The sequence below is a fragment of the Ailuropoda melanoleuca genome, chromosome 8 (assembly GCF_002007445.2).
Source record: "Ailuropoda melanoleuca isolate Jingjing chromosome 8, ASM200744v2, whole genome shotgun sequence".
Classification (NCBI taxonomy): domain Eukaryota; kingdom Metazoa; phylum Chordata; class Mammalia; order Carnivora; family Ursidae; genus Ailuropoda; species Ailuropoda melanoleuca.
Window position 1 is genome coordinate 97,336,910 of NC_048225.1, and position 72,089 is coordinate 97,408,998.

General features: G+C 35.1%; 3 protein-coding genes across 12 annotated transcripts in view; 1 reads left to right on the forward strand and 2 right to left on the reverse strand.

Moving 5' to 3' along the window:
• CFHR5 (complement factor H related 5) overlaps positions 1-15,927 on the forward strand; it is a 136,657-nt gene extending 120,730 nt beyond the window's left edge. For 5 of the 6 annotated variants that reach the window (XM_034666966.1, XM_034666965.1, XM_019799710.2 and 2 more), the window contains one exon: positions 15,641-15,927. In XM_034666966.1, the coding sequence (XP_034522857.1) occupies positions 15,641-15,882 (242 nt within the window). In that variant the 3' untranslated portion in view covers positions 15,883-15,927. Of the gene's footprint in view, positions 1-253; positions 1,930-15,640 lie in introns of those variants that run through there. The other variant, XM_034666969.1, reaches the window with a different exon arrangement.
• A 3,159-nt stretch (positions 15,928-19,086) lies between these two features.
• F13B (coagulation factor XIII B chain) lies at positions 19,087-53,932 on the reverse strand. Of its 3 annotated transcripts, XM_011225058.3 has the most exons (13): positions 53,873-53,932; positions 53,612-53,752; positions 50,063-50,263; positions 47,919-48,104; positions 45,206-45,382; positions 44,424-44,600; positions 41,076-41,255; positions 40,804-40,989; positions 39,560-39,742; positions 32,034-32,234; positions 30,912-31,094; positions 23,994-24,207; positions 19,087-20,534 (listed from the first exon to the last, which is right to left on the reverse strand). In XM_011225058.3, the coding sequence occupies exons 2-13, from the start codon at positions 53,673-53,675 to the stop codon at positions 20,501-20,503; spliced, it is 1,986 nt and encodes a 661-aa protein (XP_011223360.3). In that variant the 5' UTR covers positions 53,676-53,752; positions 53,873-53,932; the 3' UTR covers positions 19,087-20,500. The 3 variants fall into 3 exon arrangements, with proteins under 3 accessions (XP_011223360.3, XP_034522863.1, XP_034522864.1); XM_034666972.1 differs by lacking the exon at positions 47,919-48,104; XM_034666973.1 differs by lacking the exons at positions 47,919-48,104; positions 50,063-50,263.
• Positions 53,933-69,078: 15,146 nt separating this feature from the next.
• ASPM (assembly factor for spindle microtubules) overlaps positions 69,079-72,089 on the reverse strand; it is a 60,927-nt gene continuing 57,916 nt past the window's right edge. For all 3 annotated transcript variants that reach the window (XM_034666974.1, XM_034666975.1, XM_034666976.1), the window contains exon 28: positions 69,079-69,324. In XM_034666974.1, the coding sequence (XP_034522865.1) occupies positions 69,222-69,324 (103 nt within the window). In that variant the 3' untranslated portion in view covers positions 69,079-69,221. The remainder of the gene's footprint in view (positions 69,325-72,089) is intronic.

Here is a 72,089-nt window from a genome sequence, read left to right on the forward strand (position 1 = left end):
GACCTTGGAAAAATTACTCAATTTCTCTGAGCCCCCATCTCCTCCTATGTACCCCAGGGAAATGATGTGCGGTATTTAGAGAAAATGCATACAAAGTACTAAGAACAGCACCTGGCAAACTCAATAAATATTAGCTTTTAATATTTTTTCATAATTTTATTTAACTCCAAAATATTCTTAAATGAAATTTCACTATTCTTGGAAAGGAAAAGTTATATTATTAATAATTTATTTTTATTATTTCTTCTTTCAGATCCTTGTATAATTTCTGAAGGTAACATGAACAAAAATAACATACAGTTAAGAGGGAAAGACATCAAAAAACTTTATGTGAAAACGGGGGATTTTGTTGAATTTGAGTGTAAATGGCCATATAAAGCAAAGACATCAATGCAATCATTTCGGACACTCTGCCAGGAAGGGAAATTTGAATATCCCATGTGTGAATGAAACCAGCATAATTTTGCTGAATATAATTTTAAAAGTAATCCTACATGTATAAGTATGCATTATGTAGTCAATTCTATACTTATTTTCTTTATTCTTTCAGTGTTGTTTATCTCAGTTTTATTTTGAACTTGGACTTTCAGAGGTTCACAAATTTATAAGCTGAGAGCAGTGCTTCCCTTATTAGGTGGGCTTCATTATACCTGGGCAAATCTTCGCACTGGGTCTCCTATACATACGGTACCCACAGAAAGTGAGCACGTGCCTTGGTTCAGTACTTAATTCCATCTAACCTCTTCCAGTTGTCTAAAATGTATAAGATAACTTCAAGGCTTTCAGAGTCAACTTTACTTCCTCTGAAATAAAGTTGTTATGGTGATATCTATCTTTCTATCACATCAAAAAATACAAAAACTATGACCTCTTATGCTTTTAGCAAGCATTAGTAAGTATTAATAAGTCCTCTAACGGGAGCCAAATTATTCATCAAACACTAAATAATCCTTAAAGGCACAAATACACCATCTTCCACAAATGAGTAGAAGACTAAAACATTTATAAATCCTGCTACAGAACTTCTAGTACAGTCAAGAGGTGATATGAACATACACAAAGGTAACTACAGTTATAAGTGAAAATGATGAGGTTACAATATTGCATTTATAGGATTATCTAGATATGTATAAAGACTTAAAGAAGATTGAGAGGAAATACAAAATATGCCTGTAATAATTCTATATGGTTTGAGGTTAATTGGTTTAAGAAATTAGAATACTTGCAAATTTTTATATTTCCTGTATTTTATAATTTTTCATTTTGAATTATATTACTATTACAGTTAAATGAGGGTTATCAAGAGCTGTGATTAGAAACCAAGAAAGTAGAAGATGAGAGTGTAAAGACCCTGTAGGTCATGAAACTGATTTCGGGCAAAAAGTCCATTATTTTTTGATGTACCATAGTTCAGAAAAATACTGAACAGGAAGTTTCAGAAATATGCTTTGCATGTTCCTGTATTTTTAGGTAGCATTTCATAGTTAAAATATTTTTTGGTCAGCAGGTTTTCTTTTCTTTTTTTTTTTTAAAAAGTGTCTATGAATATGCTGACAACAAATACAGATAAAAATTAAGGTTTAAAATCTTCATGACTATGGATAGAGCAATAGATTCTTCGATATGACTTCAAAACATAAGCAAGAAAAAATAGACAAATTGGACTTCATCAAGATTATAAACCTTTATGCACAAACAACAGTGATAAGAAAATGAAAGCACAGCAGATATAATAGAAGAAAAGAGTAGCAAATTATATATGTGATATGGGACTCACATCTAGAATTAAAGAACTCTTATGACTCAAAATAGAATGACAGCCCAATTTAAAAATGAGCAAAAGATCTAAATAGACATTTCTCCAAAACATATGAATGGCCAAGAAGCACATGAAAAGATATTTAACATCATGAATCATTAAGAAAATGCAAATCAAGGGGCGCCTGGGTGGCACAGCGGTTAAGCGTCTGCCTTCGGCTCAGGGCGTGATCCCGGCGTTATGGGATCGAGCCCCACGTCAGGCTCCTCTGCTATGAGCCTGCTTCTTCCTCTCCCACTCCCCCTGCTTGTGTTCCCTCTCTCGCTGGCTGTCTCTATCTCTGTCGAATAAATAAACAAAATCTTTAAAAAAAAAAAAAAAGAAAGAAAATGCAAATCAAAATCACCATGAGATACTACTTCCCACCCACTAGAATGGCTATAATCAGTCAGATAGTAACAAGTATTTCTAAGAATATGAACTAATTGGAACCCATTTACACTGCTGATGGAAACGTAAAGAGGTACGCCCAATTTGGAAAACAATCTGGAAGTTGTGTGAAAAGCTAAACATAGAGTTATCATAGACTCAGTAATCTACTCCTAGATAGATATCAAAAGAAATAAAAACATATGTTCACACAAGCATTGTCCATGAATGTTCATAGCAGAATTATTCATAATAACCAAGAGTAGAAACAACCCAGATGCTTATCAATATACACAAAACATATATCTTATATAATATTACTTAGTTATAACAAAGGAATAAAATACTATTGTATGCCACAACACGGATGAACCTTGGAAACTTTGTTAGGTGAGAAAAGCCAGTCAAAAAAGATGACATATTATGTGACTCTGTTTGTAAGATATGTCCAGAATAGACAAATATAGGGACAGGAGGTAAATCAGTGGTTGCTTAGGGCTGGAGTAGGGAGGCAGGGGCTGATAGCTAACAGAGATAAATGTTCTAAAATTGATTGTGGTGAAGATTATACAACTCTGTGATTATACCAGAAAACACTGAATGTACAGTACATTTTAAATGAGTGAATTGTATGATATGTGAATTATATCTCAATAAAGTGATTCAAAAAAAATGGTGGCCAACATGTTAAAATCATGACAAACACTGGGAATTAAAAAATAAAATGAAAAATTAAGACAGTATCAGAATTTATAATGAATTTATACTGACTCAAAGATTGATGGGATTGAACAAAAAAGTAAAAACTTGTGACTCACACTGGCTATCTATTAAAACAGCTGATAGAAGGAAGGCAGGTAGAAGTTTCATTTCTCCTCCTCAATTCTGAGGGGGAATCTTGAAAGGGAACTGTTAACTTAAAAGTTTTAGAATGATAAAATACATATACAGATGTTTTATTTAGAAACAATAGGAAATAGTATTTTATTTAAAGATTTTATTTAATTACTTATTTGAGAGAGAGAGAAAAAGGGAGAGCACGAGCAGGGGGAGGCTCAGAGGAAGAGAGAGAGAGAATCTCAAGCAGATGCCCTGATGAGTGTGGAGCCTGGCATAGGGCTCCATCTCAGGACCCTGAGATCATGACCTGAGTCAAAATCAAGAGCCAGATGCTTAATTGACTGAGCCACCCAGGTGCCCTGTAATAGGATTTTAAACTTGGGTATTCTTGCCCAATTTCTGAGAATTTCTTTCATTCTCAAACTATTTTGTGGCACCTATTTCTAAACAAGTTGCTTAAACAGCAGTATTTGAGAAGCTCTGCTGTCTGGAGCTTACTACTCTCCTCCAAGATGTAAAGAAAGTTAAAAAAAAAAAAAGGAGTAGGATTGGAAATTCCAGAAAGCATTTCTTACAGATAGTTGTCAGGTGAGTAAATTATGTGATATACAAATAACTAGAAGAACGTGATCCAGACCCACTCTCAAGAGAAATACAATCAACTGATATGGAGTGTGAGATGATCCAGATATTGGAATAGACAAGTATTTTTTTGTTTTGTTTTGTGTTTTATTTTTTTAAAGATTTTATTTATTTGACAGAGAGACAGGCAGTGAGAGAGGGAACACAGGCAGCGGGAGTGGGAGAGGAAGAAGCAGGCTTCCCGCTGAGCAGGGAGCCTGATGCGGGGCTTGATCCCAGAACGCCGGGATCATTACCTGAGCCGAAGGCAAACGCTCAATGACTGAGCCACCCAGGCGCCCCTGGAATAGACAAGTATTTTGAACAAGCTTTATAGCTATTTTAAAGGACATAAAAATAAACGCTCTCAATGAATAAAAATATGACATTAATAGAAAAATAGAAACCATAAAAGAAAAAGAAATTCTACAACTTACAGTTCAATATCTGAAAAAAATCTTCACTGGGGAGACTCAAAACAGATGGAATTGACAAAAGACAGTAAGCATAAAAATAAATGGAAATAAACAATGGAAATAATCCAATTTAAATTAAAAAATTATAAGATGAGTTTGTGGGAATGGTTGGACAATAGAAAAAGGAAATATGTACATGGAGTCTGAGAAGGAAAGGAGAAAGAGAATATGGAAGAAAAAGTACTTGAAAAAGCAAGACCATCAATTCCTCAAATTTGATGACTGACATAACTATATAGGATCTAGAAAATTAATAAAGTCTATGCAAGATAAATACAAAGAAAATATATACAAACTACCAGAAACTAAAGATAATGAGACTCTTGAAAACAGCCATAAAAAAAATGATGCATTGCTTAGAGTGGGACAATAATTTCAAGGAAGGCTGACTTCTTATCAGCGCATATGGAGGCTGGAAGATAATGGAAAACAGTTTTTAAGTACTAAAATAAAACATTCTGAACTCAAAATATTATGTCTAGTGAAAAAAATCCTTCAAGGAAAAAAAGCAAAATAAACACATTTTCAGAAATAAGAAAAGTAAAATAATTAACTAGAGCAAGTCATTGCCAGGAGACCTGTACTGTCAGAAATACGTGTCCATTGGGAGTTAGGATGGCCGAGGAGTTGGGGGTCCCTAAGTTTGTCTCATTCCTGGAATACAGCTAGGTATTTATCAAATCATTCTGAACACCCAAGGAATCAATCAGAGATCTGAGAACACAAATACTGCAATTCCACAAGTAGAAAACGACCACTGTTCGGAAGGCGGAGGTGCGGAGACTTGAATCTAGTGCGAGGAGAGGCAGAGGGGAGGGAGCCTGCCTACAGAGGCTACCCCGAAGTAGTATAAGCAGCAGAGTGCAAAATCGGAACTTTCAGAAGCCAGCTACAGTGAGGGACGTGCCTGGCTTAAGTGCCCAGATGGCAAAGTGGGGTGGAATCCCAGGTGTGACAGGGTGGTCTGAGGATCCCTGGGGTCCCTAGAAGATCAGGTGGTGCCTGAGTGCACCAGAGTTCCCAGACATCGGAGCCGGCTGAGAAGAGTGAATGCAGGCGCCCGCTTTCTTCTCTGTGTGGCCATAAGCTGCAAACCACTGGATGGTCAGGAGACCGCTTTCCTGGGAGGGGTCCGGCAAAAGGCAGAAGGGTGGCAAGACCTCCCTGGGAGGAGCTGCAGGAGTCCTTAAAATCTGGAGTTTTGAAACTCAGTTTCATGTGCGAGATAAAAACGCTGGGCCACAGGCTGTGTGAACACAGAGCACTGACGGAAACCGGGGAGACGAGTGATTGCTCTTCTGCAAAGGCTCAATGAAGAGTGGTGGATGAACATTTTCAGCGGTGGAGCTAGAGAGAGGGGCACAGCTTTATTAATCCCACCCACCATCAGTGCGGAAAGCTTTCAGGATGCAAAGCAGTACCACCTAGTGGATTTCAGAGATGCTTACACCGAGCCCTGCCTCCCTGAACCCTGGAGGCTCATGTCCACTAGGCAAGTCCACCTGAGAATCACCGCAACAGGCCCCTCCCCTAGAAGACCAGCACAAAGAACTCATTCACAGCAAGTTTACTTATCACGGAGGGCTCTAAAGCTTCAGCTCTTAGGGAAAACAGTATATAGCATTCTTTGTATTTTTATTCTTTAGTCTTTTAGTATTATTTTTTCAGTTATTTTCTTATTTTTTTTCAATTCTTTTTAAATTTCATTTTTATAAATATCTTATATATTTTTTCTTTTTTGTTTCCTTTCATTGTATTTTATTTATATATAATATATGATTATATATAATTACAATATAATATATGTTACTTATATAATATACATAATATTATATACATAACACACACATATATTAATACATAATATATACTATATAATATTTATAATTATATGTAAAACATAATAAATTATATCATGTACAATATATAATATGTAAAATATGTATAATTTTATGTAATTATAATGCATAAAATATATATTACATATATAATATAAATAATATCACATACATAATTACATAAATATATTAATACATAATAATAGCATGTATATTATATATATATGTAATGTATATATCTTTCTTTCTTATTTTGGGATCTAGTTTCTTTTAACAAGCAGACCAAAACACATCCAGGATCTAGCTTTTGTTGTTGTTGTTGTTATTGTTTTTGTTGTTTTTTTTTTCTTTTTCTTTCCTCTTTTGAGTGGAAAGAGAAACCAAAAGCAGCAAAGACCAGAAAGGAACAGAAATAATCTACAGGAACAGTGATTCTTCAGGTAACACAATGGCACTAAATCCATATCTTTCAATAATTACTCTGAATATAAAAGGACTAAATGCTCCAATCAAAATACACAGGGTATCAGAATGGATTAAAAAAAAGACCCATTGATATGCTGCTTACAAGAGATATATTTTAGACTCAAAGTCACCTCCAGATTGAAAGTGAGGGGGTGGAGAACAATTTATCATGCTAATGGACATCAAAAGAAAGCTGGAGTAGCCATCCTTTTATCAGACAAACTAGATTTAAAACCAAAGACTGTAATAAGAAAAAAACAAGGACGCTATATCATAATAAAGGGGTCTATCCAACAGGAAGATCTAACAATTGTAACTATTTACACTCCTAACTTGGGAGCAGCCAAATATATAAATCCATTAATAACTAACTTAAGGAAATTCATTGATAATGCAATAACAGTAGGGGACTTTAACACTCACTCATAGCAATGGACAGATCATCTAAGCAGAAGATCAATAAGGAAAGAAGGCACACTGGACCAGATGGACTTAACACATATATTCAGAATATTTCATCTTAAAGCAGCAGAATACACGATCTTTTCAAGTGTACATGGAACATTCTCCAGAATAGATCACATACTGTGTCACAAATCAGGACTCAACTGGTACAAAAAGATTGAGATCATACCATGAGTATTTTCAGACCACAAGGCTATGAAACTTGAAGTCAACCACAAGAAAGAAACAGTAGAACAGATCAATGAAACTAGGAGCTGGTTCTTTGAAAGAATTAACAACATTGATAAACCCCTGGCCAGACTTATCAAAAAGAAAAGAGAAAGGACCCAAATAAATGAAATCATGAATGAAAGAGGAAAGATCACAACCAATATCGAAGAAAGACAAACAATTATAAGAGAATATTATGGCCAAATATATGCCAACAAATTAGGCAATCTGGAAGAAATGAAAAAATTCCTAGAAACATATAAACTACCAAAACTGAAGCAGGAAGAAATAGAAAACCTGAAAAGACCCATAACCAGCAAAGAAATTGAATCACTAATCAAAAATCTCCCAACAAACAAGAGTCCAGGGCCAGATGGCTTCTGAGTGGAATTCTACCAAACATTCAAAGAATTAATATCTATTCTTCTGAAACTCTTCCAAAAAATAGGAATAGAAGGAAAACTTCCAAACTCATTCTATGATGCCAGCATTACCTTGATCCCAAAACCAGACAAAGAGCCCACTAAAAAGGAAAACTACAGACCAATATCCCTGATGAACATGGATAAAAAAAATTCTCACCAAGATACTAGCCAATAGAATCCAACAGTACCTTAAAAGAATTATTCACCATGACCAAGGGGGATTTATTCCTGGGCTGCAGGGGTGTTTCAACATCCACACCTCAATCAATGTGACATACCACATTAATAAAAGAATAATGACACTAAGACCCTCTCAATAGAAGCAGAAAAAGCATTTGACAAAATACACCATCCTTTCTCAATAAAAACCTTCCACAATGTGGGGATAAAGTGAACATACCTTACATCATAAAAGCCATATACAAAAGACCTACAGCAAATATCATCCTCAATGGGGAAAAACAGAGAGCTTTTCCCCTAAGGTCAGAAACATGACAGGGATATTCACTCTCACTACTGTTGTTCAACATAGTACTGGAAGTCCTAGCTTCAGCACTCAGAAAACAGAAAGAAATAAAAGGCATCTAAATCAGCAATGAAGAAGTCAAACTTTCACTCTTCACAGATGACATGATACTCTATGTAGAAAACCCAAAAGACTTCACCAAAAAATTGCTAGAACTCATATAGGAATTCAGCAAAGTTGCAGGATTAAAATCATCATACAGAAGTCTGTCACATTTCTATACACTAAAAATGAAGCAGCAGAAAGAGAAATCAAGGAATCTATCCCATTTATAATTATACCAAAATCATAGGATACCTAGGAATAAACCTAACCAAAGAGGTAAAAGATCTGTACTCTGAAAACTATAGGACAGTTATGAAAGAAATTGTGGAAGACACAAAGAAATAGAAAAACATTCTATGCTCACGGATTGGAAGAACACGTGTTGTTAACATGTCTATGCTACCCAAAGCAATCTATGCATTCAATACAACCCCTATCAAAATGCCACCAGCATTTTTCACAGAGCTGGAACAAACCATTCTAAAATTTGTATGGAACCAGAAAAGACCCCAAATAGCTAAAGTCATACTGAAAAAGAAAATCAAAGCTCAAGGCACCACTATTCCAGACTTCAGCTGTATTACAGAGCTGCAATCATCAAGACAGTACAGTACTGGCACAAAAACAGACACATAGATCAATGGAACAGAATAGAGAACCCAGAAATGGACGCTCAACTCTATGGTCAACTAATCTTTGACAAAACAGGAAAGAATATCTAATGGGAAAAAAAGACAGTCTCTTCAACAAATGGTGTTGGGAAAATTGGACAGCCACTTGCAGAAGAATGAAACTGGACCAGTTTCTTCCACCATGCACAAAAATGAACTCAAAATGGATAAAAGATCTAAATGTGAGACAGGAATCCATCAAAATCCTGGAGGAGAACAACAGGCAGCAACCTCTTTGACCCTGACTGCAGCAACTCCTTTCTAGACACATCTCTGGAGACAAGGAAACAAAAGCAAAAATGAATTATTGGGACTTCATCAGGATAAAAAGCTTTTGCACAGCAAAGGAAACAATCAAAAAAACTACAAGGGAACCTACAGAATAAGAGAAAATATTCACAAGGACATATCAGATAAAGGGCGAGTATCCAAATCGATAAAGAACTTACCAAATGCAACTCCCAAAAAATAAAAAATCCAGTTAAGAAATGGGCAGAAGACATGAACAGATATTTCACCAAAGAAGACATACAAATGGCAAAGAGACACATGAAAAAATGCTCAACATCACTCGGCATCAATACAAATCAAAACCACAATGAGATGCCACTGCACACCTGACAGAATGGCTAAAATTAACGACTCAGGAGAACAACAGATGTTGGTGAGGTTGTGGGGGAAAGGGGAACCCTCTTACACTATTGGTGGGAATACAAACTGGTGCAGCCACTCTGGAAAATAGTATGGAGGTTCCTCAAAAAGTCAAAAAATAGAATTACCCTAGGACCCAGCAATTGTGCTACTAGGTATTTTTTTTTGAGGTTTTATTTATTTATTCGACAGAGATANAGCCAGCGAGAGAGGGAACACAAGCAGGGGGAGTGGGAGAGGAAGAAGCAGGCTCATAGCGGAGGAGCCTGATGTGGGGCTCGATCCCATAACACCGGGATCATGCCCTGAGCTGAAGGCAGACGCTTAACCACTATGCCACCCAGGCACCCCTATGCTACTAGGTATTTATCCAAGGGATACAGACAGTGAATCAAAGGGACACATGCACCCCAATGTTTATAGCAGCAATGTCTACAATAGTCAAAATCTGAAAAGAGCCCAGATGTCCATTGGCAAATGGATGGATAAAGAGGATGTGAGATACACACACACACACACACACACACAGAGCGGAGTATAACTCAGCCATCAAAAAGAAGGAAATCTTGCCAATTGCAATGACATGGATGGAATTAGAGGGTATTATGCTAAGTGAAATAAGTCAGTCAGAGAAAGAAGAACACTATATGATTCCACTCATATGTGGAATTTAAGAAACAAAGCAGATGAACACAGGGGAAGGGAAGGAAAAATAAAATAAAATAAAAACAGAGAGGGAGGCGAAGTATAAGTGATGCTGAACTCTTGGAAACAAACTGAGGGTTGCTGGAGGAGGCGGGGAGGAATGGGGTAGTTGGGTGGTGGACATTTTAAGGAAAGCACTTGATGGAATGAATGAGAGCACTGGGTGTTCATATGCAACTGATTAATCACTAAATTCTACCTCTNACACACACACACACACACACACACACACACAGAGTGGAGTATAACTCAGCCATCAAAAAGAAGGAAATCTTGCCAATTGCAATGACATGGATGGAATTAGAGGGTATTATGCTAAGTGAAATAAGTCAGTCAGAGAAAGAAGAACACTATATGATTCCACTCATATGTGGAATTTAAGAAACAAAGCAGATGAACACAGGGGAAGGGAAGGAAAAATAAAATAAAATAAAAACAGAGAGGGAGGCGAAGTATAAGTGATGCTGAACTCTTGGAAACAAACTGAGGGTTGCTGGAGGAGGCGGGGAGGAATGGGGTAGTTGGGTGGTGGACATTTTAAGGAAAGCACTTGATGGAATGAATGAGAGCACTGGGTGTTCATATGCAACTGATTAATCACTAAATTCTACCTCTGAAACTAATAATACACTATATGTTAACTAAATTCTTAATTTTAAACAAAAGTTTTTTAAAAAAGAAGTATGGGATATGAGGCGATGGGTTAAGGAGGGCACATATTTCATGGAGCACTGGGTGTTATATGCAAACAATGAATCATGGAACACTACATCAAAAACAAAGGATGTACCATATGGTGACAAACATAACATAATAAAAAATTATTATAAAAAAAAGAAAAAGATGTGGAAGGAAATGCATTAAATAAAGTGTTTGTGATAATCTTTGAAAAAAAAAAGAAGTATGTATGCATCTAACAAGAATTTTCAGCTATACTCTTTTCCTTCTCAGGGTTTTTTTTCTGGTAACCAATCTTCAGTCATTTGGCTTGAGAAGGAAAATGTAAGCCACTTTTGCAAACCAGTAGCTCTTCTCAGGTGTCCCAAAACTTGCCGGTCCTATTACTTCTGTTGGTTCTTCTCACTTGAAATACATTTAAGAAGATGAAAATCATATCAGGCATCTTCTCTGACCACAACAGTATCATACTCAACAAAATATTATTAAACCACATTGAACAATACATTTGAAAGATCATTCACCACAATCAGGTGGGATTTATTCTGGGGATGCAAGGATGGTTAAATTTTGGCAAATCATTGTGATACACCATATTGATAAAACTAGAAATTAATCCCAAGGAAAACAACTGGAAAAAACACAAACATGTAGAGGCTACACAAGATGCTACTAAACAGTCAATAAGTCAATGGAGAAATCAAAGAGCAAATAAAAAAGTACATGGAGACCAATGAAAATGAAAACACAGCAGTCCAAAATCTCTGGGATGCAGCAAAAGCAGTTCTAAAAGGGCAATCTTTAGCGCTACAGGCCTATCTCAAGAAACAAGAAAAATCTACTAAACAATCTAAACTTATACCCAAAGGAGCTAGAAAAAGAACAACAAAAAAAGCCCAAGGTTAGCAGAAAGAAGGAAATAACAAAGATCAGAATAGAAACAAATGAAATAGAAACTAAAATCAAACAAAAAAACAAAAAAACAATAGGAAAGATCGCATCAAGAACTGGGGATGTACTGTATGGTGACTAATATAACAAAATAAATATTATTAAAAAAACAATAGGAAAGATCAATGAAACTGGGAATTGGTTCTTTGAAAAGATAAACAAAATCGATAAACCTTTAGCCATACACAGCAAGAACAAAAGAGAGGACAGAAATGAATAATATCAGAAACAAAAGAAAAAAATAAATACAAAAGAAATACAAATGATTTTAAGAGACAACTATGGATAATTATATGCCAGCAAATTGGACAACCTAGAAGAAATGGATAAATTTCTGGAAATATACAATCTTCCAAAAGTGAATCAGGAAGAAATAAAGAATCTCAATAGACCAATTATTAGTAATAAAATTGAATCAGTAATCAAAAAAACAAAAACAAAAACAACCCACCCAACAAACAAAAGCCCAGAACCAGATAGATTCATAGGTGAATTCTATCAAACAAAAAGAAGAGTCAATAGGTAAAATACCTTTTCCACTCACAGTATTCCAAAAATAAAAAAGGAAAAAGTTTCCAACCACATTTTATGAGGCCAGCAACACCCTTATACCAAAGTCAAAGACACTACAAAAAGAGAAAATTACAGGCCAATATCCCTCATAAGCATAGATACAAAAGTCCTCAACAATTATTAGTAAATCATATTGAACAATACATTAAAAAGTTATTCACCACTATCAGGTGGGATTTATTCTGGGAATGCAAGGATGGTTAAATATTGGCAAATCAACATGAAACACCATATCAATAAAACAAAGGGTAAAAATCACATTATCTCAATAGATGCAGAAAAAGTATTTGACAAAATTCAACATCTGTTTATCATAAAAACACTCAACAAAGTGGGTTTAGATGAACTTATCTCAAAATAATAAAGGCTATAGATGAAAGACCCACAGCTAACATCATACTGAATAGTGCCACTGTGCAAACCAGCATGGAGATTTCTCAAAAAATTAAAAATAGAAATACCATATTATCCAATAATTCCAATACTGGATATTTGCACAAGCAAGCAAACAAACAAAAAACTAATTTGGAAAGATACATATAGGGGTGCTTAGGTGGCTCAGTCAGTTGGGTGTCTGCCTTCACCTCAGGTCATGGTCTCGGGTCCCGGGATTGAGTCCCACATTGGGCTCCCTGCTCAGCAGGGATTCTACTTCTTCCCCGCCCTCTGCCCTTCCTCCCTGCTCCTGCTCTCTTTCTCTCTCAAATAAATAAATAAATAAATAAATAAATAAAATCTTTTAAAAAAGACATATACATCACTATGTTTATTGCAGCTTTATTTTCAATACCCAAGATATGGAAGCAACCTAAGTGTCCATTGATATATGAGTGGATAAAGAAGCAGAAACAGACTCTCAAATACAGAAAACAAATACAGAGGGGAGGATGGTTGGGGCATGGGCAAAATGGGATAAGGGGAGTGGGAGGTATAGGCTTCCAGTCATGGAATGAATAAATCACAGGGATAAAAGGTATAGCGTAGGTAATATAAGCAATGGTAATGTAATAGCATTTTATCGTGACCGATGGTAGCTAGGCTTGTGATGAACACAGCATAACGTATAGATTTTTGAATCACTATGTTGTACACCTGAAACTAATGTAATAGTGTGTGTCAACAATACTTAAATTAAAAAATTAAGGCTGAGATGCACATATGTTCCCTGAATTTTCCAGATTAGAATAAACTGAATAATGGAGCCGGAAGCCAATTTGTAGTGAGTTGAGGAGTTATTACTCCATATCATTTCTTGTTATTTATGTTTGTTCTTTACTGTACCTTTATTCATTTTTCTATTTTGCTATTTTTTAAAGTCAATTTTTATTTACTTACTGTTTGTATGTTTCCTATTTTATTAACGTTTCTATTTATTTGGGTTGATTTCTTCCTTTTTTGTTTTGTTTTACTTACTGTTCTTTCTCCAACTTTTAGATTTGGTTGTTTAATCCATTTTTAAGAACATTAATTGGTATATATTTTTAAGCTAATATTTTCTCTGAGCACTGTTTTATCTATAGCCCATAAAGTCTGATATGTAATGTCTTCATTACGTTTTCTAGAAATCCTGCAATTTTAGTTTATATTTCCATTTCAACCCAACTTGTCTAATAGAAAGTTGGTACATTTTTAGGAGAATAGCCTTTTTTATTGGCTTAAGTTGTAAATGTATTGCATATAACCAGAGAATTTTGCTTATATTAATCTATTTGAAATTTGATTAGATTTTTTAATGGCTTAATATAAAAGGTCGGTTTTCGTGACTGCTTCATGTGCACTGTTATTTGGGTAGAAAATTAACATACATTTATAAGATATACTTTACTGACTACTTGTTAGACTCTTCCATATCCTTTACTTATATTTTGTTCTCATGAAGTATTTTAGACTGAAAAAATTCCTTGCTTGCCTTATTACCTGTCTGACGTTCCTGCTTTATAAAATTTGCTCCCACAAGCTTCAGGCAATGTCTATTTGCCCCTATGATGAGAAAACAAGAAAATTAGCTTACAACTTCTTCCTTTCTTCTTCCTTCCCTCTCCTCCATCACCTAATTTTATTGAATGTTAAGATCTTTCTTGGTGTTTATATTTATTGTTTTACATATATTTAGAATTCTATTTCATTTCATCTTTATATTATTTGATTTCCACCTATAACTATGAAGGAAGGAAAGAAGGGAGGAAGGAAGAAAAAAAACCAGAAGGAAGGTAGAAAGGAAGTGAGGAAAATAAAACAATTGAAAAGTCCATCAATCAGAGAGTAATTAAATATATTACATTACCTCCAGCTTTTGGAATACTATTGACATCTTATAAAGAATGAGATCAGTCCATGTGTCTTGAAATGGGGACATCATATACCAAGTGAAAGTCTTAGAACAATATATATAATGTATGATATGCAATATATATGCCGCTTAATACATATAAAAACAAAAACATGTACATACCTATAAAAATACATTTTCAAGTGTGTATAGTAGCATCTGGAAGACACAAGAGAAATTCTTTACAGTCAGATTTCTGGACTGAGGAAGTAGATCTGGAGTTTTGGGAGGAATAAAGGGAATTTTCATTCTTTTTTTTTTTTTAAAGATTTTATTTATTTATTCAACAGAGATAGAGACAGCCAGAGAGAGAGGGAACACAAGCAGGGGGAGTGGGAGAAGAAGAAGCAGGCTCATAGCGGAGGAGCCTGATGTGGGGCTCGATCCCACAACACCGGGATCACGCCTTGAGCCAAGGCAGACGCTTAACCGCTGTGCCACCCAGGCGCCCCGGGAATTTTCATTCTTTATCCTATTTACATTTGTATTGTTTGAACTGTTTCACAATGTCGAAGAGTTGCTCTTATATGTGACAAAAATAACACAGCACTTCAAAATTGTAGTTTAAAAAATATCTGGTCATAGAAAAGCTGACTTGATGCTAAATACATTTTATATAAACTGAATTTTTTAATCTTTGGAAAATTTAATTTGGACCATACTTTCTTTCTCTTGCTGAGAACATCAAATATATCCTTATGTTTTGGGTTCCACAGGCCACAAAGTGGCAGTTGGTTTCCAGTAGTCACACTGTACCCAACTTTCTATAGAAAGATCAGACATTTTCCAACCTTGCTTTAGAATGTTTCCTTAAAGATGATTTAAAGTTTTCTTACAATAAATGGCAAATAAAACAAAGTAAGATTTTCTTTTTCTTTTTCTTTCTTCTTTCTTTTCTTTCTTTCTTTCTTTCTTTCTTTCTTTCTTTCTTTCTTTCTTTCTTTCTTTCTTTCTTTCTTGATGTTGCATGTTGGGGCAAGAAGGAAGAAGACTTGTCACATCTGTGCTGGTCCTCTGGGGAGTGCTCCTGGGTCCTCCAAGTGACACCTGTAGCACTGAGGCCTGGACGCACCCCAGCACTGAGGAACCTGAGACGGGCAAGCGCCGAGCAGCCAGTCACAGCCACATCACAGCACAGGGGGGTCTGCGGACTGCCTGGTTCTTCTCGGTGCTCACAGGGCTCCTGGCCTTCAAGAGTAACAATGGAACTAGGACCAAATCATGACCAGAGGTTTCCCACCTGCTACTGCGGTACCATAGGTTCCCTTCTACAGGCCTTGTAATGTGCATTTAAAGACTGAAGTATATAAAGTACAACGTGATGCTCATTTAAAGACTAAAATAGTTCCTGAAAAAATAAAAATAAAGTATATAAAAACAAACTCAAATCCTTGTCAGTTGAAACCTTGCCTATTGTCTGATGATTAGTATTTAATTTACATTAGAGAAGAAGTGTATTAGGCAATATAATTCTCAGTTTGGGTGAGACTTTTTATACTTCCCGTTCTCTCCATTTTTCCTCTGAAGGAATCATGCTGAGTTTCCCTGAATTCAGTTTTAATGTGTAATGTTCTCTAGGGTTTCGATCTTTCACTATGAAGTAACAAGCAGACATCTATGAACTTAACTTCCTTTTGAAAAATTAGCTTCTCTGCAGAACCAGGCAGCACCCTTTTAAACTTTGGAATACCCTAGGGCAATCACCATGGTAGGGAGTCTTTGATCGTTGACTTAGCTGCCCTATCCTGTTGGGCTGGCAAATCCCCTAAACACAGTTTGCTTTCACGTTCATCATGCTAAAGAAAATCTTACCACATAGCTGCTCTAAAAAGCAAAATGGCCGTTATTTTAACATTACTCTCAACACCTCACACATCTCACTGAAGTGGTAACTCATTGAAACAGTTAGTTTCAAACCACCTTGTTGGATTGTGCTTGCGTATCACCTCATTGCCTGACTTTTTCAGTTTCTCTGGTCTCCTCAATCCTTCAGCTCCCCTGCCCACATATCCAGCCACATTCCCAGCAGTGACTTCCTTCACAGAGGAGACAGAAACGACCCGATGTGAATCACCTCCAAGCCAAGAGCCACCCTCTACTTGTGCCTTGGGTCCCGTCTCTTCTCCCTTTTCAAGAATCCTCTGCAATCTGTTGTTGCACAATATTTTCGCAGTATTTTCCACTTGTCCTTCTTTACTCACTCATTCCCATCTAATTAGAACATGCTCAAATTTCTTCCATTCCATTAAAAAAAAAAAATCCCTGCTTTATCCCTATTCCCCAAGCCACCCTACGTCTCTCCCTTTCACTGTCACGCTTACTGCCAAGCTCACTAGAGTCATGTCTCTGTTTTTTGTACCTTACATTTATCCCTCAACCTGTTCCTCTCTCAATTTAACACTTAACGATGATGTTCCTTTCAAGGTAATCAATAACATCGAAACAGCATTTTCGGTCCTCATCTCTTCTGGTTTTCACTGGAGCAGTCCAGCCATTCCTTTTCAGTTTTTTTCATCATAGCTTTTCCTATGGCAATCACTACACTTTAGATACCCTCAAAGCCCTGAACTAGGCCTGCATCTAACCCTGAAAAACTCGTCTATTACCTTAGTTTTACAGACATCTGCTAACTGATAACAGCAAATTTTGCTCAGAGCTCTGTTCTCATGCCCAGGCTTGTATAATTCTCACTGATTGGGTTCCCAGACTGTGGGATGGAAATTAGCAGCCAAGAGCATTTTTAGGGAATACTCTTAGGATCCACTCTGCAGAAAGGAAAAGGAAGGGAGAAGTCTGGGCACCTCTGAAGCTGGGATGTCCCTTTAGAAGTATCCTAAGTTGGAATGAAGGGTCTTTCTTAATAATTCCTACTGGCCAGTCACTGGTTTATGGCAGGCCACCCTTGGAAGGAGTGCTGACCTTGGGAGGAAAGATTCAGCCTTTGGCTGAATTGACTGCTTTAGGAAGTTGGTAAATGAGAACTTCCAACAGCTGAGAGCTTAAGTCTTTCGTTTTTGAAAGGAATCTGTGTTGGTCATCAGAGCATCAACTGCTTACTTAATATTTTTTCTTGGCTACCCAACAGATACTTCAAAAATAACATTTTTGACACTAAACACTTCATGCTAAACTCCACTCCCTCACACTGCTTCTTCCCCCGATCCCTCCTACCACACTTAGATGGCTATCATCCACTTAGTCAAGCCAGAAACCAAAGTGTCCTTCTGAATCTTTTGTCTGCCTCTCCCCCACCCACATCTGATCAGTCTAAATGTCATGATGACGTCGCATCCTAAATATCTCTTGCTCTGATCTAGCTTGCAACTTCCTTGCTGTTGCATCTGTTGATTTGCAAGCCCCCCCTGCGAGTTTCCCAGGTGGAATCTGAAACTGGCTCCTGTACTCAGAGGGCAGGGAGAGACTGAAGAGAGGCAGCCCACTCCAGGTTGGTAGGTGGCAAGTGTAATAAGCAAAGGGAACTTACATATGAAGCTTACCTTGGGCGACAGCAAGATGATAGGATCCCCACACCTGCTCATCAGATCTTGAAGTTTATATAGAGGCCTTAACTAGGTTCATGTGTACCATGCAGGTGTTCTCAATACCACATGACTATCTATCTATGTCTTTGGAGTAACTTCTGGGAGTGGGAAAGGCAAATGGAACCCATATTCCAAGGACAGGGGAGGGAGTGAGGAGCTAGGGTCCAGCTCACAGGTCAACCAGTGGCCACATCTTTTTGAGGATAACAGTTTCCAGTGTAAATTGCCATCATAGTTTGCTTGGATGATGGCATTCTTTTCTTAAAAGTGGTTTCTCTATGCCTACATTGCCCACCCCCCTCCCCAGACCAGTCTCTTCTTACATCAGTCAGTGGTGTCTTTTTAGCAATTACTATAAACCTCTCACTTCAATCAGTGACTTCCAATATCTTTAGTTTGGCCTACAAAGGCCTTCATCACGAGACCCCAATCACTCCAGGTTTACCTTGCTCCACTCTCTCCTTCACCCTTTTCCACTCAGTCCACACTGGCTACCTAACTAGCTTCTTGGAAACATCATGTTCTCTGCATATGCTTTCCACATGACCCTCCCTCACCCAAAATATTTTCTTTTCTCCCTGCAAGTCTCAGCTTATATATCACTTCCTCAAGGAAGCCTTTCTTGAGCATCCAGGACTAGGTAACATGCCCTCATGTTCACTGACAAAGAGCGTGTCTTTCCTGGCACATGTTATTTTGTGAGGATTTGGTTACCATCTTCCTTTCCCATCAGAGCACATGCTCCATAACAGCAGAAACAATGTGTCTTAGTCACTGTTTTATCTCCAGTGCTCAGCACGATGCCTAGCATATGGCGTGTGCTTCATATTTGACTTGGCGTGTGCCATTCCCTCTCTGTGGGGTGTCACGCTTCCATTGTTGCATTTTTCACACCTTCGTTTATTTTGCATTTAGAGTTTACAAATTGACGGTTCATGAGCCACATTGCTCACAAAATACTTTTAGATTCCCCTTCCACATATTAAAGTCAGTAGATTTCACAATTAAAAAATCAGAAGATATGACAATACTAAATACATAGTCCCAAGACAGTTACCCACCTTGAGCAAATCTTCTGTTTTCTGGGATATGGCAGGTGCTCAATATTGTTTATTACTGAATTGATTGATTAACTGAAAATGATTAACACTTTTCTATTGCTATTGAATTTCAATTTTATGGGATCCACTGTGGACAATGACGATACAATATTGAAAGAATGATTATGAACTCAAGGACAGTTCTGAAATATACATGTTTAACACTGAAATATACATTTTTAACATGTTTAATACAAGGAAGAGACAATTCATATTTAATCCAAGAGTTAGGTCCAGTTGTCCATTAGAAAATTGTAACTTGAGGATTTAAAGAATGTCATCATATTGAGAAGGTCTTGAGTTAGGTGAACTGAATAGCTTCAGATAAGAAAATGTGCTGTTCTAGTAACAACAACCAGTCCTACTAGGGGTCCTAGTACCCCAGTAGTGCTATTACACATGCTCATGAATGAACCCTAATAATAAATGGGAGTATAACTGCTACTTCAAAAGTGACAGTGTGGCTCTTTGAAGTCTTCAACAGACCTTGGTAATAATGACACTCTCAGGCTTTGTTGCTTGCAGGACTGATTTTGGATGTTAGAATCTGCATCATTCCAATAATTACTTAACTTAAAAATATTACTTGAAAGTATAAAATATAAAAATGGAAAGGGTTATTCTTTTTATTAGCCACGTTCATTGGGCAACATTTTAGTTCACCACCTCACAATTTGATTATTAACCTTGAAGCTAATACTACAGGTAATTTGTAAAGTTTGTTACATTTAGAAAGTGTAAAGGGCAATATTTTCTCTATTTAATAAAGTAAATCTTCTAATATGATGTATAGCTTCTTATCTCTAACATGTTTGGTTCTTTAATACTGACATAAAGATTGAATTAAAAGTACCAGGAAACCCTAATATTAATGAATATAATAAAAACAAATACCTTGAAGGCAACAATATGGCGCAACGAATGGATATTAGGAAACAGAAAAATTTTGACATGTAGATCAATCTTTTTAACAGAGGGAAAGCATGCAATAAAGGTTAGGTTACATGTCACATCAGTCAAATTAGAAAGGAAACAACATGTGCTGGCTTATTTATAAATAAAAAATGTTCGACAGACAATTCAGATTCAAATCTTTAAGCAAGATAAAACTTAGAGATTTGTCATTTTTCTTCTAAAAATTATGTTTTATAAAGGATTTTATGATGTGTTGATGCACTGTTCTTCTTCCTGTCATACACTTTTATGTCCTGAAGGGTTGTTGATAAGACAGCATCCTTGATGAGAAAGAGAGAGGAAAGAAGAGAGATTTTTGAAATAAGCACCATTTTTGGTCAAGTATTTATTATAACTTAGCCCTTCAATATTTCATATGATTAGTCATTGTTTTAGCTAGTTATTGATAAAAGCAAGTAGACAGACTTGGTAAATTTACCACCAATTCCTTTTTCAAATCTCAGTGTCACTTGGTACAATAATACCATTTTTTAAACAATTTTTCTAAGTTATTTACCTTTTTTCTTTTTGAAATAAGAAATCCAAGATACACGAAAACACCTAAATACATGTAAAATTTTTCTGTCCTGATTTTATCATAGTTAAAAATTTTTAAAGTTTTCCACCCATGTGTATCTTATGAATGTTTTTATGGACTGTTCAAAGTATCTAAAAAGTTGTCGTTATGTTGTTTATATAGTTCATCGTTCACAAAGATTAGAACACATACATTTTGCCATAAGTTATTTTTATAATATTCTTTTTTTAAAAAAAGACTTTATTTATGTATTTCAGAGATAGAGCAAGCACATGCATGAGCGGGGGGAGGGGCAGAGGGAGAAGCAGGCTCCCCGCTGAGCAGGGAGCCCGATGTGGGGCTCGATCCCAGGATCCTGGGATCATGACCTGAGCAGAAGGCAGATGCTTAACTGACTGAGTCACCCAGGTGCCCATATTTTTACAATATTCTTAATCAGACATAAAGTATAATTTCCATTTTATACTGTACCTTTAAAAGTGACAAAATCCTGATCCTATAAAATGATTTACATCATTTTATTGTATTATTGTAATATTTTACCAAAAACAGGATTATATTTCGTTCATCAAGAAATATAAAATAGGGCTATTTTTTTCTCTGTCTGACTTATTTCACTTAGCATAATACCCTCTCAGTCCACCTACGTTGTCACAAATGGCAAGATCTCATCCTTTTTATGGCTGAGTAATATTCCATTATATATATAATATCTTACATCTTCTTTATCCATTCATCTAGCAATAGCACTTGGGCTACTTTCTTATCTTGGCTATTATAAATAATGCTTCAATAAACAAAGGGGCGCATGTATCTTTTTGAATTACCGTTTCTGTTTTCATTGGGTAAATAACCAGAAGTAGAATCATTGGATCATATAATATTTCTATTTTTAATTTTTTGAGAAACTTTCATACTGTTTTTCATAGTGGGTATACCAATTTACATTTCCACCAACAGGGCATGAGGGTTTCTTTTTCTTCACATCCTTGCCTACACTCATTATTTCTTGTCTTTTTGACTCTAGCTATTCTGACAAGTAGAAGGTGATAACTCATGGCTCCGATTTGCATTTCCCTGATGATTAGTGATGTTGAGTGTCTTTTTGTCTGTTCATGTGTCTGCTGGCCATCGGTATATCTTCTTTGGAAAAATGTTCTCTGCCCCTTTTCAATTAGATTATTTGGGTATTTATTTATTTATTTATTTATTTTGAGAGAGAGAGCAAGTGGGGGGGCAGGGACAGAGGGAGAGGGAAAGAATCTTAAGCAGACTCCACACTGAGCATGGAGACTGATGTGGGGCTCAATCTTATGACCCTGAGATCATGGCCTGAGCCAGAATGAAGAGTGTCTGACTTAGCCACCCATACACCCCATTTGGGGGGGTTTAAAATTCTTCATATACTGGGGCACCTACGCAGCACAGTCAGTTGAGGGTCCAGCTCTTGGTTTTTGGCTTAGGTCGTGATGTCAGGGTCATGGGATCAGGCCCCACATCAGGCTCCATGCTCAGTGAGTAGTCTTCTTGGGATTCTCTCCCTCTTCCTCTACCCCAACCCCCTGCACTCACTCTTTCTCTTAAATAAATAAATAAACGAATAAATAAATAGATAAATAAATCTTAAAAAAAATAAAATAAAATTCTTCATATATTTTGGATAGTAACCCGTTATCAGATATATCCTTTGCAACTATCTTCTCCCATTCAATGAGTTGTCTTTTTATTTTGTTGATGGTTTCCCTTGCTATGAAGAAGGTTTTCATTTTGATGTAGTCTCAATAGTTTTTCTTCCTCAGGAGACATATCTAGAAAAATGTTGTTAAGGCCAAAGACAAGGAGATTACTACCTGTTTTCTTCTAGGAGTCTCATGGTTTCAGGTCTCACAGTTAGGTCTTTTACCCATTTTGAAGTTGTGTGTGTGTGTGTGTGTGTATCATGTAAGAAAGTGGTCCAGTTTCATTCTTTCACCATGTAATTGTCCAGGTTTCCTGGACCATTTATTGAAAGACCGCTTTTCCCCATTGTATATCCTTGCCCCCTTTATCATAGATTGATTAACCATATAAAAATATGGGTTTATTTCTGGGCTCTCTATTCTGTTCCATTTATCTATGTGTCTATTTTTAGTCCAGTACCATACTATTTTGATTACTATAGCTTTGTAGTATATTTTGAAATCTACAATTGCAATACTTCCATTTTTGTTCTTCTTCCTCAAGATTGATTTGGCTATTTGGGGTCTTTAAATAAGTCAGACAGAGAAAGACAAATACCATGTGATTTTACTTATATGTGGAATATAAAAAACAAAACAAAGAAACAAAAAGCAGACATAGATCTATAAATGTGGAGAACAAACTGATGGTTGTCAGAGAGGAGGGGGATAGAAGGATGGACAAATTGGGAAAAGGGGACCAAGTAAGAGTTGCAGACTTCCAGTTAGGGGATAAGTCAGTCATGGGAATGAAAGGTACAGCATAAGGAATATAGTGAGGGGTATTATAATAGTATTGTGTGGTAACAGATCATGGCTACACTTGTAGTGAGCACAGCATAAACAATAGAATTGTTGAATCACTGTGTTGTATACCCGAAACTAATGTGACATTGTGCATAAACTATACTCAAATAAAAACCAAAAAAGAATGAAGAAAAAATAAGAAATAAAAAAGTATAAAGTACATATTTTTAAATTGTCATATGAGGAAACACTTTGGAGTTTCCAAGCTCTTACACAGACATGTGTTCCTGAAAATAACTTAATTTTAATCATTGTTATTAATATGCTCTTCTATCAATAGAAAGATTTGTACAACTTTGTTTCCCATCTTTATAACTTATACTTGGACATGTACAGGGAAGTGACAGAAAATACAATCTTCTATCTCAACATATAGGTTAATTTTTCCACTTTTAAATATTGCACATATAAAGCAATTTATTTGCCAAATTGCCAAAGTGTCACAAATATGAAATAGCAAACAATACTTTAACTTCAGACAACTCAGAAAGTTTGTTGAATTAATTAATCCTTCTAGGAGTTTGACTGGCTTAAAAAATGATATTATTTTTTCTGATACAATGACCATGAAGTAAGAGTTTTATAGAACCTAATATTTCTGAAATTTATAATATGAAGAATCTCTTGAATAACAATCTGAAGAAAATAATCAGTTGTAGGCCCAAGCTTCTTCTTACCTTTCTCTGTGAATGCATCTTGGATATTTTAACTGCCCTCTGTCACATCGCACTCTCAGTTCAGATCCAATAACAGAGAACTCAGTTATATATGTATTTCTCTTACAAAGAAACTCAATATACTCGCCATGAAAAATATTTGGTCTATCATCAAAATCCCATTTCAGGAGTAAATTATTATTTTCCATTTCAACAAATGATAATGTGCAAGGCTCTGAAAAAATAAAAAGAAGAAAATTATCTTGACGCATCTTGGCACTAACAGGAAGCATTTTGCTTCCTATTCATGATGACCTTAAAATTCCCAGACATTAGGGTGGCAACTAAGTTGGAATTAATATTTGAGTCAGAAAATACATTCAAGGGTCACAGAAAACAGTCTGCCATTTGTCTGTGTGGTACTGGATTTCGAAAAGTTGTATGTCCTGCCAGTCACTTATCTTTATGCCATTTTGGTTTTCAAAGATAGTAAACAAAAAAGGTGTTTTTATAAAGAGCATTGGTAGTTACCAATAATTATTGAAATAATGTTCTTTTTCTTATTTTTTTCTTCAGAAACCTCAAATAAAATCCCCATGAGATAAAGTACTTGATTGTTATAGATAAAAATATTATGGAAATGTAGAAAGCCATGGGATTGTCAACAATGACTCAAACTCTATGACCTGATGGCATCCAGAGTGGTTGACAGTTTCCTCTCTTTCAAATTTCCAGTTATTAAGGAATATCAGTTTTAGCTTAAGATGTTTTAAATTCTAAGCATTGAAAATATTATTGCGTCCTTCCATTAATGCTTTAAAACAAAACAAAATGAAAACTTAAGATAATTATTAGAATACTCAACAAATTTTTTCATACTAAATATTTTTCATAATAAAAATATTCATATTTTCAAAATGTCAAGTTATTTCAGAAAATGGATTTGTTTGTGTCCTTATTTGCCTTCTGGATGACATAGCAACAAACAGTAGGTCCTGAGATAAGTGAAAAGTCCAGAGTTGGTAATAGAGCATATGAATCATACAACTGTAATACATTAACACTTCCTTATTTGATATTTTCGGTAAGTATTATTGAATCCCTAAGTGTCAGATGTTATGCTAGAAGTTCTATAGACAGAATACAAATGAAGAAAAGTAATCAGAAAGACTCTAAGAGAATCTTTATAGTCACTGCAAAACATCTTTGACAATGAGGTCAAATGGCACTTAATTTAAAATGTTATGGTTCTACAAAACATGAAATTTTAATTAAAACAAGTTAAAAATTAATTCATGGATGTTCTGTTCTCAGCTATGACAGAATAGACTATCAGATCAGCATGTCTACTAAAAACTAGAAAATTTGAAAACAGACACGAAGCAAGTATTTCAAGGGATTAGAACATTTCCAAGGCCCTCAGTACTCAAGATGCTAAGGTTCTGGTAAAAGCTCATTCAGGTGAGCCCAACATTCTCTGCAGCATTTTCTTCTTGGGATATTTGTTGATTCTCAGCATGAGCTGAGAGACTGTAGAGAATGGCCAACAGCAAACATAGAGCTAGCAGAGCTTTTGGAAATCTCATATTGTTGAGGATAGAAAAATGGAAGTTTAGGTCAGCCATGACAGCCATGACTTGAGGGGTCAAGAACCCAGAGGAATGGGAGGTGCAGAGAATGAACGTGATACTCTGAACTGGCTTTTCCCTTGAAGCATTTGCCTACTCTTGACTTGTGCAAAGAGAGAGGATAAAGAGCCAAGCAGAAAGTGAATGAAAAGCTACCTTAAGCTTTTTTGGCAGTCTCCCAGTAATATGAAAGCCAGTCAAGAAGGAGGAACCTTGGTGTAAATACCAAACTCTTAGTGAAGAAACCTGCAGGGTTACGTTCTACTAGTAGGGGCAAATAAAAGTCTGAAAATAAGCTTAGTAAAAGCTGCATTTCTAATTAGATTGAAACTAACTTCCCCTACACTATCAGCCAGAAGAGGAGGGGAGTATTCTCTAGAACAAGATGACATCATCATTTCAAGCTTCTAAAATTTTCCATACATAATATTTGACATTCTATCAACTGTTAACAGAAATAGCAAAAAATTAGGCTAGAAATTGAAATAGGCCTACAGATGATCCAGATAATGGAGTTTGCAGGCAAGAATTGAAAGATAAGTGTGGATAACATGGTGAAGAAATAGATGTTAAGATAAAGTCTTTCATCAGACACCTGAAATCTATAAAAAAAAAAAAAGCATAAAGCGGACATTCTAGAAATACAAGGATATTGAGAGCTCAGTAGATGAGTTTAAAGCCAATTGGACACAGGATTAACGAATTGGAAGATATATCAGTAGAAAATTACCAAATGGGAACAAAGAAGATAAAAGGTTCCTTCCAGACCTATGAAAAACATCAAGCCACAGATTCAAGAAGTACTACCAACTTGAAGAATGAAATGCTCAGGGACACCTCGGTGGCTCAGTGCCTTCAGCTCATGTCATAATCCCAGGGTCCTGGGATCGAGTTCTGCGTCAGGATCCCCAATCAGTGGAAAGTCTGCTTCTCCGTCTGCCACTCCCCCATTCATGCTCACTCTCTCTCTCTCTCTACCCCTCTCTTCCAAAAATAAATAAATAAAATCTTAAAAAAAAAAAAGAATGAAATGCTCAGAGAAACACATATCAAGGCCCTGCATAAATAGCCTACTGAAAATAAAAGGAAAAAGAATCTCAAAACCGGTAGAGTACAAAAAGCAACTTAGTTTCAAAGAAGTACCGTTAAGAATGGCATTGACTGGGAACCTGGGCGGCTCAGTCGGTTAAGCGTCTGCTTTCAACTCAGGTCATGATCCCAGGGTCCTGGGATCGAGTATTGCATCAGGCTCCTTGCTCCGTGGGGAGCCTGCTTCTCCCCTGCCTGCAGCTCCCCCTGCTTGTGCTCTCTCTGACAAATAAATAAGTAAAATCTTAAATAATAATAAAAAAAAAAGAATGGCATTGACTAACAAGAACTACAAAATGCAGAAAAGGATAAAATGACGTCTTCTAAAGTAGGGAAAGAAAAAGAGGGCCAAGCTAGAATTCTATCTCTGGTAAAATTACTCGTCAAAAATGAAGGAAAATAAAGAAATTTGCAGACAAACAAAAACCGAGAAAATAATAAAGAAATAATATTTTTCAGGCATGTGCAAAATGATCTCAATCAGCAGTAGTGACAAACAGGAGAAGATGAGAAACAAATCACTGAAAAACATATCAACAAATCTTAAAGAATATTTTTGGAGAACATAATATTCATTGTATCTTTGGGACTTAAACTATATGTAGAATGAAAACGCACGACACAGTAATACAAACAGTGGGAAGGGTAACTCAAGCTAAGGTGTTCTGGGTCTTGGAGAGGTGGTATAAGTACTAATTTATATTCAGCTGTAATAAGTCATGGTTGAATTATGTGATCTCTGTGATAACAACTAAAGGAAGCCAAGAGAAAAGTATAATCGACAAGCTAGTAGAGAGTGAAATGGTATAAAAAGAACTGATTTACCCAGAAGAAAGAAAAGAGAGAGAAAGTGAAGAATGAAGAACAGATAGGATATATATCTAGTATAGTTAAGATGGTAGCTATAAACCAAATATATAAGTACTTATGTTAATATGTATATGGACAAATACTATAAAGAGAAAGATTGTCAGACTAAATAAATATGCTTTAAAATAAACAACTATATATTGCTTATAAGATACACACATTAAAAGGAAGAAACCAAAATGTTGAAAGTTAAAGAGTGAAAAACTGTATGCCTTGTAACTGCTTGTTGGAAGTTTGTACAGCTAAAGTAGACTTGAGGCAAAAACAAACAGAAACAAAGTATTAGTACAGATAAGGGAGGATTCTTTTAAACTTATAGAGGGCCAGTACACCAAGATTTCATATGCTTCAGGGGCACCTGGGTGGCTCAGTGGTTAAGGGTCTGCCTTCGGCTCAGGGCGTGATCCCAGGGATCGAGCCCCACGTCAGGCTCCCTGCTCTGCTGGGAGCCTGCTTCTTCCTCTCCCACTCCCCCTGCTTGTGTTCCCTCTCTCGCTGGCTGTCTCTCTCTCTCTGTCAAATACATAAATAAAATCTTGAAAAAAAAAAGATTTCATATGCTTCAGTTTGTGTGTACCTAGTGGAATAGTATAAAAATACAAAAGCAAAAATTGAGAGAACTAATACGAGAAATGTTTTTAAATGCATGGAGTATAAGGGACTTTAACATACTTCTTTTGCTGACTGATAGAAAAACAAACAGACACAAATCAGCACGGATATGAATGAACTTAATAAGAAAAACAAAATTCAACTGACATAAATGCAGCAACAGTGGATCCAACAATAACAATTATTTGTTAGTTTATTTCAAGTACAAAAGAATGTGTACCTACAACAAATATATACTCGTAATAAAGTAAATATCAATGAATTTCAAAAGATTGATATAATTCAAAGTGTGTCTCAAAGGATTCAAATTAGAAATCAATAACAAAAGAAAACTAGGAGATCTTCCAATGTTTAGAAACTAAAAAACAAACTTCTTTTTTTTTTTAAAGATTTTATTCATTTATTTGACAGAGATAGAGACAGCCAGTGAGAGAGGGAACACAAGCAGGGGGAGTGGGAGAGGAAGAAGCAGGCTTCCAACGGAGAAGCCCGATGTGAGGCTCGAACCCAGAACGCCGGGATCACGCCCTGAGCCGAAGGCAGACACTTAACCACTGTGCCACCCAGGCGCCCCTAAAAAACAAACTTCTAAATAACTCAGAATGTACACAAGATATCAAAATGGATATCATATATTTTTTAACTGAATGGCTGAATAATAATAAAATTCCAAAATATAAAAATGTGTGGGATAAAGTTAAAGTTGTGCTCAGTGGGAAATTTATAGCCTTAAATTTCCTTAACAAATTAAATTAAATGTTCTTTAAAAATCCTTAAAAAAAACAANCGGGATCACGCCCTGAGCCGAAGGCAGACACTTAACCACTGTGCCACCCAGGCGCCCCTAAAAAACAAACTTCTAAATAACTCAGAATGTACACAAGATATCAAAATGGATATCATATATTTTTTAACTGAATGGCTGAATAATAATAAAATTCCAAAATATAAAAATGTGTGGGATAAAGTTAAAGTTGTGCTCAGTGGGAAATTTATAGCCTTAAATTTCCTTAACAAATTAAATTAAATGTTCTTTAAAAATCCTTAAAAAAACAAAGGCTGAAAATCAGTAATCTAAGTATCCACCTAAAAAGCTAAGATTAATAAAATAAACCTAAGAAATCAGAAGAGAGGAAATAATGATAAGAATATAAATTATTAAAATAGTAAGCACCATTTGATGAAAGGGTAACAAATGTAAATATTAGTTGTTTGAAAGGCCTAATAAAAGTTATAGACCCAGGGTGGCTGGATGGCTCAGTGGGTTAAGTGACCAATTCTTGGTTTCGACTCAGGTTGCGCATGATCTCTGGGTCCTGAAATGAAGCCCTGGGTTGAGCTCTGGGCTCAGTGGAAAGTCTGCTTCCTCTCTTTCTCTTCCTCTGCCCCTGATCTTCCCTCCTCTCTAAAATAAATAAATAAATCTTAAAAAAAGAACAACAAAAAACTTCTAAAAAAAAAAACCAGGAAGAGCCTTAGAAAGACATGTCAAGAAAGAAAGATATAAGCTTAATAGCAGTAAAAACAAATGACACATCACTAAAGACATCACAAAGAATTTAAAATGATGCTGTGAACAACATTATGTCAACAAAAGTGACAATTTAGATATTATGGACAAATTTCCATAAACCACTTTACTAAAACTGACAGCTGTCAGGATCTTTCCTTAAAGAGAACTTGATGTTCGAATGGCATGTTTGGTGGATTCTTGCAATTATTAAGGAAGAAATGGTACCAATCTCACACAAATTCCAGAGAACTGAAAAAGAGGGAACTTACCAATTCACCATATGAGGGAAGTAGAAACTTCATACCAAACGCAAAGGAAAATAACAGACTGATCTCTTTCATGAAAATAGATACAAAACTTCTAAGTAAAATACAAGCAAATAAAATCCAACAACATGTAAAAAGCATAATTCATCACAACCAAGTGTGATTTATCATAGGAATGTAATCATGCTTTAACATTCAAAAAGAAGCAATATAATTCCAGGGGGAAAAGTAATAATATGATTATTTAAATAGATAGTGCTAAAATTAAACACTCACTGAAGATTTTTTTAAAAAACTCTTAGAAAAATAGAAATTAAAGCTTTCTATATTTTTAATTTGATTTTAGAGTATTTATAACACTGTAATTAAAGATGAATTGTTGAAAGTTTTACTTATGAGATTGGGAAACAAGATAACCACTTCCTGTTCTACTCAGTATTGTACTCAAGTCCAAGCTGGTGAAATTAGATAGTGAATAAGTCAGATATGGAAACAAAAAATATTTTCTTTTTATTTAAAGATAAGCTTTTTTATGCCTTCTGAGAATCTTTGTAGATACTGTCACTTCTACTCAAATGCTTCACTAAAAAGGCATAACTTGCTTCAACTTTCTGTCTTTGTTTCCCCATTGCACTCATGTTTTCTATTATAGTTCCAATCACGCTGAATGGTAATTGTTAATATATGTACCCACACCACCATGACTTATTCATCTTATCGCCCCATAAAACAACAGTACCTGGTGTATGGTTTGCATTTAATAAATATTTGTTAGGGCAAAATGGACTATAGTTATTTATGATCTACAGGAAAGAATAGAAACCAGAGATGAGATAGGCACACAGATACACGAATATAGCAAATTAAGCATGTTAATAGTATTATATCAACTAACAGAGAAAATAAAGTGAAAAAAATATGGTTTTATTTCTTGAATAGGTGGCTATTTCGTAGTACATACCTAGACATGATGGTGGCATAGTCCACACTCCCTCTAAGCAATAGGACTCCTTAGACCCTTGAAGGAAATGGTGATCAAAACATTTGTATTCTACCGAGGAACCATTTTCATAGATGTCTAATGTTGAACTGATTATGACCCCATTTTTAATAAGTGGAGGAGATGCACACAATCCTTTAGATTCTGAAAAAGATGATTTTAAAAGTATACAATGAATTTCTATAATAAGCATCCAAAACTTTAATAATTGCTATAGAAATAAATAAGATAGGGACAACTAGGTGGCTCAGTTGGTTAAGCACTGACTCCTGATTTCAGCTCAGGTTGTGATCTCAGGGGCATGGGACTGAGCCCCATCCTGGGCTTCATGCTCAACATGGAGTCTGCTTGAGGATTTCTCTCCTTCTGCCCCTCCTGCCCTCTGCCCCCAGCTCATGCTCTCTCTCTCTCTCTAAAATAAATAAATAAATCTTTAAAAAAAGAAATAAAATTAGATATTTCACATAAAAGCATTTTTAAGATAGCTGTCAAATTTTAAATATTGAGAGCATAGTTCTATAATAACTTCATACTATAAAATTGATTATTACAATAGAATCTCGTATTATAATATTGAAAAAAATTTAAAACTGGTAAAGTATTAATAATCATGATTTTATTTTTCCCTTTTTATCTATTCAAAAGTGAAAATGTATGAAACCCCTTTGAAGCCATGCTTTCTGTACGTATCCTCTTCCATTTTTTTCTTATTAAAAGTAATAGTTCCATATCCAAGGAGCAGACAGAATCTTTCAATCTGCATCAAGCCCTCTTCAGCAAACCCCAAGAAAAGGAATGTTTTCTAGAGTTGTTGACTGTTCGCATGAGGGGGACCAGTCTTCTGATAGTCTGGTGATATCTATAAGACCTATTAATTTTCCCCTTTATAAAATTGACTTATTGGAATTAAAAGATGTCAGCATAGGCATCCTATTTAAGTGTATGTGCTTACAGGAAATTGATCAGATCATTCCCAATTTATAGATTAGAAGATGATGGTAAGTTGAGTAGGGTCTTTCTTATACTTTGAACACAAGTGGTGATATTGGTCACCTAAGAAATTGTCTGAAAGCACTGTTTTACCTTTTCTAATACATAAAGGATATCTCACTTCTCCTCTATTGCATTGTACAGATAATTCAGACAATGAGGTTGATGGAGATAAGTCATATCCTTGTTTACATACAAAATCTATTAAATCTCCATGTAAGACCTTTCCTTCATACTTCCACTTCATTTCTATGTTATTTCTGTGCATGTAATCCACATTAATAGTACACGGCTCTGTAAAACAAAATGTTCTTTTGAATTATTTATTCATTTGACAAATATGAAGTTTAATGTATTTTTAAAAGAAAAATTTTGACAGGTATCAAAAGCAATACTTTATATTTAACATTTACATTGTTAAAATTCCTCACATATATACATAATAAAAAGTATACGCTTTGTTATCAAATGAATTTATACATTTATTATTGTTATATTGTAAATTAAAACCACTTAATTTGAACATTAAAAAAATATTGTTTAAGCTACAAGAGGCGCACTTTAGACCTTTAAGTGAGGTGATACAAAAGGATANGGGGTGAAAAAAAAAGGAAATCCCAGGAAAAAAAAAAAAAAAAAAAAAAAAAAAAAGCCAGGGTAGCAATACTTATATTGGACAAAAGAGACTTTAAAACAAAGACTGTAACAAGAAATAAAGAAGCATAATGTAATCATAATGATAAGGAAATCATTCCAACAAGAGCATATAACAATTGTAAATATATATGTGCCCAAGAAAACCAGTCTAACCTCTAAGGTTCCTAAAGGAACCAAAACCAAAACCAAAACAAAAAAGCCCAAGATTAGTAGAAGGAAGGAAATAATAAAGAGCAGAGCAGAAATAAGTGATGTAGAGACAAAAAAAAAAAAAAAGAGAAAAAAGGAAAGAAAATATCAGTGAAACCAGGAGCTCTTTCTTTGAAAAGATAAACATAATTGATAAACCTTTAGCCAGATTCATCAAGAAAAAAAGAGAGGACAAAAATAAATAAAATTAGAAACAAAAGAGAAGTAAAAACTGACACCACAGAAATACAAAGGATTATAAAAGAATGCTACAAAAAATTATACGCCAGCAAATTGGACAACCTAGAAGAAATAAATCCCTAGAAATCTATAATCTTCCAAAACTAAATCAGGAAGAAATAGAAAATCTGAACAGACCAATTACTAGTAACAACATTGAATTGGTAATTAAACTCCCAACAAACAAAAGTCCAGGGCCAGATGGCTTCACAGGCGAATTCTACCAAACATTTAAAGAAGAGTTAATACCTATTCTCCTCAAATTATTCCAAAACGTAAAAGAAGAAGGAAAGCTTCCAAGTATATTCTACAAGGCTAGGATCACCATGATACCAGAACCGGACAGACACTACAAACAAAGGTAACTACAGGCCAATATCCCCGATAAACACAGACGCAAAAATCCTCAACAAATTATTAGCAAACTGTATTCAACAACACATTAAAAAATCACCATGATGAAGTGAAATTTATTCTAGAGATGCAAGGATGTTCCAATAGTCATAAATCATTCAATGTGATACACCACACAACAAAACAAAGGATAAAACCATATAGTCATCTCTGCAGATGCAGAAAAAGCATTTGACAAATGTCAACATCCACTCATTTAAAAAACACTCAATAAAGTGGTTTAGAGGGAACATACCTCAACATAATAAAGGCCATATATGATAAACTTACAGCTAACATCATACTCAGTGATTAAAAATGGAGAGCTTTTCCTCTCAGATCAGGAGCAAGACAAGGATGCCCATTCTTGTCACTTTTATTCAACATGGGACTGAAAGCTCTAGCCACAGTGATTAGGAAAAAAAAAAAAAGGCATCCAAATTGTTAATGAAAAAAGTTAAACTGTCACTACTTGCAGATGACACGATACTATACACAAAAAACCCTAAAGACTCCATCAAAAAACTATTAAAAGTAAAAAATGAATTCAGTAAAATTGTAGGATACAAAATTAATACACAGAAATCAATTGCATTTCTATGCACAACTAACAGAGTAGCAGAAAGAGAAATTAAGAAAACCATTCTATTTATAAATATGCCAAAAAAAAATACCTAGGGATAAACTTAACCAAGGAGGTTAAGACCTGTGCTCTGAAAACTATAAAACATATTGATGAAAGAAACTGAAGCTGGCACAGAAATGAAAAGACTTTCCACGCTCATGGATTGGAAGAATTAATATTGTTAAAATGTCTGTACTAACCAGAGCAAACTACAGATCAATGCAATTCCTATCAAAATACCAATAGCATTTTTCACAGAACTAGAACAAATAATCCTAAAATTTGTATGGAACCACAAAAGATTCCAAATAACAAAAGCAATCTTCAGGAAGAAAAACAAAACTGGAGGTACCACAATCCCTGATCTCAAGATAACGACAAAGCTGAAGTAATCAAAACAGTATGATACTATGATAAAAATAGACACATAAATTTGTGGAACAGAATAGAGAGCCCAGAAATAAATCCACGCTCATATGGTCAGTTAATCTATGACAAAAGGAGGCAAGAATATTACAACAGGAAAGACAATCTCTTCAGTAAATGATGCTGGGAAAACTGGACGGTGACGTGCAAAAGAATGAAACCGGGCCACTTTCTTACACCATACACAAGAATTAACTCAAAATGGATGAAAGGCCTAAATGTGAGAGCTGAAATCACAAAATTCCTAGAAGAAAATATAGGCAGTAATCTTCTTGGCTTTGGCCTTAGCAACATTTTTCTAGATGTCTCCTGAGGCTAGGAAACAAAAGCAAATATAAGCTACTGGGACTACATCAAAATAAAAAGCTTTTGCACAGTAAAGGAAACAATCAACAAAACAAAACAAAAAGGCAACTCACTGAATAGTTGGAGGTATTTGCAAAGGATATATCTGATAATAGGTTAATATCCAAAACATATAAAGAAGTTATAAAACTCAACACAAAAAAACCCCACAAATAATCCAATTAAAAAATGGGCAGGGGACCTGAATAGACATTTTTCCAAAAAAGGGTTATAAATGGCCAACAGACACATGAAAAGATGCTCATCATCAGGGAAATAAAATCAAAACCACAATGAGATAGGACCTCACACCTGTCAGAATGAATAGAGTCAAAAAGAGAAGTAACAAATGTTGGTAAGGATGTGGAGGGGGAAAAAACCCTCGTGCTGTGTTGGTGGGAATGTAAATTGGTGCAGCCACTGTGGTGAACATTATGGAGGGTCCTCAAAAAATTAAAAGTAAAAATACTATATGACCCAATAATTCCACTTCTGGGTATTTACCCAAATAAAATGAAAACAGCAATTCAAAAAGCTGTATGCACCTCTATGTTTATTGCAGCATTATTTACAAAGCCAAGATATGAAAGCAACACATGTCCATATAATGAAATATTACTCAGCTGTTAAAAAGGACGAAATTTTGCCATTTGCAACAACATGGATGTATCTAGAGGGTCTCATCCTAAGTGAAATAAGTTACAGAAAGACAGATACCATATGATTTACTTTTATGTGGAATCTAAAACATAAAACAAATGCATACACAAAAAACCCCCCAGAAACAAAGCCCTCTATAAGAAAGCAAATTGATGGATGCCAGAGGGAAAGGGAGTATGAGGATGAGCAAAATGGGTGAAGGGGTGTGGGAGATATAGGCTTCTGATTATGAAAAGAATAAATCATGAGGATAAAAGGTACAACAGAGGGAATTTTGTCAATGGCATTGCAATAGCGTTGTATGGTGACTGATGGTACCTACATTGGTGGTGAGCATAGCATGACATTTAGACTTGTTGAATCAATACGTTGTATCCCCCCGGGTCGCCTGGGTGGCACAGCGGTTAAGGTCTGCCTTTGGCTCAGGGCGTGATCCCGGCGTTATGGGATCGAGGCCCACATCAGGCTCTTCCTCTATGAGCCTGCTTCTTCTTCTCCCACTCCCCCTGCTTGTGTTCCCTCTCTCGTTGGCTGTCTCTCTCTGTTAAATAAATAAATAAAATCTTTAAAATATATTTTATAGAAATTTATATATATTTATATGAATTTATAGAAATTTATATATATTTTATATTATAAATATATAAAAATATGTATTATATAATATACATATATTTTTACTGAAGTGTATATGTGTATATTATAGTCACTTAGGTTAAGCATGATCTCCCTATAAAATAAAAATGAGGGGCACCTGGGTGGCTCAGTTGGTTAAGTGTCTGATTCTTGGTTTTGGCTCAGGTCATGATGTCATGAGTCTTAGATCGAGACCCAGGTGGGGCTCCATGCCCAGCACAGAGTCTGCTTGAAGGTTCTCTCCCTCTGCCCCTTCCCTGACTCATGTGTGTACTCTCTTTCTCTCTTTCTAAAATAAATAAATTTTTTTAAAAAAGTAAAAATCATGAAATAGAAAATGTGTTTATTGTGTAATGTTTGTGAGATACCTACCACTTGAGGTACGTCAAAGAACAAAACAAAGATCCCCACCCTCATGGAACATGCCTTTTAAATGGGAGAAACACACATGCACAACCAATAACTATAATAAATATATGGGTTTATAATCTGTGCCATCTTTAAACCACACACAAAAAATTAGATGGGAAATGAGTAGTGGAGGAAGAGGAAGGGCTATCGAGAGGGATGAGGTAAGAGAAGTTACACTTTTAAGTGGATGGGATAAGCCTAAATAAGAAATAGTATTTGCACAGACTTAAAGAAGGTTAATGAGTGAACCATGGCATTTTCTGAGGGAAGGGTGTTCCAGGAAGAGGAAACCGCCCGGAGGTGAGAGCATACTTAGCTTGTGTGAGGAAGAGCAAGGAGACCAGAGTGGCTGGAGTAGAATGAGATAGGGAAGATCAATACGGGGTGGTTAAAAAAGTTCATAATGTTGGGAACAATTACTCACAGATGGAAGATTCTGTTCCTTATCATACCATTTTTCCCGTTTGTAGTGAGAATACTAGCAGCTCCTAAGGATAAATAAGATGTACTGAACTCTGCCCTCTTGCCCTCGATGACAATAAATGATCTTCATTCAGTATTTGCTTTATTAGCACCAAGTCTATGTGTCTAGAGGCCATTTTTCCAGAAAAGAATGATAGATTTCCTTAAACCTTTCCAGTCTTTATCCTCAGAGATGACTGTACTTCCATTCAATGTACTATCAGTCACATCGTTAAATACTTAAAATCAAAAACCTTTATGAAAATATGAGAACAATAGAAAAGCTATAGGTAGACATATTTGAATTTGAGTAAGAACAGCAGCTTAAGAATGACTTGGAATAGAGAAACCACAAAGGAGATGTTGAAAGAGCTTAAGATTTAAAATTTAAACTTATATATATAAATAACATAAATAAAATAAAAACAGTTGCAATATACATTGTTGTATCTTGCATCATTGTCAAATGAATAATATAATTTATATAAATAAAACTTTTTATTATTACGAGTACGAAAAATCAGTCATTGAAAAAAACAACCTGTGGCCACTAGAAAATTGAAAAATGCTCAATTAATACTTAAATAAACCAAATATATTAATATATTAAGTTGTTAATATATTAATACTTAAATCAACCAAATCAAATGAAAATAAACTCAATTATTAGTACTTAAATAAACCAAATTAAAATAATTTTAATTGTTGGGTTAACAATATATGAAGATTAAAATATTCAAGTTGACAAGGATTAAGAAAATTACTACTTTAATCCACTGATGATAGAGTTGTAAATCAGATTTTCTGAAGGACAATTTGGCAATTAACAGAAAAATAATTAAAATTCCTGATCTTTTTGAACCAGAAATTCTTCTTCAGAAAATCTGAAAAAAATACCCACAACAAAATAAAATATGTGAAATAAACACGCTTAATTATAAAAATTAAAAAATAAAGTGTTTTTTATGTGTGCAGACATTTAGTACAAAATGTATTGCTTGGAATATAAAAATGTTGAAAACACACTAAACTTCCATCAAAAAGTGATTAATTTAAGCATGACATACCTGCATTATGGAATCCTAGGCAGCCATTAAAATGTATAATGCCGAAGTATATCAAACCATGCTCATAATATAGTTTATGGGGGAAAAACGAGTTATATAGCCTCTCCTGACAACACATATTTTTTTGTGAATATGTGTGTTGTGTATGTGTGAGTGTGTGTGTGTGTATGTACAAAAAAGGTTTAGAAAACCATTATCTTCAAAAACTAAGGATGTACTGTATGGCGACTAACATAACATAATAAAAATTATTATTTAAAAAAAGAAAACCATTATCTAAGTCATTAACAGCATTTGTTTCAGCCTGAGTTACTGATATTTTCTGTTTTCTTCTAGTTGCTTCTATATATTTATTAATTTTTTGGTAAATAAAAATGATTTGCTTTTATAGTTTGAAATGTTAATACTTGTAATTAAGTGTCAATTTTATTTTAACTTAGAGAAATTTATGATACCATTACGTATTTGTAAAAGTTACAATGTAACAAGTTCATTGCAACTCTAGTGACCAATTACATTACTTTTAAATGTAATTCTGACTAGTAAAGTTAAAAAATGAGGAAAATCTATAGGCCTGAAGTGAAAGGTGAATATTATGTTCTGAAAGTTATCTCAACTTAAATAATTATTTAGATAACTCCCTTAATTCTCCACTTGAATCATTAATGTTAATTACACCATGTCTTAGTGCAAGATATATTTAAAGTAATCACAAACATGTTTTTATCTGCTCAACAAAATAGAACAAAGGTGACCATTCAAGTAAGGAACTGACAGCCAAGAAAGCTATTACCAATATGCTCTACTGAGGAAAGAATTGGATTGATTATTCTCTCCAAATGACATTCTGGGGACAATATAGGGAGAGATGCTGAGGATATCAGTTAGGAGAAAAGTAATCAGTCACAAAAATGCAAATCTACTTAATGTCACTGAAATGCACACTTGAAAATGGCTAACACGGTGAAGTTTTGTCATTCGTATTTTACCACAATTAAAACAAAAGTAGTAGATAAGAACTAATATAGTTTTAGACCCTCTGATGTTAGATTTTCTGCTTCCAAAAATGAGAAGGAAAAACACTTGGGAAAAAAGGATTTATACAAAAATCATCATTTCCATGCTATAAAATGTTATATAAAAGATCGCATAAAAATACAAACATAATGGTATAAGAAATTCAATGGGTTGTTATAAAAGGAATAAGTTCTAGGAATCTAATGTACATAATGGTGACCACAGTTAACAATATCGTTTTGAATACTTGAATGTTGCCAAGAGAGTAGATCTTAAATGCACTCATCATAATGACAGGAACAACAGTAGTACAATTACTATGTGAAGTGAAGGGAATGTTAATTAACCTTATTGTGTTAATCATTTCAAAACATATATGTGTGTCAACTCACTGCATTGTACACCTTAAATTCATATGTTATATGTCAATTGTATCTCAATAAAGCTGGGAAATTAAAAAAACAACAACAACAACCTGTTCTCTGTCTTACCTAAGCAAATAGGTGGGGGTGACCATATTCCTTGTTCACAATGAGATACCTTTGCTCCACTCAGTAAGTAATATTCATTGCATCTGTATTCTACCGAGGATCCTGTTGTGTAGCTTGCTAATAATCCATCAACAACAGCCCCATTTGTTACATCAGGTGGAGGCTTACAATTCTCATTATTTTCTAAGAAAAGAGGGTATTTTAAAATTCATATGAATTTATAAGAACATAGTGATATAATATAGTTACTCATACCATTAGACCTCATTATTTGTATTATATAGTTTAGAACAATTGATTTCTAAATTCCCCAGAAGTGAGACAAATGCTATTCAGACCAAATATTTTAAAAATTTACAAAGAATAAACAGCAAATGTTATGCCTAAAAACACATATGCAATCTGTCACTTTTCTTGCTTACGAAGGAATCATGATACAGATATTCTTAAAATGTATAGAAAGGTAAACAGTAACCTGAAGATTATGGTAAATTCTAAAACTATCCTTTGTCATTGTCCACTTTTATTTGTTAATTCTCATTCCTTTCATCCCAGACCTCAGTAAATCCATGGATGAAATTATCTACTTCTTCTCTCTTTAGTTTTACTCTTCTCATTTCTTCAGCTTCCTTAATAGCTTGTCTCTTATGCAATAAATATCTTAAGTAAACATGTTTGTAGAGATCTTTCTAGGAGAGATCAAGAAATGAGAAGGGTGACAGGAAGGGTGGCACCCAGGAGTGGCAATGTAGCCTGGTTGTGCATGTGAGTGAAACAAAAGACCAGGGACAGGTCTCAGAAGGGTATAGAGCTCAGACTCGCCAGATGCATAAGTAATATCAGAAGCACTGACCCAAAGGCAGGAATAGAGCGCTCTAACATGACTTCGTAGGGCATGGAGGGTGAGGAAGTAGATCATGATCATGGCCAGTCACCCAATCCACTGTTACTTATGTGCTTTCAATTAAAACTCAGGAATCATGGTGTCAAACAGGTCAGATAACAGTGCTCAGCACTAATGTATATTCAAAAAATTTTTCTGGTTTCCCAATTCTTTATATTGGGTTAAATTCTACAGATGGCTGCATACACACAAAAAAAGTAGCAGAGTAGGTGTTGAATCAGTGTGTTTTCTAACTTTCCTAAGTGGTAGTCTCTTGCTAGAAATATGTGGGTTAAGTAAGGAAAATGAAAAATTTTTACACTATAGGCTTAGCTATTGCTGGTAAGCATAGCATACATACCAACACACTCAGGAGGACGTGTCCACTTTCCACGTTTACAAGTTATTTCTCTTGATCCACGGAGATGATACCCACTTTTGCATTCATATGCCACTTTATTCCCATTGTGAAAAATCGTAGAGTTCAGGTTTGCTGTACCATTCTCAATGAAGGGTGGGTCACCACAGGCTGTCTTCTCCTTTTCTTCTGAAAAGAGACAAATTGAAGAGAAGAGACCATTTAGCTACACATGCAGACTTCATTTAGGGAAAGCTGATTAAGGTGTTGCTAACCAATGCATTTTGGAGGTTCTGTCCATTTTCCATTTTCACAACGTATTTCTTCTGAACCCTGTATCTCAAAATAAAGTTCACATTCTATATGAACTGTTTCTCCATGACGATAAGTTGTTGAATATGTTTGAATTTTGGAGTTTAGAGGCAGAGGCGGAGGAGGACATCGGTTTCTTCTTCCTTATGAAAAAACATTACCATATTTAGTCATATAATTACAAAAAATAATACGTAGATTTAATAAGCACATTTGTAGAGCCAAGTACCACAAGAAGTATAGAAGACAGACCGTAGGGTCACCCCCTGATCTCCACTTTTGATGTTTTTGATGTTCACTTCCGTGTGTGATAGCCCTCCCCATAAGCAGGAACTGTGACTTGCTCCTAACCAATGAATGCAGCAAAGATGATGGAAGTATGTGATTATGTATGCATTATATGCAACATAGTATGGTAAGGCCATTCTTGCTGAGAGACTCTCTCCCTGCTGATTTTGCTAAAAAACAAGTCCCCACATTGCAAGTTTCCAAATGGGGAGGGCAACAAGGCAAGGGGCAGAGGGCTGCCTCCAGCCAGCAGCCAAGGAGAAATTGAGGCTCTCAGTTCAGCTGTCTGCAAAGTCCTCAATGCTACCAATAACTGCGAGTTTGAAAGCAGATTCTTTCCCAGTCCAGCCTCAGATGAGACTGAAGCCCTGGCTGACACTTTTATTACAGTTTTGTTTGACAGGAATGCAGAGGACCCAGATAAGCCAGGCTCAGACTCCTACAGAAATTGTGAAATACTGCAAGTGTGCTGTTTTGAGCTGCTAAATTTGTGATGGCACTGTTGTGTACCAATAGAAAATGAAAAAAGCAAGCGAATTAAAACAGCATTGTTTATTTCCTCTAGTCCTAAAATAACTTTATTAAGCAAGGACAATCATTTTTTCTCGTAGATAAATAAACTGAAACTTCTGAAATAAGTAAATTAACTATTAAATGATGGATCTGTTCTTGCACCTATGTCTGTATGAATTAAATAAAATCTGTTCTTTGGTATTCTAAAACACAGACTATCAATTTCCTATTGCTGTTGTGATAAATTATTGCAATTATGTGGCTTAAAATAGCACAAATTTAGTCTCTTACAGTTCTGGAAGCCAAAAGTCCAGAATCAGTTTCATTGGGCTGCAATCAAGTTGTCAGGGGAGCTGGATTCCGTCTGCATGTTTTATGAATCAGTTTCTTTGCCTTTTCAAGCTTCCTTCTGGAGGCTGCATGCATTCCTAGGCACATGACCTTTCTTCCTATTGCTCCAACCTCTTGCTTCCATTTCATTGTCAATCTCTATTCCTCTTCTGTAGTCAAATTTCCCTCTGCCTCCCTCTTATAAAGAGGCTGGTGATTATATTTAGGGTCCACATGGAAAATCCCAGAAATTATTCCTACCTCAAGATCCTTAACTTTATCACTTGTGCAAAGTCCCTTTTGCCATATAAGTAAGGTAACATTCACTGGTTCCAGGGATTAGGATATAATTTATTATTGTTCAGCCAACTGCACTGCCAACCCTACATCTAATGACTATTTACTAGAGAAAATGACAGGCACGTTGGCAGGCTGACTAATTTGGATGAGGGGGATGTGGAGTAGATATTAAGTTTCACCATTTATTTCTGAAATAACATGCTACAGACAATTTGCTAATAATCTTCTTCACTACTGTTAGACCAAGGCTCTTGAGCAGGACTGGAAAATTAAACAAAGAAACAAAAATTTTGAAGTTATCATTTGGTGCATTTAAAGAGTTAGGATTATTCTGGGCAATCCCATCTCATACTGCAGGTCATCTCCCTCTTTCACCCCTTCTAGCATTTGCTGCAAATCTTCACCCCCTCTTCCAAGTTCCACTTTTCTGTCTTCCTCTTATCTATCAATAATGACATTATTTTCTACACTACAGAGAAAATTGAGGTTATCAAGACCTTTACCTCTCCCCATCCCTCTAATCCTCAAACTCCTATTTATCTTTCAGTTCAAATGTTACCCATCACCTCCAAAAATGCTATCCCACATGATACCAATCAAAATCTTCAGTGTTTGTTCAAATACTTTATACTTGACCTTATTGTATTTGTCACATTGTGTCAAATACTTTTTCAAATTTGTTTCCCCTGCTAGGCTTGGACTTCCTTCATATCTCATTGTAAGTCTGTTTAAACGACTCTTGAATTGTTGTCTTCCAACAGGTGATCATGCTATCTGCTTGAACATGTCCAGTGATAGAAACTTACCATACACATTACATTTTAGGAGTGCTCCTACTAGATGACATTACATTTTAGGATAGCTCTTACTAGAGGACCATATTTTCTATTTTTACTCTGGGTAATATTCTGTTGATTTTTCTGTTCTCTACCCCCAACATTTTGAAGTCTGTATTTTCACATCAGGAAATATGTGACCAAATAAGAAAGAACCCTCACAAAGCTGCCAGCTTGGGATAATTGAATCTAGTAATTCCCAATAAATAAAATGTATTCATCATAATAAAAGAGTTTAAAAGTTACATCTACTCTACAAACTAATGTAAAACTTAAGATTTCTTCAGATTAAATATTGCTGAAAATATTTAGCAATGATTTAAAATGCCGTATTTATTTTTAAAAATAGCATTCAGCATGATATCCTCTAGTTCCATCCATGTCATTGCAAATGGCAAGATTTCATTCTTTTTTTATAATAATTTTTTTATTATATTATGCTAGTCACCATACAGTACATCCCTAGTTTTTGAGGTAAAGTTCCATGATTCATTACTTGTATAAAACACCCAGTGCACCATGCAGTACATGCCCTCCTTAATACCCATCACAGCCTATCCCATTCCCCCATGCCCCTCCCCACTGAAGCCCTCAGTTTGTTCCCCAGAGTCCATAGTGGCTGAGTTATCATAAGTCAGTCAGAGAAAGACAAATATTATATGATTTCATTCATATGTGGAATTTAGGAAACAAAACAGATGAACATAGGGGAAGGGAAGGACAAATAAAATAAGACAAAATGGAGAGGGAGGAAAACCGTAAGAGACGCTAAATTCTAGGAAACAAACTGAGGGTTGCTGGAGGGGAAGTGGGTGAGGGATGGGGTCACTGGGTGATGGGCATTTTAAGGAAAGCACTAGAAGTAATGAGCACTGGGTGTTGTATGCAACTGATGAATCACTAAATTCTACCCCATAAACTTAAAAAATATAGCACTCAGGGCAAGAATTAGGTATCAACAGAAACATTTTTTTTTCATAGAAATTAAAGCTGATTAAAACATGATATTTTATTTGTATGACTATGAAATTTTTAAAAAGTTACCTTCACATACAGGAGATTCTGGGTACCAACCAAAGTTATAGCACTGAATTAAGTCAGATCCACTTAGATAATAATTTGTATGACAGAAAAACTGAACTACATCTCCTTCTTCATATGTTTGCTTTATAGGATGAAAATAACCATTTTCTATTAATCTTAAAGAAGAGCACTTTAATTCTAAAAATGAAAGAACAAAATACAAAAAAAAGTGTTATTTTTTTTGTTGAACAAAATTCACCTACTACTTACATACCATGTCTGGAATAGAAATTAGTAAATTTGCCATATTTTGTTATACATAACAAAAGCTCATTAGTTCTTATATTTATTAAATATCATTAGGCTTATTTTAATTTAATTATCGGAGCTAAAAGAAATTCTTTTTCTTTTCTTTCTTTTTTTTTTTTTTAAATATTTTATTTATTTATTCGACAGAGATAGAGACAGCCAGCGAGAGAGGGAACACAAGCAGGGGGAGTGGGAGAGGAAGAAGCAGGCTCCTAGTGGAGAAGCCTGATGTGGGGCTCCATCCCAGGACTCAGGGATCACGCCCTGGGCCGAAGGCAGACGCTTAACTGCTGTGCCACCCAGGTGCCCCAAGAAATTCTTTTTCTATTTGAGAGCTTTAAATGATCAAAGCCTGTCATCAACATAATCAAAACCAGAAGCAAAAAAAAAAAGTATGAAGAATGAGATGTAATGAGTGTGACAATTTATATACACCTCTGTATGAGAGAAAGTTTTTAAAGTAAGACTAGATTGTCTTGAAAATGAGAACCTACTGGTGCATTTTGGTGTGAGAGACCATCCATATGTGAGACATTCTACCTCCTCGGTCTTCTTTCCTCCAGCTGTATAGTAGCCAGTAGCACATTCGTATTGTACTTTGTCCTTCACTTTGAATGTCTTCTGCATTGTGGAATAATTTCCATGATGTAATTCAGGGACCAAACATGTTTCTAAAAAAAAAAAAAATAAATAAATAAATATCAACATTATTTATTTTACGGACTTTATCACTAAAACTATAATACTAAAAAGAAATCTCAAAATGTATTTTCATAAAATCTTAAGCATATTTGGTGGACTCAAACTTTGGCAAAATTGAAAAATAGCCAGTTTGACTTTGCGTTTCTACGTCCTTTTTAAAAATACACCTTGTGTCTTAATGCCACCAGTCTTCTCTTTTTAAAATTCTTGTCTAGTATACTTGGCAAAATTCAACTGAAGGCTTGTACAGTAATAATTTTTTGATTCTGTGCCATCTGAGGATTTGTACAATTTAAACTAACCACACACTAATGAAGTATACATATTGAGATTATTAGATTATTTTATGTATATCTGATATTGGTTCACCAATAAATATAATGGGCATTATCTTGAATCTTTCTCTAATAAAGGAAATAGTAATTTATATATGTTGTGAGAAAGAGGTTTAAGGTTTTTTTCATCCTGTTCCATTCCATTCCATTCCATTCTTTTTTTTTTTTTTTAAGATTTCATTTATTCACTTGAGAGAGAGAGAGAGCACAACTGGGGGGAAGAGCAGAGGGAGAAGCAGACTCCCCACTGAGCAGGGAGCCTGATGCGGGGCTTAATTCCAGGACCGCAGAATCATGACCTGAGCAGAAGGCAGATGCTCAACCAACTGAGCCACCCAGGTGCCCCCATTCCATTCCACTCTTTTCTTCATTAGTATAAAGTAGGGACTGCTTCCACCTTCTAGCTATTGCGGAAAATGCTGCTAGGAATATTGTTGTACAGAGTGTGTTTGAGTCCCTGCTTTCAGCTCCTCTGGGTATATACCTAGAAGTGGAATTACTGGATCTTATAGTAATTCTATGTTTAATTTTTAGAGGAACTGCCACCAACCCAAGTATCCATCAATGGATAAATGGGTACATATATACATATATGTATCATATATACACACACAACAGAATACTAATTTAGCCATAAAAAGAAATTAAATTCTGATGTATGCTATAACATAGATGAACCTTGAATACATTATGCTAAGTGGAATAAGTGAGACACAAAAGGATAATACTGCATGACTCCTCTTATACAAAGTACGTAAAGTAAGGAAATTGATGGAGACCGAAAATAGAAGTTACCAGGTACTGGGGGTAGGGTGGGGGATAGAGGGATTTATTGTTTAATGGGTACAGAGTTTCTGTTTGTGTTGATGAAAAAGTTTTGGAAATAGTGGTGATGGTTATACAACATTGTGAATGTACTTAATGCTACTGAATTGTACACTTAAAAATGGTTAAAATTTCATGTTTTGTATATTTTACTGCAATTTTAAAAAAAATCAGGGGTTGCCAACAGTTGGCGGAAGGGAAAAATGGATGAACAGGTGGAACACAAGGGATTCTTAGGACACTGAAACTATTCTGTATGATATCTTAATGGTGGATACATGTCATTATACATTGGACAAAATCCACAGCATGTATAACACAAAGAATGAACCCTAAAGTATGAACTTTGGTTAATGTATTAGTATTGGTTCATCAACTGCAACAAATATACCACACTAAATGCAAAATGTTAATAATAGGGGAAACTGTATGTGGCCAAGGGCAAGAAGGGGTATCTGGGAACTCTCTGTACTAGCTGCTCAATATTTCGGCAAATCTAAAACTACTCTAAAAATTAGTCTTTAGGGGCGCTTGGGTGGCGCAGTCGCTAAGCGTCTGTCTTCGGCTCAGCATACTGGGATCCAGCCCTATATCAGGCTCCTCTGCTATGAGCCTGCTTTTTCCTCTCCCACTCCCCCTTCTTGTGTTCCCTCTCTCCCTGGTTGTCTCTCTCTGTCAAATAAACAAATAAAAAAAAATCTTTAAAAAATCTTTAAAAAATAAAAAATAAAAAAATAAAAATAAATCTTTAATATTAAAAAAAATTAAATAGGAACTAGTGGTAGGTGAGTTGTGGGAGTTGAGAACTCTTGTGTTAAGGAAACACCTAACATTTAAGAAAAACAATATAATAGCTTCTTTTTTTAACTTTTTTAAAATAATATTTTTTTTAAGATTTTATTTTTTTTATTATTTATTTGACAGAGATAGAGACAGCGAGAGAGGGAACACAAGCAGGGGGTGTGGGAGAGGAAGAAGCAGGCTCACAGCAGAGGAGCCTGACGTGGGGCTCGATCCCATAACGCTGGGATCACGCCCTGAGCCAAAGGCAGACGCCCAACCGCTGTGCCACCCAGGCGCCCCTTAAAATAATATTTTTTATTATATTGTTAGTCACCATACAGTACACCCCTAGTTTTTGATGTAATGTTCCATGATTCATTACTTGCGTATAACACCCAGTGCACCATGCAATACGTGCCCTCCTTAATACCCATCACCTTCTTGCATTTTCAGACAAACTGAAAAATCAATTGTATTAAATAAAAATGCCTATCAATATAAGAAAGTACTAGCCTCACAGTCCCTTATCGTCAGTTTTAGGAAATGATTCTTAAACACATACCACGTTCCTTCCTACAGGTAGGTTGAGAAGACCACCCATCAGCAAGACATTGAACCACTTCTTCATTCTTTCCTCCAGTGGTTTTATATCCTGAATTACAACCATAACGCATGTTCTCTTGAATTTTGTACGTTAATTTTACATCAGAGATGTAACCATTTCTCAGCTCAGGCTTAGTGCATTTTTCTATGGGAAAAAAAACTTTGCTTAACTTGGTGAAATTAAGCTTGTCTTTTACTTAGTTGTAAAACTAAGGCAAGAGTTTAATATTTTTTTTGGAATTTAAAGGAGAGAGAAAAATTTCACTCCATAATTCCTTGGTTTGGTTTAATTTTGAATTATCCTGCATGTTCTCCATCAAATTTCTTTAAAAACTGATTCAACTTGACAATGACATTCTTTGTATTTATTCACTTCAGTTCTTGTAGTGACTCCCATCCCATTACATCTACTTTTAGACAATATAACAGAACTCTTCCACTAACTGTCATTAATGGCAAATAGAAGGAATTTCATTTGGATTTACTTCCTAATATTTTTAAATCTGCGTTTGACAATTTTTAACACCATGTAACAGAAGCACATACCTAGCTCATAGGTAATTCTGCAGATACCTTAACGTAAAAACTTTGTTCATTCCATTTATTTTTAACTCAGCAAGTGATCACCTAGCCACACAGTCAGTCCGTGTAGACCAGTCCATAGTCAGTCCGTATAGACCATGACTGAATCATAGACATGTTACTCAAAACCTTTGAGTTTGCAGAGTTATTTTTTGGCAAGTACTTGCAACAGTGTTGTCTTAGATGATAAATCTACCTCAGCACTGAATGAGCTCAGTAATTTTTGAAGCCTTACTGTTAGACCCTCATAACAAACCAAGCACTTTATATGGATTATCTCAGTGAAGCAGGTTTGTGTCCATTTTATAGATGAGAAACTTAGGCTCACAATGCTCACTTCAAGTGGTGGAGCAGAATTCAAATGCAGGCAGGGTAACTGCAGAGGTTGTATCTTAAGAGTTAGACTACGTGCTAAAGCTGAGTTCTTCTCTTCTGACTCCTATTTCAAAGCTCTTGCTAATGTTTCGTTTATTTTTAAGCTCTAGTTATGAGTCTTTCTTTCTTTCTTTCTTTCTTTCTTTCTTTCTTTCTTTCTTTCTTTTTCTTTTTCTTTTCCTTTCTTTCTTTCTTTCTTCTTTTTCTTTCTTTCTTTCTCTCATTTCTTTCTCTCCCTCCCTCCCTTCCTCCCTCCCTCCCTCCCTTCAGCCCTCCTTTCCTTCCTTCCTTCCTTCCTTCCTTCCTTCCTTCCTTCCTTCCTCGCTCCCTCCCTTCTCCCTTCCTCCCTTCCTTTCTTTTTCTTTATTAATCTGTTGTCTATATTAATAATAAAAGTGAAATACTTAAATTTATGGTCTGTTCTCAAGTCATGGAAAGGATAATTATCCTAAATGGATATGGTCAGTAGATATATCAAGCACTGTAACCATCATACTCATTTCCTTTTCTAAATGAAACAGACCCAACTAAAGCCTCTACTCTGCAAAACAGAGCTTAGAGAATCCTTTGTTCAAGAGAGGTCAGCTGATCTAATGGAAGCCCATTAATAGTTTGACTATAGGGTAGCCTGGCATGAAATAATGAGATGAACTGATCAGATTTCCTTTTTCTAAATTTGAACTCAAAATTCAGAAAACAATTTATCTGAATCTATGGGAGAAGAAGTTGGCACACAAAGGAGAGATGAGTCTTTCAAAGGATAAAACACTAGAGTAACAATCTTATTCTTCCTAAGTCCAGTGTCAAGCATTTTTCTGGTTTCCTATGCACTATTATCTGTATAAGTTCCTCATTCCTTAAAGTAACTCATTTGCATCTGTTTCTTGCAATATGATAATACCATTTTCAATAACTATCCTTATTCTCTTTACAGGGTACTATTAAAAACAAAGACAATAACATTTTAATAAGAAATAATATTTACAGAATTTCAGAATATGCCTTCATTTTGTAAAAGAGACAGTGGGCCAGTAATTTGTTCTTATCTACCAAAAGGTTTCACCACCCACCAGGTTTTCTTGGACCTTTATGGACTGATCTCCTTTAATATTATAAAAATTTTGTGGACACAGTCCACAGACTCACTTAAGCACCGTGGTTCTGGAGACCAGCCCTCTCGGGTACATGTGATTTGCTCCTCTTGTTTCCCAGTTTCAGTTGTATAGCCAGCCAAGCAGGAAAACAACAGTTTTTCATTTATTCTCATTGGAAAGTAATAGCTTTTAAAAGAATAGTAATATTGGGCAATCCTTCCATTTTCCACACTAGGAAGACCACAGGGTTTCTCTGAAATGAGTAAATATCAAACTGAAAACTGAAAAAATATCTAAAACCATGAAATGTGTGATCAAATGGCAGTAATTTTTTAAATTCAAAGTGTTTGCAGCCACTTTAACTAGTACTTATTTTTATTACAGTTACTTCTGTGACCATCTTTTTCAATCCAAATTAATCTGCCAGCAACCCCAATAACCAACAGTCAGAATAAAACTAGTCAGACCACTTCCTCAGGGAAGCTTTCTCTAACTTTGTAAAACAGCGCTTTCCAATAGAAATATCATGCAATCCACGTATGTAATTTTAAATTTTCTAGTAGTCACATTAAAAAAGGAAGAGTTGAAGTTTAATTTTAATAATATGTTTTATTTAACCCATTAAGATATTAAAAATGTTTTTCATTATTTTTTTTCTTACTAAGTCTGAACTCCAGAGTATATTTATACTTACAGCACATTGCAATGTGGACTAACCACATTTCAATAGCTGTATGTAGCTAGTGGCCACCATATTGGACAGCAGAGCTCTAGAATAGATGAAGTTCTGCTTAAGATAGGCAAACCCACACAATTTTGAAGTAAATGGCTTTTTTTTTCTTTAAGAAAAAGACAGGCAACTAATTAAAAAATAAGTAAAAGACTTCAGCAAGAGCTTCACAAAACAGGACATGTAAATGGTCACAGAACTCATAAAAAGTACTCAGCTTTCTTTGGCAATATTAAGGCAGAATATACACATACCATTTTTAAAAAGCTCTCATCCTTTATGAACACTGATGTAAAAATTCTCAACAAAATACTAGCAAACAGAATTCAGCAGCATATTAAAAGGACCCATGAGCAAGTGGGCTTTATCCCTGGAATGCAAGGATGGCTCAAGATATGAAAATTGGTCAGTGTTATAAACCACATCAACAAAATGAAAGAAGGAATAAAAGTATTTATCTGTGCACTCAAAGACATGTAAAAGAATGTTCAAAGCAGCACTATTCATTTATTCCTAAACTGGAAACAATCCAAATCCCCATTCATGGAAGTAAAGATAAACACATTTTAGACATGCATTCAATGGAATATTATACAGCAATACAATGCTGAATATCATGCAGCAGTGGTGAATGCTGAATAGTGAATCTCACAAACATATTATTCAGTGAAAGAAATGTCACACATAAGTAGATATTATATGCACTGACATAATTTTTTATTGTGGTATAATTGATGTATAACATTGTATTAGTTTTGGGTGTACAGCATAATGGTTCCACATATATATTTGTACATATTGCAAAATGATCTCACAATAAATTTAGTTAACATCTGTCACCACACAGTTATAATTTTTTTTCCTTGTGATGAGCACTTTTAAGATCTGCTCTCTTAGCAACTTTCAAGTAGACAATACAGTATTATTAACGCACATGTGAACATATATAGGACAAATTGTAACAAGGAAATAGGGTGATTATATGACACATTCATTAAGAGTTATTTGTGATTAGAAGGAAATTAGAGGTAACAATGTATCCATCACAAGGAAGACAGGTAAGTAAAATATATGAAACACTATGCAGCAGTTAAAAGCAACAGAATAGATTGAGCAACATGGAAATATGTTTAAACGATAGCAAGTAAAACAAAACAGTAAGGAGATCAAATCAATGGCAAGCCTTCATTTATGTAAAGCATATACACAAAACAAGACAAAGTTCAGAAAGATGGTTACATATTTAAGAATATATTGAACACATGATAGTGGCTCCCAGTTTGATGCTAGAGGAAATGGAATTCAGGGTCAGGGATAAAGGGGGGGAATGTATAAATGAAGCAAAAGTGGCACCTTTCATAGGCCAATGATGATTGCATGCTATAAAATGAGAAGTACCCCCTAACATTCCTAATGGGGGTGAGGGAAAGCATGGAAATACGTATGAGATTATGGTTAGCTTTCTTGTTTGTTTGTTTGTTTGAGTAAAAGAAGATTATAACCATATAATTAGGAAATTATCTAGAAAATGCAATGTCTTCATGGTATAGATAATAGAGAATTCTACCAGCTGTTTTTTTCCCTTTTAGACAGAAAAATAAAGCTAAAGGAAACTATGTATACAAAATTATCTTACTGTAGAATTGAATGTATCAAATAAGATGAATTCTATTTACTTATCTTTCTTTTTCTTTTTTTAAAAAATATTTTAGTTATTTATTTGACAGAGAGCGAGACAGCCAGCGAGAGAGGGAACACAAGCAGGGGGAGTGGGAGAGGAAGAAGCAGGCTCACAGCAGAGGAGCCCGATGTGGGGCTCGATCCCAGAACTCTGGGATCACACCCTGAGCTGAAGGCAGACGCTTAACGACTGAGCCACCCAGGCGCCCCTATTTACTTCTCTTTCATAATTTTAATTGTCCATCCTTTCTTGGTAGGAAATTTGTAGCAAACTGTCACCTAAAAGGCAATTATGATCCATGGGTTCTTTTATTTTAACAGATTCCCTAAGATGTTTATTTTAGAAAAGTCTTATTGCTGTGGTTTCCTCTTTTTTATATTCACTCTGGCTGACACCTAATTATCCTTCCTTGTCTCTCATCCCTGCAGCCTAATAACACTATTAACTATTCCCAAATAACCCATGCTTGTACACTGCCTGCCTCACTCACACATATTCACAGATGGGCCAGTCTGGCTATAAAGATTTCTAAGAGTTAGGGAGTCTACGGGTATTGGTTTGTCTGGACAGTCCTGACTTACACTGTTATCTTACATAATTATTAATAGAGCTCCATTTCACTCTCAAAAGTGTCCTTATGTGCATAATCAATTATACAGTCCTCCTTCTAATCACTACTTAAAAAATTTCAACCAATGAATAAATTAGGATGAAAACCAAAGGGCGAAGATTCAAAAATATTCATGATTCATGGCTATTTCTTTTTCAAATTTCCCACACTACAGTCTCACTTTATGAACAGAGAATTAGAATTGTACAAGCTGTGCAGGCTTAGGGATGAATTCTAGTATGAAATTAGAATTACGGTTAACGTACAACTTCTGGTGGTACTGTTAGACTGAAAACTCATCCTCTCTCCTATGCCACAAAACCTAGAGATACAAAGCATTTTTTTTCTTTTTTGTCTTGTTTTGTTTTTCTAAGTCTGTCACTATAAGAATAGTTTACTTGTAATGCCCAAAGGAAAAAAAAATCTGCCTAAATATTTATAACAAATTATAAGAAGTATGCTTTTTATAAAGTTGATACACAAAAATGAACGACTGTAATTAAAGTTCAAGTTATATGAATGTTAGAATTTACCTTTATAATTTTTAGAGAATAAAGAATAATTGAAAAATTAATTTTACCTTCTGCATAGAGTTCTCCTGAGATGATTAATATGATGATAAAAGCCAAGTCTTTAGACCTCATCTTCAATGGTGTGCCCAACAAAGATTTTAACAATTCTAAAACACTAGGGACTCCTCATTAAGTACACAATACTTTGCCTGAAGAAAAAGTTAATTATTTACAACATCTGTCGAAGTATCTTTGTAACAAAACTTATATTTCATTTAAAATATTTTCAAATAATACTAAAATAACACGACTATGTTAATTGACAATACCTTTCATGCCAGAGTCCAGTAAGAACGTGGTAACTTACAAGGGCAACAATAGCAGCAGCATGAATCATTAACTCAGACTGCATAAAAAAACAAGGTAAATTTTCAACTTCAATTCCCTATGGTAAGTCCATGGAGTAAAGTTCACCTGTGGCCATTGATTTCATTACCACCATTGATCAAATGGAGAGATGAACTTAGAAACATGAGCTAATGGATACCTCATGTTAAAACACGGTGTTGTCTAGGTCGCACTGCTTAAAGAGAAAAATGACCTACTTGTCTCAAGCAATGATAAGACTATGTTATTGATGGTAAGTAATGTCTAGTGTTTAGAACATTTGCATTCTGTGGTGGGTGATGAAATCAGCGCTGTTATAGTATCATTCATGTATGAAAAATGTTTTAAATGATCACTATATAGCAGGTCATGCTCTAATCTTGGGTATATAGCAGTGAAAAAAAAGATTAAAATTACTGTCCTCATGGAGTTTACATTCTAATGGGTTTTAATTTAAACTATAAAATAATATGGTGAAGTGAAAGCTGTTATTATTTTCATTTTGTAACTTTTTATTAAAATAGAATGTATTCAGAGAAAAGTACACATGCCATAACAGCACAGAACAATGAATTCTCACTAGCTGAACACATTTCACAATAAGAAACAGAGGTACGCCAGCATCTCATAGGCTGTGGGATTGAGTCCTGCATCTGGGCTCCTTGTTTCGTGGGGACTCTGATTGAATGATTCTCTTCCTCTGCCCCTCCCCTCANGCTCCTTGTTTCGTGGGGACTCTGATTGAATGATTCTCTTCTTCTGCCCCTCCCCTCACGTGCTCACACACGTGCTCTCTCTAATATTGCCATGGTATCTTATTACGCTCTCTTGGTTTAATTTTTAATCAATGACTATAAAATAAATCTTTGTGAATAGTGTCAGATAAGTAACCAACCTAATTTAAAAAAATAAATCTTTGTGAATAGTGTCAGATAAGTAACCAACCTAATTTAAAAAAATATATTTTATTTGAGAGAGAGAGAGCGTGCAATTGTGGGGGAAGGACAGAGGGAGAGGGAGAAGCAGACTCCCCACTGAGGAGGGAGCCTGATTCAGGCTGGATCTCAGGACCCTGGGATCGTGACCTGAGCTGAAGGCAGACGCTTAACTGACTGAGATACCCAGGTGCCCCACAACCTCCTTTTTTCCCCTAGAGAATTGCCATGTTATTCCAATTACTTATCAAATAATTAATGTTTTTTGCCACTGATCTGAATTTCCACCTTTCTCATAAGCTAAATTCTTTTGTTTCAGCATCTACTCATGTTTTTTAGTACTATACTTTTAGCTACCCTAGCTATGGAACATACATGGGCATTTAATAAAGATAGTCCTCACACTGAAGTCTCCCTTTGCAGAAATTTTCTGTCTAGTGTTGTTTGCTTATTTACTGTTAATGTACTACAGGTTTGGAGGAAGACTTTGGAGTCACTCAGCTCTGACTTACAATCTCAATAACCAGATTGTGACTCTGGAAAATGAGAACTCATTTGTACCTACATTTCCATATTTCTAAAATAATGGTAAAAATAGTAGCTACCTCAAGCGTGTTATGGAAATTCTGCTAAGGATAATTTAGTCTTCAACGTTTTGCTGATCCCTAAAAAAGTGGCTATTAAAAATGGTTTTAGAAACAAAATCCTAAGCCAAATTTCATAAATACATTCCAAGGAATTATATCTCAATTCAGGGGGAAAAGGGGGTAATAATGCAAAGTAGAAATATTAAAAGATAATAGAGATGAAATTATAAATGTGCCATTCTGTCTAATTCTCTTTCCTTCTTTCTTCCTTCATTATCTCTCAAACTTATCTGTCAATAATAAAAATCTCAAATCTCTCTACTTCATACAGGTTTTGAATAGCCAACTATAACAATATTTTCTTTTTAATTATATAACTTAGTATATTCTAAGGACTATATACATACTTGACAAAATATCATTTCTACCCAACATTTTTCCAAAATTGGCACATTAGGGATAAACAATGAAAAGTTTGGCTCACTTCTCTTATTTGCATCTCCTGTAAAGTTTGCTTAATACATGCCAAAGTACACTTCCAAGACTTTAGGACGGCACAGCTGTTGTACCAATCCAGATTTTACTCAGTAGATGCACGCTCAGAAAAAACAGATGTCAAAAGTGAATATCATAAAGCAGAAGCCACGTTTATGTTGGTTCTACCATTTTGCCTAATTTGAACAATCCTGGAAGCACATGGTTTTACTGAATCTGCTGCAGCAGAAGCCTGAGACTCTTGTGTCTAGCTTCATGGATGTCAAGGGACAGGTTATGGAGTATTTACTGTTGGTAGCAATTCCAGTAAATATGGTAGGGTCCTGACCCCAGCATTGCACAGGTGTCTGCCTGATTCAACCTCAGGATCATCGCAGAAACAGCACATGCCCAGGCCAGTTTTGCCGTGTGCTACTAGGAGTACTGGGAACATATAGACATGTGGCGCAACATCAAAAAGTATATCATACATTTAATTGGAACCTCAGTATAATACTGATGGAAATTAAGGGAAAGGGAAAACCTTGATATTATTATGAGAAAAAAACTACATTGCTTCCAAACAAGCAGTAATACGACTGATGAACTTCTTAACATATGTGATAAAAACAAGGAGAAAGTGGAATAAGATCTTTAATATGTTAAATGAAAATAACTGCCAATCTAGAATGCTATAACTACTAAAAATATTTTCAAAAATAAAAGAAAGTTGTTTTCAAATAAATAAAAACGTGAAGAGTATGTCAATAGTAGAACTCTACCCAAAGAATGGCTAAATGGAATGCTGTAGACTAAAGGAAAATGAAACACAAAAACCCAGGAAGGAAATAAGAGCGAAGAATAAGGGGTGGGGGAAGGAGCTTAGGTCTGTGGGTAAATATAAGAGAATATTAACGGCTCAAAAGAAAACCAATAATGCTTACATGGCAAATAGATATGTAGAATTAAAATGTATGGCATCAATAACGCAAAAGCCAGGAGTGAAGAAATGGACTCAGTGTGCTCTGTTTCTAGGACTTTCAAGGAAGTTGTACAAGTAATAATACCTACTTAATTATCATTACTCAAGGTTCAGTATTAAAATTTCTAGGTTAACCACTACAAACTAATGTTTAAAAAAATGTGTAACTAACAGATTAAAAGGATAAAAGTAATCACAAAAAACTCACACATGATTATCCTAAACAAAGACAAGAAACTAGAAAGAAAGGAACAAAAACTGGTTGGTCAGATTTCTGCTTATGGCCAAGATGGAGTAACGGGAACTGGATATACCCTCCCACCCGAAACAACTTAAAAAAAAAAAAAAGACAAAATTTAAAAAACAATAGTTTTTAGGACATTGGAGATAAGGCAATGAGTTGAGCCCTGGGATCACCCCAGCCTACCGCCTGAGGGTTTCCTGCCACCCTAGACAGTATGGCGGTCTTCCTGAGGTGAGGAGATGGAACTGAGAATTAATGAAACCAAAGCAGGTAGGATTCAGAGTGCAAAGTACAGGAGAGAAGAGAGCTGCACAGACAGACCTGCGGTGTCCACATGAAGTTTTTAGCTGAGTACCGACCAGAACATCTGAACGGAAAACATATCAGAGGCCCAGGAAAGTACCACCTGAGATTAAAGGGAGGAATGCCTGGAGTGCACTTGGGATTGGGGAAAATTCTTGTTCTCGCAAGTCAGAGTGGAACTCTTCGGGATTTACATGGCATTCACAGTGCTCTCAGGAGGTTTTTTATCTCAGTGGTGGGGAAAAAAACTGAGCTTAAAGCAAGACCAGAAAGGATCGGTTTCCAAGTAAACTAACTGAATTCCAGAATGAACTCAAAAGTATTTATAGGAGTACAAAAATATCCAATAAACCAAAGAGGTAAAATTCACAATGTCCCCAAAGGAGAGAATGCGAAGGAAAGAAAATAATATTTGAAGAAATAATAGCTGAACATTTAGAACATAGATCAAAGGTGATCAAAACACTAAGAACAAGAAGCATAAAGAAAACTAAAGTGAAGTACAACATAATCAAATTGCTTAAACCCCCAAATTTAAAAGCACTCAGAAGAAAAACACCCCAGAGGAATAAAAACAAGAAGAGAGTAGACTTTTTGTCAGAATCACTGCAAGAAACAGAAAACAGTTGAAGCAACATCTTTAAGTACAAGAAAAAAAGAAGAAAGAAAGAAATAGTATAGTGTCCTTCTGTGTCTCTAACAATAGTCTTTAGTTTAAAATCTAATCTGTCTGATATGAGAATTGCTACCCCAGCTTTCTTTTGAGGTCCATTGGCATGAAAAATGGTTTTCCATCCCTTCACTTTCAGTCTGGATGTATCCTTAGGTTCAAAATGAGTCTCTTGTAGATAGCAAATGGATAGGTCATGTCTTTTTATCCAATGGGCAACCCTGTGGTGTTTATCATATGGTTTCACTCATTTATGGAACATAAGAAATAGGAAGATCGGTAGGAGAAGGAAGAGAAGAATGAAGGGGGGGTAAACAGAAGGGGGAATGAACAATGAGAGACTGTGGACTCTGGGAAACAAACTGAGGGCTTCAGAGGGGAGGGGGGTGGGGGATTGGGATAGGCCGGTGATGGGTATTAAGGAGGGCACATATTGCACGGTGCACCAGGTGTTACATGCAAATAATGAATCATGGAACACTGCATCAAAAACTGGGGATGTACACTATGGTGACTAATATAACAAAATAAAAATTATAAAAAAAAGCCACCCCCCCCAAAAAAAACTATTATTATGGACATATAATTTCACAATTTGGTATACAAATATATGTTTTTAAAATAAAAACAAAAGAAATAAAGAAAACCTGCAATGTAGAACTCTATACCCAGTAAAAATACTTTTAAAAAATGAGAGCCAAAGAATAGATAAACAAAAAGACTTTTTCAGACATATATAAGCTGAAATTCTTCATTAACAGGCCTGCACGATGAACCATATTAAAGGAATTCCTTCAGGCACAAGGAAAATGACGCCAGATGGAAATCCGGAAGTACAGAAATAACAGTTACGTGAGAAAGTTTTAAGATTTTTAGATTATTTAATCTTTAAGAAGATATCTAATGGTTTAAAGCAAAAATGATGAAAATAATAACAATTTATTGTGGGTTTATAACATACTAAAAGTAAAATGTTGATAATAGCATGAAGGTTGGGAAGGCAGAAATAGTAGTATGTTACCAGGTCTTTATACTATATGTGAACTGGTATAATATCACTTACACATGGATTGTGATACATTAAAGATATTTACTAAAAATCTGAAAGTAACCAATAGAATAACATAACAAAGAGTTACAGGTAATAGCCAACAAGGTAGATAAGTTGGAGTCATTAAAAAAAAAAAAACCTATTTAATTAATCCAAAACAGGCCAGAAAACAAAAAGGTGGTAATGGGGGAAGCAGATGGGATGAATAGAAAATAAAAACAAGAGGACAGATTGAAACTCAGCCATATCAGTGGTCACATTAACCATAAAAAGTCTGAATATCCAAAGGAAAAGGCAGAGATGGGCTGATTGGATTAAAATATAAAGGCCCAACTATATGCATTCAACCAGAAACCCATTTAAAATATACAAATGGGTTAAAAGTAAAATATGGATAGATACACCATACTGAAGTGGGTTGTATGGTAGCCCCAAGAAGATGTGTCTATAGCGTAGTCCCTGCAGCTTATGAATGTGACCCTTTTTGGAAAAAAGTATCATTGCAGATGTAATTAAATTGAGAATCTTGAGATCATTCTGGATTATCACAGGAGCCCTAAATCCAATGACAAATGTCCTTATAAGAGTGAGGCAGAAGGAAATGACACAAAAGAGAAGACAATGTGACCACAAAGGCAAAGACTGGAGTGATATGGCCAGAAGCCAGGGTACATTTGGAGCCACCCAGAAATTGGAAAAAGCAAGAACAGATTTTCTCCCAGAGCCCTCAAGAGAGAGTGCAGCCCTGCCTACACCTTGGTTTCAGATGAACGGTCTCCAAAACTCTGAAAGAATACATTTCTGTTGTTTTAAATCAACAGTTTTGTGGTAATTGTACAGAAGCTGTATAAAACTAATACACATGTTAACAGTGCCAAAAGAGAACTGGAGTATAGAACAATGTAAATGTAATCAATGCCAATGTACTTAAAATGATTAAAATATTAAGTTTTATGTTATGTGTATTGTAACACAATTAAATATTTTTAAAATGTAACACAGAGAGATAGAACAGGAGTTGCTGTATTAAGTCTAATAAAATGGATTTTAGAACAAGGAATATTACCAAGGATAAATAAATTCATTCTACAATTTAGAGTGATCAATTTATCAAGAAACTAATAATCCTAAAGATTTCTACAACTAATAAAAAAGCTTGAAAATACATGTAGTTTAATCAGTTTTTGTTTTTTGACTCATGGGGAAATGGCCAAATCCACAATTATAGTCCAAGATTTTAATAATCATCTCTCAATAGCTGACACAAGTAGACAGAAAACCAGTAAGTATACAAAAGTCTTAAACAACACTATCACCTGATTTGATTTACTTGATATTTGCGGCAAACTCTACATGATAGCAAGATAGACATTTTTTCCTTGTGTACATAAAAATTTATCAAACAGACCATATTCTGGGCCATAAACCAAGTCTCATTCAACTTAAAAGAAGCCAAATCATAAAAAATACTAGAGTGGGATTAAATTACTAATCTATAACAATGATATCTAGAAAATTTGCAAGTATTTGTTCTTTAAACACATCTGTAGGGGTTCCTGGATGACTCAGGTCATGACCTCAGGGTGCTGGGATGGAACCCCACATCCCCACATCCGGCTCTCCACTCAGTGGTGACTCTGCTTCTCCCTCTCCCTCTGTGATCTCTCTCGCTTTCATTCTCTCTCAAATAAATAAATAAAATCTTAAAAAAAACCCCAAACACATCTGTAAATAATCCATGGATCAAACAAGAAATCAAAAGAGAAAGTATTTTGANTGGGTATTAAGGAGGGCACATATTGCACGGTGCACAGGGTGTTATACGCAAATAATGAATCATGGAACATTGCATCAAAAACTGGGGATGTAGGGGCGCCTGGGTGGCACAGCGGTTAAGCGTCTGCCTTCAGCTCAGGGCGTGATCCTGGCGTTATGGGATTGAGCCCCACATCAGGCTCCTCTGCTATGAGCCTGCTTCTTCCTCTCCCATTCCCCCTGCTTGTGTTCCCTCTCTCGCTGGCTGTCTCTATCTCTGTCAAATAAATAAATAAAATCTTTAAAAAAAAAACTGGGGATGTACAGTATGGTGACTAATATAACAAAATAAAAATTATAAAAAAAAGCCACCCCCCCAAAAAAAACTATTATTATGGACATATAATTTCACAATTTGGTATACAAATATATGTTTTTAAAATAAAAACAAAAGAAATAAAGAAAACCTGCAATGTAGAACTCTATACCCAGTAAAAATACTTTTAAAAAATGAGAGCCAAAGAATAGATAAACAAAAAGACTTTTTCAGACATATATAAGCTGAAATTCTTCATTAACAGGCCTGCACGATGAACCATATTAAAGGAATTCCTTCAGGCACAAGGAAAATGACGCCAGATGGAAATCCGGAAGTACAGAAATAACAGTTACGTGAGAAAGTTTTAAGATTTTTAGATTATTTAATCTTTAAGAAGATATCTAATGGTTTAAAGCAAAAATGATGAAAATAATAACAATTTATTGTGGGTTTATAACATACTAAAAGTAAAATGTTGATAATAGCATGAAGGTTGGGAAGGCAGAAATAGTAGTATGTTACCAGGTCTTTATACTATATGTGAACTGGTATAATATCACTTACACATGGATTGTGATACATTAAAGATATTTACTAAAAATCTGAAAGTAACCAATAGAATAACATAACAAAGAGTTACAGGTAATAGCCAACAAGGTAGATAAGTTGGAGTCATTAAAAAAAAACAAACCTATTTAATTAATCCAAAACAGGCCAGAAAACAAAAAGGTGGTAATGGGGGAAGCAGATGGGATGAATAGAAAATAAAAACAAGAGGACAGATTGAAACTCAGCCATATCAGTGGTCACATTAACCATAAAAAGTCTGAATATCCAAAGGAAAAGGCAGAGATGGGCTGATTGGATTAAAATATAAAGGCCCAACTATATGCATTCAACCAGAAACCCATTTAAAATATACAAATGGGTTAAAAGTAAAATATGGATAGATACACCATACTGAAGTGGGTTGTATGGTAGCCCCAAGAAGATGTGTCTATAGCGTAGTCCCTGCAGCTTATGAATGTGACCCTTTTTGGAAAAAAGTATCATTGCAGATGTAATTAAATTGAGAATCTTGAGATCATTCTGGATTATCACAGGAGCCCTAAATCCAATGACAAATGTCCTTATAAGAGTGAGGCAGAAGGAAATGACACAGAAGAGAAGACAATGTGACCACAAAGGCAAAGACTGGAGTGATATGGCCAGAAGCCAGGGTACATTTGGAGCCACCCAGAAATTGGAAAAAGCAAGAACAGATTTTCTCCCAGAGCCCTCAAGAGAGAGTGCAGCCCTGCCTACACCTTGGTTTCAGATGAACGGTCTCCAAAACTCTGAAAGAATACATTTCTGTTGTTTTAAATCAACAGTTTTGTGGTAATTGTACAGAAGCTGTATAAAACTAATACACATGTTAACAGTGCCAAAAGAGAACTGGAGTATAGAACAATGTAAATGTAATCAATGCCAATGTACTTAAAATGATTAAAATATTAAGTTTTATGTTATGTGTATTGTAACACAATTAAATATTTTTAAAATGTAACACAGAGAGATAGAACAGGAGTTGCTGTATTAAGTCTAATAAAATGGATTTTAGAACAAGGAATATTACCAAGGATAAATAAATTCATTCTACAATTTAGAGTGATCAATTTATCAAGAAACTAATAATCCTAAAGATTTCTACAACTAATAAAAAAGCTTGAAAATACATGTAGTTTAATCAGTTTTTGTTTTTTGACTCATGGGGAAATGGCCAAATCCACAATTATAGTCCAAGATTTTAATAATCATCTCTCAATAGCTGACACAAGTAGACAGAAAACCAGTAAGTATACAAAAGTCTTAAACAACACTATCACCTAATTTGATTTACTTGATATTTGCAGCAAACTCTACATGATAGCAAGATAGACATTTTTTCCTTGTGTACATAAAAATTTATCAAACAGACCATATTCTGGGCCATAAACCAAGTCTCATTCAACTTAAAAGAAGCCAAATCATAAAAAATACTAGAGTGGGATTAAATTACTAATCTATAACAATGATATCTAGAAAATTTGCAAGTATTTGTTCTTTAAACACATCTGTAGGGGTTCCTGGATGACTCAGGTCATGACCTCAGGGTGCTAGGATGGAGCCCCACATCCCCACATCCGGCTCTCCACTCAGTGGTGACTCTGCTTCTCCCTCTCCCTCTGTGATCTCTCTCGCTTTCATTCTCTCTCAAATAAATAAATAAAATCTTAAAAAAAACCCCAAACACATCTGTAAATAATCCATGGATCAAACAAGAAATCAAAAGAGAAAGTATTTTGAACTAAATGAAAATAAAAAGCATCATATTAAAATTTGTGAGATGCAACTAAAGCAACACTTAGAGGTAAATCGAAAGCACTGACTACCTTTCTTAGAAAACAAGGATTTCAAAACAATGACTCACCTTCTACTTCAAGAATTAGAAAATGGGGCGCCTGGGTGGTTCAGTCGGTTAAGCGTCTACCTTCGGCCCAGGTCATGATCCCGGGGTCCTGGGATCGAGCCCCACATCATCCGGCTTCCCACTCAGCAGGGACCCTGCTTCTCCCTCTTCCTCTGCCGCTCCCCCTCCTTGTGGTCTCTTTCTCTCTCAAATTAATAAATAACATCTTTAAAAAAATAATTAGAAAATGAAGACCATGAAATTGCAAGTAAACAGAAGACATGAATAACTGATCTAAATTTCATATGAATATGCAAAGAACCCAGAATAGTCAAAGCTACTTTGAAAGATAGCAAAGTTGGAGGGCTTACACTACTTGATTTCAAGCTTTATTATAAAGCCACAGTAATCAACACAGCATAATATTTGCAAAAAAAAATTAAACAGATCAGTGGAAAATGATTCAGAAAGAGACTAATACTTATATGGTTAATTATTTTTGACAAATGTGCAAAAGTAGTTCAGTGGAGAAAGGATAGTCATTTCTATAAGTGATGCCGGAACAACTGGTTGTCCATATGTAAAAAAATAAGCTTTGATCCATACTTTGTATCACATGCAAAAATTAATTTGAAATGGCTCAAAACACATACAACAAACAAAAATGACACAAGTTCCAGCAGAAAAACATAATGGAAAATCATTGTAACCTTGAGTTAAGTAATGAATTTTTAGATGCAACACTAGAAGAATAATGAATAAAATTAAAAAATTGGTAAACTAGATTTCATCAAAATTAAGAAGTTCTGCTCTTCAAAGGCCACTGTGATGAGAATGGAAAGACAAGTAACAGACAAGGAGAAAATATTTGCAAGTCATTTATCTGATAAAGGACTTCTTTTTTTTTAAATAATATTTTTTTGTTATATTATGTTAGTCACCATATAGTACATCCCTAGTTTTTGATATAAAGTTCCATGATGATAAAGGACTTCTATCCAGAATAAAGAATTCTCAAAACTTAGGAAAACAACCCAGTTTTTAAAAGTAGGCAAAGACTTGGGGTGCCTGGGTGGCTCTGTCGGGTAAACCACTGACTCTTGGTTTTGGCTCAGGTCATGATCTCATGGATCGTGAGATCAAATCCCAGGTCAGGCTCTGAGCTCAGCAGGGTTCTTCATGAAAGATTCCATCCCTCTGTCCCTTTCCTCCACTTACTTGCACTCTCTAAAATAATAAATAAACCTTAAAAAAAAAGGTAGACAAACACTTGAATAGACTCTTCATCAGACATATGGATGGCAGAACACATGAAAAGATGCTCATCATTAGAAGTAGAGATATGTAAATTAAAACACAATGAGATAACACTATTCATCTATACAGAATTTTAAAAATTATGTTTGACCATAGCAAGTGTTCCTGAGGATGTTACCAACATATAAATATGCAAAGAAACATATTGGGTAGACACATTGCATTGCTTCACACCCTCAGAGCGGTGGTCTCTACTGAAAATTGTAATGGACAAATAAACCAGGAGAAGAAAAGTTGTGAGGAGCTGATAAAGTCAATTAAGTGAACTTGTTTGCACATTCAGTATGATGTAAAGAGCAAAGAGGAGACTACTGGGAAAGCATCTCGAACCAGAGGTGAAAATGAGAATGAGGGGTGATGCATGGAGTTATACCACTTTTTTTTTCTTTTGCTCCTCACAAAATTTTCTTTTCTGTTGACTGATCCCGTTGTCTCAAGACTGGCCCTGCACTGTTGTGGACTAGTGGGGCACGCTGTCAATGCAGAAGCAGCAACATTCATACCATTAAATTTGACAATACCTGCTCCTAAAGGAATGTCAGAGCCATCACACTTTTCCCTTATGTGGCCAAATTAGGGGTGTATACAGTCCCATCACTAAGCAGCAATGTCAGTCCTATAATCCTTTATCTGTCAAATCTAACACCTCTCCCTGGGGAGAGGACAAACAGGAGGCCATGGTAAGATTGATGTTACTGTCTGCTTTAAGGTAGTTAGCAAAGCCAAGCCAGGGGAGGATGGTCTAGGTTAAAAGAGTATGTAATAAAAGAAAGAGGAGATCTGGCAAATAAGAGGGTTTTACCTGAAAATACTCTTGGCTGTCTCTCTCAGCCCTGGTGCTAATGGCTAATGCTGGAAGCCACTTGACCCCTTTTTCCCAGAGAAGGGAAACTGGACTCAAGCTGATTTATGAGTCTGCCCAGTCTCCACTTGGACAAACTGGAGATGTGATGCAACGCTGTCTGTGATTTGAATACCAGTATCTGCCTGGAGCCACCTTTTGGCTCAACATCTGTGGTCTAAATTCCCTTGATTGGTTTCCAGGTAACCTGAAATTAACAGTATCCCCAAATTGCACAATATGGAGGTTGTTAAAGGGCAGACATCTGCATGCTGACAGTGAGGCTCTGAATCAAGATGAGTTTTCCCTGGGAAAGCTGCCTGGGTATGACGGGAAGGAGCTTGCTTCTGCTTACCAGTAGTCAGTACTTCCTTTAGAGTAAATATGAACACAAATGGAACTGAAAGGGTTTTTTTTTTGTTTTTTTTGTTTTTTTTTAGGAAAATAGCAATGGAATGCAGATGGCCTCAAAGAGAAAGCAACAGTAGGAAGAAGACCCTGAGCAACATTGCAAACCTAGGTCTTCAGTAACACTGTGAAAGTAAATATGTTATTGGACTACTTTTGATGTACCTTGGTAAAGTCAATTGCAAAGTTTGACAGCAAGAAGAATTTATTTCAAACATTCCAACAATGTTCAGCAGGTATGAAGCTTGATGATTTGGCATCTGCAGTAATAATAAATATTATTCATAGAATAAAGCTCTACATTCTGAAATAGGCTTCTATAAATTTTTTAGGCAAAAAAGTGTTCCTAATTTACACAAGCTTCAAAAGTTATTTTAGGTGGTCCTTCATAAACATTTCTTGAAATGAACAAGTTTTTAGAATATTTCCTTCTTTCTTTACATAGGTTGGAAATTTTAACACACACTCAAATATATGTGCCCTCAAATATAAATTGCAATAAATATTTCTCTGCATTATTTGAGAAATAATGAAGAAGTTATAACCAAAGTATTTTCATCAGAATTCTCCCTTTGTTGAAAATGAAACTATAATTATCACTCTTTCTTTACAATAAGAATCAATGCCTGAATAATATATAAGTTAAAAGCAAGCCTACTAGATGGGGCACCTGGAAGGCTTGGTCAAAAATAGTATACTATTTTTGATCTTGTGACGGGATTTCAAGCCCTATGTTGAGGGAAGTGTTTACTTAAAAAAAAAAAAAAAGCAAGCCTATTAATAGCAAATTTAGCTACTAGCAACAAGCAATTCAAAAGATAGTATTTTCTTATTCAGTAAATGTAAATGTACTAGGCTTTCATCGCTATGGGTAAAAATTTAGAAGTTACAAAGATAATAAACCTGGAAAAAAATCACCTATTGAGAAAAATGCAACAGTTTTGAATATGGAATGCCTAATGTGATTTATTCTTCTCAAGCATGAAGCCAAAATACAGTAGGAAAAACAAGCTGTATTAGGGATACATAGATAAAATTTTCCAAGGATCAAGAAGTATGTATTTTATTTGCAAAAATCATAGCTATATAACAATATATTTATCCATTTAAAACTAAATTAAAAATGACACTGTATGGGCATAATGACATCTACTGGACACTTGGGTTGATAACAGTTAACAAGAGGGTTAATTTGAAATTCACCTAACTTCACCATTAATAAAATCATGTAAAATAAAATCAGATTGCAGTTAATATGTTTATTTTCCTTCTTTAATATATGTAATATCTCTGTGGAAAATAGTTACTTCTGAAGTAAAAAAGTTTAATTACTTCTCAACCAGTTCTCCCAATCACCAACACAGACACAGGCAAGCCTTTTAGCTTTTAGGTCTTAGAATCCTGATATGGATTTATCACATAAATTTAGGAGACTGTTCTTCATATAAATATAGTATATTATATAAAATTTATAAAAATTTAGTCTGGGGAGTGTTGGTGGCTCAGTCAGTTGAGTGCTGGACCTTTGGTTTCAGCTTAGGTCATGACCTCAGGGTCTGGGAAAGATTTCTGTACTCAGCAGGGAGTCTGCTTGAGGTTCTCTCTCTCTCTCCTTCTGCCCCTCCCCTCTCGCAAGTCCACGTGTGTGCACTTTCTCTCTCTCTCTAAAATAAATAAATAAATCTTTAAAACAATTTTGTCTGAGTTTCAACAATAGAAAATTTTTTAACATCCAGAAGTCGTATATACTATAGTATAGTATACATACAATAAACTATTTAGAAATAGTTTTTGGTTAGAACCATCTTAAAGGAGATTAATATCAATAAACATTATATCTTACTGGTATAATTTACCAAGATAAATAGATTGGTTATACTAACATTTTGTTAAATGAAAGAGTAAAGCAAAACCTTTGGGAAAGTCAACAAAAACCATGTTTGAAATACTGAGCACTGAGAATTCCTAAAACACTTTATTGGAAGAAAAAAAAATGGCAAAGAAATACCAAAAATTCGAGTTAATTTCAATATATTCTAATACACCAAAATGGTCTTTAGAGCTATCCTAACCAAATTTCAGCCAATTTCAGACTAACTAGGTAATCCTTACTCTAATAAATTAGTAAACTAAGTAGTTGAATGATCTCTCCATTTTTAGCTACTACTGATTCATTTAAAAAATTAAAAACTTTTATGACTTCCATATATAAACAGACTTTGGGATGCTATCAAATTTCAAACAGCCACTGGAATTAGGCTTCTGTGGTCCTGAAACCATACTGGTTTAGTACTGGCAATAGTGACCCAAAGTTGTTGAAAATAAGTTAGGTTTCAATACCTAATCATTATCAGGTCTATGTCTGTGACTAGGTGACAAGTTTCTCTTATAAGCAACACCATGCTCTTTTCAAGTCAAATTATAACTTCCATGAGTTCAAAGTTAAGGGTTGTTAGTATATAATGGGCAGGTTGAATTTAATTTCCCTAGAGGAGCACACTTGACTGGATGGTCCAGTCAGTCAGGGAAATAAATGGAGTGTTGTTTATAGCATTCGTGAGATTATTTTATCCTCTTGTCACTTCTAACTGTGTTGGCGGAATCTTACATTTCCAAAATTTGTTTTAGAAAAATGCTTCAACTTATCTATAAAATGAGAGTTAAACTATTCTTTTCCCTTTTGGAATATGATTTTATTCAGACTAATATAGTATTTTAAGATAACAGACATGAATAATAGTGTTAGAATCATTTTATGACATAGTGGTTTCTTATATGCATAAAGCCATAAAATAATAAATGAAACAACAAGGAATATGAAAACAGTTTAGTTATCGGTACATATTTATATTTTTAATTTTAATACAAAATCAGATTTAAGAAGTTGCACAAAAGAAAGTCAAAAACACTTTACACATTCATGATCAGCTTTAATACTTCTTTTTACTGTACATACTGAAAATGTTTACATTTACTAGTAAGGAATGCCAAGTGTGTCCATCACCATTTGAATAGCTTGTAGGGGATTTGTGATTTCTTCCATTCTATCTCTTCTCAAAACCCAATCTGGTTTAAGTCTGTGAAAAGAATAAAACTCTTGGATTAATAAAGTGCTTCTCTTAAAAGAGTTACCTTCACTGTTTCGTCTTAACAAAAATGCGGCTCCTCCTGAACACATCACTTCCCTTACAACCCTCTCAACCAGGTGAGGGCTTCGCATTATCGCCATTTACCACTGTCAGGCTATTTCTCACCATCCTTCCTCCTTTGAGACTGCCATTCTCTCACCACTCCTGACTCAACCATGTCATTTGATTTAATACATCTACTGCACATATTTTTCTACCCCACTGAGATCTCTAATTCCCTGACCTCGACATGTACCCATCATCCATCAGAATGCTGACCTCACTTCCCTCCTTGTCTAGCTTAGGTCCATCAATAATATAATCTCCTTGGGCAAATTTCATTAATGCTATTTTTTCTCTTTCCTATTAAATTCAAATGGAAAGTTCTATTTGGATTCCAAGTTGAATCCAAAATATCTGCCTTCTCCATTCCTATAGAGCTGAACAGGAAGAAAAGAAAGATTGCAGAACCAGGGTGATTGATTTTATGTCAATAATTACAAAACTAAACGGGTGCTTGAAATTACCTGGTATGCTTCCTTCCTCTTTCCCCTAGATGACCATTTTACTCCTTTCTTCTTTTCAAATGTCCTCGCTATACCCTCCCTGGTCTGCTTTTCAGCTGATGCTTATAATCTCATACTTCATTAAGAAAATAATATCCATCAGAACCCTCATACATCTTTCTCATATAACTCCCTACTGTGTCATGCATTTCCATCTTCTTATTCTTTCCATTTGGTTAAAAATCCAAATATCTATTAGTTGGCAAATGGTCAAAGTGTGGTATAGCCATAAAATGGAACAGAACTCTGTGGGAATGAAATTCTAATTCATGCATCAATGTAAATAAATCTCAAAAACATCAGGCTAAAAAAAGAATCTAGCCACAAAAAGCTATTAACTGTTATGATTAACTGTTATATTGTGTAACAATATAAAAAAGGCAAAACTAAAAGCAGTTGCCAGAATCTAGGGGTTAAAAGGCGATAACTAGATTGGAAAGAGGAAAAGGTAACTCTGGTGTGATAGAAATATTTTATCTCAGTTGAAAAAAAAGGGAAGCTATTCATTCATATTAATTATAGTTTTAAAACACAGTTTTAAAAACATGATTAGTATTAAAATTTCCCAATTCCTTAAATAGAAATCATATGTAGAAATGGTCTTCAATAATAAGTTTCAAGCAAGTAGGCTTTTTTGGGTTATACTGTGAAATATGCAACCATAAAACCAATTTACAACTATTACACAATTTATAATTATGAGTAATTATAAAGCTAACTGCTATGTAACTGAGGGCAAAATATAGTGCATTGTCAACACTGTAGGATTTATGACTTGTAGAGAAGTGCTGAATCATGAAAATGGAGACAGGCAGGGAAAGAAGGAAGGGAGGAAGGAAAGAAGGAAATTAAACATCACAAGTTAACTTAGTTCATCAAAATCAATTAAATCTTTTATTAATAAGGTAAAACCAGAAAATGCTAAATTAATCATTTTTAAGTAAAATTTTAATTGCCTCAGCAAAATGTAAAAGTCATAGCTGAAGTTCTAATGTTATAAATTTTAGGCCAAAAATGAATTCATAAATAATAACAATTTTGTAGATTAAATCAGTATAATTCTAATTTATATCATCTAACTGAAGAATGTTACTAGAGTTCTCTACAACAGAAGACCAATTTTTGTCATAAGAAAATTCATCAAATATTACACTTAAAAAGGATGAATTTTACCACTATATGTAAATTGTATCCCAATAAACCTGACTTAAAAAACTATGTAATAGCATATTTAAATTACTATATAAGTTTCTAAATGCAACTCTATGCTTCTGAACTTCTAGCAACACAGAACAGTAACTGAGTTTGCAGCCTGGCACAGGTCTGGTGGTAACACTCAGAATAGCGCAAAAAGGCATGAGGTGATTCAGGTTTGCTTTTGTGACAAGAAATCATATTCAGATTATCTTGTGTACTCAGAGATATTATTTGGTGGCCTTATCTTTTGTGATGTCATGATTCATCAATAGATTTGATTATTATCACCTACAAAGATTTAATTCATCTAAAGCTTTGTTATCAAACTTGCACAAATCATGGCCTAGAGTAGACCTATTATTTCATTAGGGGCTACAAATAATGATAGTTTTATATTCCTTCTGCATTTATTAAACAGAATTTTTTTATAGAGAACTCTTATATCAACCATTGGGTTACCCTAAGATACAGTATAATAAGAAAAATGGGACATACTTGATTTTTCCCTTTTATCCATAGTAAGCATCACAAGTTGTTTCTCTAGCATCCTTCAAGGGTATCCATGATTTTTTTCCTTAGTATCATCATAAAGTCATGAATTTTTCATATGATGTGGTCCATTTGTTTTTCAATCCTCCTTAATCTATAGCTGTCACCACTTTAACCACTAACCTCCACCTTGCCAACTCCAATGGGCATTTTTCATACCTCATCTAACAACCTCTCGTCAGCATTCCACACAGCTGATGTGACACCACTCTGGAATATCTTCTATCCAATTACCAATTCCTTTTCAGAGCTGTTGGCTGGTTCTTTCTCTATCTGAGTTCTGGAGAAATTGGGGTTACCCTGAGGTTTGGTTTGGGAATTTCTTTTTCTAGGTATTCTCGTCCCCTGAAGTGACTGCATTTATTACCATAGACTTATATGTGATTAATGATTCCTGAATCT

Bases quoted from the DNA above. Each gene is read 5' to 3' on its own strand.
- F13B (XM_011225058.3), bottom strand. From the start codon at position 53,675: ATGAGGTCTAAAGACTTGGCTTTTATCATCATATTAATCATCTCAGGA. The intron at 39,743-40,803 runs GTATGTATGCTA...CTCTTTTCTTAG, and splicing joins ACGTCCTCCTGAGTGTGTTG to AAAATAATGAGAATTGTAAG. The intron at 31,095-32,033 runs GTAAAACAGTGC...CATCTTTTTCAG, and splicing joins TCCTTTATGTATTAGAAAAG to AATCTAAAGGATTGTGTGCA.